The sequence below is a fragment of the Bactrocera dorsalis genome, chromosome 1 (assembly GCF_023373825.1).
Source record: "Bactrocera dorsalis isolate Fly_Bdor chromosome 1, ASM2337382v1, whole genome shotgun sequence".
In the NCBI taxonomy this organism is placed as follows: domain Eukaryota; kingdom Metazoa; phylum Arthropoda; class Insecta; order Diptera; family Tephritidae; genus Bactrocera; species Bactrocera dorsalis.
Window position 1 is genome coordinate 80,313,991 of NC_064303.1, and position 72,089 is coordinate 80,386,079.

Below are 72,089 nucleotides of genomic sequence, written 5' to 3' on the forward strand. Positions count from 1 at the left end.
CTAGACGTGGCTCTTGAAACAAAAAAAAAAAAAAAAAAAAAAAAGAGGATCTCGTGGAAGAGCTTCTGCGAAAAGGTGGAGGGCAAGGGCCCCCTTGTTACGGCCACGGATGGCAGGCCCATCAGCCTCTCCTCCTTTTGGCTTAAAACTTTGGAGAGACTGATGGAGTGGTATATAAGGAGGCGCATTCTGAGAGACTATATGCTCTATGCTTATCGTAAAGGCAGGTCTGTGAATACTGCCCTGCATAATATTGTGTCATGGCTTGAGAAAGCCATTGAGGCTAAGGACTTCGCCGTTGCGACCTTCCTTGATATTCATAGAGCTTTAAACAATGTCCTGCCGGAGGTAGTCGTAACTGCTCTTGACGGTTTTGGGGTTGAATCGAACCTAAAGCACCTCATTCTCAGTCTTCAGTGCGACAGAGTGATCGAAACAGAGTGGGGCAGCGGGCCCGCGTCGAAATATGAGTAGAGGGGATTCTTTCTCCTCTTCTTTCTTCTCTTCTGTTCATTAACAACCTGCTCAAAAAAACTCCAGGATCGTGGCTGTCAGGTGATTGCCTATGCAGGGTATGTAGCACTTATAGTCAAAGAAAGTTCCTAAGCACCGTGTACGAGTTGACGCAGGGATATCTCAGTATCGTAACAAAATGTACGGTCGGAAGTGAACTCTACATCAACCCAAATAAAACAGAAATGGTTTTATTTAGTAGAAGATATAAGATCTCGGTGGCACCGTTGCCGCAAGTGGGAGGTATTCGTCTGCAACCGGCGGATAAAGTGAAATATTTAGGGCTCATCCTGAATACGAAGTTTTCATGGAAGCCAAACATCGAGGAGAGAGCTAAAAAGGCTTCGATTGTCCTATACTTCTATAGAAGAGCTATTGGCAAGAGTTGGGGCCTCTCACCGAAAGTGATACTCTGGCTCTATGACACCATAATCAAGCCCATTATGTTCTATGGAGCCTTTATATGGCGGAGGCCTCTAGAAAAGACCATACTTGCAAAGAAACTCGAGAGCGTTCAACGGGCTGCGCTCATCAGTATGTGCGGTGCATTAAGGTCCACGCCAACCAAGGACACTTAAGGCAATTTTAACATAAAGCCCGTGGACATCGCCGTAAGATGTATAGTCGCGAAGGTGGCTATTAGACTCAGGGAATCTGGATTCCTAAAAGAATGTGTATCTGAACACTCGGATATCTCACAAACTTTGACTGCACACCGGATCAACTGGATCATGGAGTCGCTGGCGGCTCTTTATCTGCCCATATACATACCTACGAGGGAGTTATGGGCTTCTTTACGGATGGGTCAAAGCTTGGGCGAAGGTTGGTAGATGGGTTTACTGTCCGGAGAGTGTCCATTCACTCGGATAGCAGAGCGGCGATTCTAGCCTTGAACTCATTTACAGTGCGTTCAGGGCTGGTCGAAGAGTGTCTAGCGTCGCTATCTCTAGCAGCGTGAGTTTTTATTATAAGACAGGTATGGGTGCCGGGGGGCCACAGCGGAAACGCAGGTAATTGCAAAGCTGATGAGCTAGCAAGGAAAGGCACCCTAGAATCATTATCGGTAGAATGGAAACGGGTCGGTGCTCCTGCATACTCTTGTGTTCTACTAAGAGTACTAGATAACTGGGCGAGAATCGGTACTTGCGCAAAAGCCTTTTGGCCTAAGAAAGATCGCAAGAGATCTAGCGATCTCTTTGCCCTCAGTAAGGCTAGCCTTTCATTAGTAGTGGGGCTCTTAACAGTCCACTGCCCTATTGGCATACATGCTGTAAGATTAGAAATCTTACCGGACGCCGTATGCAGAAGTTTTTTAGAAGAAGATGCGGAAGAAACAAGCCAGCACTTCCTAATTGACTGTCCCGCGTTTGGAAGGTCCAGACTTTGACACTTGGAGCCACATACCTTCAGACATCCTACCGAACTAGCGTGTGTTGAAGTTAAGGGCCTTTGCAAATTTGTATTGGCTACTAAGCGTTTTGCTGATCTGTAAGTCTGAACACGGGAGATCTTATTTCCAATGGCTTCACAAAGGACTACATTTATCAGTTGAAGAGGTCGAAGGCCGTCCAGAACGAGGCATGTCTTCAACAATCTCTCAACCGTATTTGAAGGCTTCGTACCACTCATATGCTTTTGTTTTTGATAAAGCTGAATCACGGTAAGCCTTTTCCAACATTCGCAACTACTCCATAAAGGAAATTTGGTTAGAAATACAAAATTTGACACAAATTTTTTGTTCATAGTTCATATATAACTTTAAGTCACGATAAATTCGGCGCTTTGATATACCAAGGAGAAAAATGCCTCTCAGCACCATATTTTGGAAACGTTAAATAATATGTTTGGCGTAACCCGGCAGTTTCTTTGGATTTTGCATTTATTTGTGTGTGGTTAAAAATTATTTCTTATATATTGATAGGTTTGACCTTCGTCCGATTAGCCACTCAATTTTTAATAGTTTAGGTTAAGCCAAAATATAGTCCAACGGTGTTTAATCGCTCGACCTCGGAGACCATGCCACAGGCCCATTACGTGACATAATGCGCTTTAAAACAGATTCCTCCAATAAATTTATTGTATCGTTATAGGCTATAATCACCTACTAAACAAAAGATAAGCTCTATCGCTGAACCAAATTTTGAGACAGTCAGGGAACTGACAGAACTAAATTTATTTTCTTAAAGTGGCGAGACTACGCCATATATTCGTTGACTTGATAAACGCATATGACATTATATTTGACATCAAAGCTTTTATGTATTAAAGATAGAAACATTCAGGAAGCCATATCTTTTCGATTATATTTTGTTTGACTTTTATTGTGTCTTTTCATTGTATCAAAGAATAATTGCGAATTATTCGTTTGTCGTCAAAGACAACAAATAATTCACAAAGTTATTATCTTCGCTTCGGTTTTTAATTTTTAATGTAAGGTAATATTCCCGCTTAATATTCAGCTGTTAATATTTAAATACAGCGCTGTCGCGGCATATTGTTTGGCATAAAAACGCGGCATTAAGTGCAATCGTAATTCAACTGATGCACTCATTAAATAAAAATCCTGCCGCTAATAAAACGAAACACAGCCGGTGGTCTTTGAAATATTCGTTTCCAAGAACGGTAGCAGCCGTCAACAAAGTCGGATTAGACGATTAGGCGAGCAAGTAGTCGCCGCCAATTGCGCAACGCAATAGCGAGAGGATGTGAATTTTTACAGCAAACAATTTTCCGCAGTAAGCAAATATCAAACGGCCCACAGAAGCTGCCGACGCAATATACACTTATACGAGTATAGACGTGCAGATAAAGATCGGCGAGAGCGCGGCAAATGGAAATGTATAGAGCGCTGCAAATGTTAGCTGTTGTTGGTGGAAATAGAAATTAGTCGCATGCATTAAGAACAATTAACATTGTAGGCAGAGGCGATTTTGTTGCATTGTTAGGGTCGTAAAGACGGACGACTTGCTCACTGGCGGAACTATCAAAAATGCTTGAGTGTGCTCCTATGTTTGTACGGCAAATGTAAACATAAAATGCCCTAAACATTTAACTACCTTCCACTTTTGTGTGCGTGTGCGCATGCGTTTGTGCCTAAGTGCACAAATCAACAAGTCGACGGGGATGTAAATATTGAGCTGATGCAGTGAGGACGTAGTAGTTTTATAGTTTGTTTGCAAATGGCCAAGTGTGAAACAATGTTGAAATCCGGTAGCGAAGTTTAATTAATTAAATTTCTGACTATTGGGTTTCTAAGGGCTCAGAAGGCTAAAAGGCACATCGGCTCAACAATTTTAAGATTTTTTATCTGTGATGTGCTATGAGATTAGTATGAAGGCTGACAGATTTCATCTAGAACATAATAACTAAATAAATTTAAAGGAAAACCGGAAATTGCTCAACTGCTTGTAATATGTATGTACATAAATATAGAAATATGTATATTAAACAAGAAATAAACGTTAACTTCGGTAGCGCTGAAGCTAAGTACGCTTCACAAATACAAAACTTCCTTTACAAGAACTCGATTCCAATCGTCCAGTTTGTTTGGCTGTTATATGCTATAGTGATTTGATTTGAACAATTTCTTCGGATATTATATAACTGCTTCAGGTAACAGCTCATGCCAAATGTTAGGAAGATATCTCGTAAAATTAAGAAGTTTTCCATGCAGGTAATTTATTCCGATCGTTCAGATTGCATAACAGCTATTATAGGATATAATGTTCCAATATCGATTCGGACAAATCAGCAGCTTCATGGACAGAAAAGGACGTGTGCGAAAATTCAGATCGATATCTCAGAAACTAGTCCCTAGTTTGCGTATATACAGACAGACGAACTACTAAATAGACTCAGCTCTTAATGCTGAAGATTTATATGTGTATAACTACTATATATTTCATGAGTCTCTGACGCTTTCTGGGCAAATTTAATATACCCTGATCAGGGTATAAAAATATCTATGTACCTAACGGTTACGTTGTGTAGAGTCAAAAATCAGTGCCTAACTGTAGCAGCAGCGCCGTCGAGAGCGGATGAATACAACCATGAATAGCTCCACGTAAAGGAAAAAAGAAATCTCCTACAAAAACTTTCAAACTTAGCCTAGTACACGATTAACCCACATCTTGGACGCGATCATAAATTATTATGCATCTTAGGCAACACACGAGCAAAAATAACACAACAACAACAATAACGTAGGTCCAACAACATGGCTCAGCGAGGTGAACATCGTATGACTTGCACACATACGAGTACGTAGCCAAGCAACATGCTCAGTTTTTCGCCAGCTAACAAAAATGCACACCAACAACAACTATGCGATATAAGATTGCTCTTACATTATACTATACACTTTTAATACAGCATTGCTAACTAGATATATACCGTTATGGTGCAGTATTCTGTATATCACGGTATTACTTCTTTCTGGAGAAATACTATTACGCCTATTAAAATCAAACAAACTTTCTTCTAGGAATTCAGTCGTGTCGGGTCCACAATAGACATTAAATTTTCAATATGCCCTCTTTTTCAATCCTTTTGTGATAAATTTTTGTCGTTATTTTTGCAAAAAATATAATTTTGGTCTGTAACTCGATGGAGATGACACTAACATTAACCAAAAAATGTTTAATTCATCAATGAAAGGTGCTGAGGGCCTCACCCCGCTCGAATACCAAACCAGCGATTTAAAAATTAATTTGGTTTTATAGTAAAGTTTGGGCGAATGTCAAGAATTACCGAACTAACTTAACAATTCGTGCCAACATTTTTTCCGATAGCTTGAAAATTAAATAATATATTTGCCCCAACAGAGTCAAAACTTCCTAAGTATCGAAATCACTGGTTAAAAGGTCTGTATATTCCCAAAAGTGAAAGTATAGTGAGTCAAATAACTGTTAAATATCGAAGCGACCATTGCAATAGTTTATTCTCAATTTTACTGCAGGGTGAATTATAAAAACATATGTACGTACATATATACATACAAATATACTGAACTAATGTGGGATGAGGTCGGAGCAAAATATTTTTTTTACTTTTATTATTTTTGACCCTAGCAGCAAAAAAATACAATATGCCATTTCGGCATTCCGCACTCTGAAGCTACACTATGGCTAGTATAGTCGAATTTTTTACATACATACATACAAAGGCAATTTTTGAGAAACGCTAGAATCGAACTCCCAAGGAACCAAAAGTTTGAAAATTTAGTAAATTATGTAATATATAAAAGGCGCTTAACTGTCCCTCCTCTTCCCATTTAAGAACAGAACTACTTCTATTTTCTCACATTGATGTAAAGCATGGCTTTTGAAGTACTTACCTCAATTGCATTTTTTCAGAATTTAATTCTGTAAATCAAAATATATGACTTTGTGCATTGGTCGCTTGTCATGAAATTGAAGAATTCGATATGAGGGAGTATGTGGATATGCCACTAGAAATCGGGTAGAATTTTACTGTTGTTGAAATCTCGACAATGATTGTAATGTGTTCGTCCGTTGCTCGGTCTTATACAATAAAATTACAAAATTTGGCTTATGGGTCTTCCGACAACGATGTATACACGTACATATGTGTGCTCAACAACCACATGCCTGAAATTGTTAAATACTCGAGTAGGCCAAGCAGCGCTTAAACAACTCCGAATGTCAGCTGCAAGACTTTCTTACAGATTTTTGAGATTCTACTCACAGAATGTGCTGTCACAACCCCAACAGTGCAGTGTCTATGTTGAGGGAGAGTTTGTACAGCATGAGCTACGTTGAAAATAAGACAGACATTTTCTTCTACCATATTTTCAGTGACTTACATACATATATCATACTTTTTACTTTTAATTGTTTCGCTGCTAAGAGGAGTATAACTTTTTCTGGCGCATGCAGATCATGTGACATACTTACACGAAAACTCATTGCGGTTTGAATTATACATATTTAGTAAATATACGCTTGTGTACTTGAGCGTCTAACAGTCCATGTAAATTTATTCGTTGCACCAGCAATTACAAGACAGCGACTCGGAAAGCAGCCTCAGAGCTCGTAGAAGTGATTTTAAGCGCACACATCGGCCAAAAAAGAGCAGTTAGGCGTCGGGCATGATTACTTTATGACAAGCCGAAATAAGACATATCTATAAGGCACACACACATACTCATACTGAGTTAAAACGCACAGCGTCGTTATTTTTGTGGGTAATATGTCGATGAGCTCCAGCTATTGCTGCAACTCGAGGTTCAACCGACTTTAGTCTCAAAGGCGAGGCAAAGGAAGGTAGTGTACGAGAGTCGGCAGTGAGATTGTGTGCGGACGAATGTACGTGTCGGCTAAGTGTGCCGCCACCTTATTTCAACTTCGCTTACAGCTCCGCCGACACAACAAGTTGACGAACTTTTTTCGACTTATTTCTTATTTCGCCTCACATTTTGAGCACTCAATGTTTTCTCTTTCCTAACGGCGGCGATTGTGTGTTAGCTGCCAGCAGTCAAAGTGTATCGAGATTAAGTTAGCATTTTAACAAGACAACAGCAATAACAACAACAGCAACTATGACGGCGATGGTGTGATGACGACAACGGATGTGCACCGTTGTCAAAATAATGCAACAAATACGCTTGCAAATAGTGTAACGACTCCCCTTTCATTGTACAGTAGTATGCGATTCGTAGCACCTCGAGCTTTCACTAATTGAAAAATAACAAAGAAAATATGCACAGATGTCGGAAAGAAATACGATATAATTCAGAGACTTACGAGTATGTTGTAAAATAGACGCCGAACAAGTCCGAACTAACGGCCTATTGTACGATAAATTATTAGGATGTAAGCTTTGTATTGTTATAAAAACGCTTAACTTGATTATTATAAATATAAAAAATTGGGTGGATAATCAAATGCGTTTTACTCTAATTTACCTACATCAACAATACAACGAATTGGAATCACATACTTAGCATTGACAGACGGCAGATTAATGTAGTTAATCCGGATTAATTCAGGAGTTAGTGACAATAACTCCGTTGCTAACACCCATTTCATCCTCAAAATTTTAGAGAGTTAGCTGCATTTTCGTTGGCAACATTGTTAAAAATTGCAAATTTTAATCTATTGTGAATGAAAACAAGGAGGATGGAGTCATGTGTAGAAGTTCACGCAAGTGAGGAAAGTTCTCTGAGCGCCATTCACTTGGGAGTGGCCAGCAACGATTCTTTTACATATGACTCAAGCAGCTCACGACTTCCGGTCTTGGACCAAGTATCCGCTGGGTAGCCTAAGAACATCCGTTTGAAGGCGAGCTAAAGTGCGAAGGCGAAACATCCCCTGCATAGGGTTGTGCGCTGGGTTTGGGACCCGCCACGTAAAAAACAAACCCAATGAAAAGAAAAAAACAGCCTCGGATGAGAGACCCCCCTTTTGATGACGACCATGGCAAACGAAATAAGGACTACGAACTAAGGGCATGCACCTGGAATGTCCGGTCCCTTAATTGCGAAGGTGCCGCTGCCCAGCTGGTAGATGTCCTCGTAAAGATAAAGGCTGACATCACCGCCGTCCAAGAAATGCGATGGACGGGACAAGGACAGAAACGAGTAGGTCCTTGTGACATTTACCACAGTGACCATATAAAGGAGCGCAAGTTTGGTGTTGGATTCGTGGTGGGAGAGAGACTCCGTCGCCGAGTACTATCATTCCATCCTATGAATGAACGTCTAGCCACAATCCGCATAAAAGCGAGGTTCTTCAAAATATCGCTGATTTGCGCCCACGCCCCGACGGAAGAGAAGAGCGATGTGACCAAAGATGCCTTCTATGAGCGCTTGGAGTGCACCTATGAGAGCTGCCCCCGCCACGATGTCAAAATCGTGCTTGGCGACTTTAACGCCAGGGTGGTCAATGAAGGTATCTTTGGCGCAACAGTCGGTAAATTCTGCCTCCACGAGGAAACATCCCCAAATGGGTTGAGGCTGATCGACTTCACCGGTACCCGAAATATGGTTATCTGTGGCACTAGATTCCAGCATAAGAAGATACATCAAGCTACCTGGCTGTCTCCGGATCGAAAAACCACCAACCAGATCGATCATGTAGTGATAGACGGAAGACACGTCTCCAGTGTTTTAGATGTGCGAGGTCCTAACATCGACTCGGACCACTATATTGTTGCAGCCAAAATTCGCACCCGCCTCTGTGTAGCAAAAAACACACGCCAACAAACACAAGGAAGGTTCGACGTCGAGAAGCTGCAATCACAACAGACAGCCGAAAGATTTTCCACTCGGCTTGCACTCCTGCTCTCTGAGAGCACTCGTCAACAACTCGGTATAAGGGAACTGTGGAACGGCACTTCAAACTCCTTACGTACAGCTACAACCGAAACCATTGGTTTCGGAAAGTGCAAAAGAACAGCTGGTACGACGAGGAGTGCCGTGTCGCAGCGGAGAGAAAACAGGCTGCCTACCTCACAACGTTACGATCGACCACAACACGTGCAGGATGGGATAGATACCGAGAGTTGAAGAGGGAAGCGAGACGCATTTGCAGACAGAAGAAGAAAGAGGCCGAAATGCGTGAGTACGAACAGCTTGATAAGCTGGCCGACAAGGGTAATGCTCGAAAATTCTACGAAAAAATGCGGCGGCTTACAGAAGGTTTCAAGACCGGAGCATACTCCTGTAGAACCCCCAAAGGTGATCTAGCCACCGATGCCCAGAGCATACTTAGATTATGGAGGGAACACTTCTCCAGCCTGCAGAATGGCAGTGAACACATAACACCAGGAGAAGGCGAACCCGATTCCCCAATCGATGACGATGGAGCAGACGTTCCATTACCCGGCCATGAAGAAGTTCGAATAGCAGTTGCCGCCTGAAGAACAACAAAGCGGCAGGGGCCGACGGATTGCCGGCCGAGCTGTTCAAACACGGCGGCGAAGAACTGATAAGGAGCATGCATCAGCTTCGTTGCAAAACATGGTCGGATGAAAGCATGCCCAACGATTGGAATTTAAGTGTGCTATGCCCAATCCATAAAAAAGGAGACCCCACAACCTGCGCCAACTGTTGGGATAAGCCTCCTCAACATCGCGTACAAGGTTCTATCGAGCGTATTGTGTGAAAGATTAAAGCCCACCGTCAACAAACTGATTGGACCTTATCAGTGTGGCTTCAGACCTGGCAAATCAACAACCGACCAGATATTCACCATGCGCCAAATCTTGGAAAAGACTCGTCAAAGGAGAATCGACACTCACCACCTATTCGTCGATTTCAAAGCTGCTTTCGACAGCACGAAAAGGAGCTGCCTTTATGCCGCGATGTCTGAATTTGGTATCCCCGCAAAACTAATACGGCTGTGTAAACTGACGTCGAGCAACACGAAAAGCTCCGTCAGGATCGGGAAGGACCTCTCCGAGCCGTTCGATACCAAACGAGGTTTCAGACAAGGCGACTCCCTATCGTGCGACTTCTTCAATCTGCTGCTGGAGGAAATTATTCGAGCTGCAGAACTTAATCGAGCAGGTACAATCTTTTATAAGAGTGTACAACTGCTGGCGTATGCCGATGATATTGATATCATCGGTCTCAACACCCGCGCCGTTAGTTATGCTTTCTCCAGACTGAACACGGAAGCAACGCAAGATTACTCTTGCCAACAGGTGCTACTTCGGACTGAGTAGGCAATTGAAAAGTAATGTCCTCTCTCGATGAACAAAAACCAAACTCTATAAGTCGCTCATAATTCCCGTCCTGCTATATGGTGCAGAGGCTCGGACGATGACAACAACCGATGAGTCGACGTTGCGAGTTTTCGAGAGAAAAGTTCTGCGAAAGATTTATGGTCCTTTGCGCGTTGGAAACGGCGAATATCGCATTCGATGGAACGATGAGCTGTACGAGATATACGACGACATTGACATAGTTCAGCGAATTAAAAGACAGCGGCTACGCTGGCTAGGTCATGTTGTCCGTTTATTTTCTATCCATTTTCATTGAAAATATTATAAAAATGACAACCAGCTGTTTACGAGAGTTTCAAACTCGCATAGCTGCCGTCTGTCACTTACAAATTTGGATCTGATTAAGTGCACAGTTAATCCGCATTACCACTGCCGTCTGCCAAGGCTAATACTCTTGTGTGGTAAAGGGTTAAGTATATCGGATAGACTATAAAATGAAATCAAGTAAGAAAAGACTAAATTCGCAACTTACACGGATTAAAGCCAAGAAAATTTCTTTTCGAATTTCAATATAATATCTGACAGGTAGACCAATATTTTCGGTAAAAAGTGTGCAATTATAACTGGCATTCATATAATCGATATCTGAACTGCCTGTTCGCATTGTAATGTGAGAGGTTGTGCGCTGAGTTTGGAACCAACACGACAACAACAACCTCTTATGAAGACCCCACTTTTGATGACGACGACAACAAACGTAATAAGTATATGATTTAAGGGCATGCACATGGAATGTCCGGACCCTAAATTGGCAAAGTGCCGCTGCACAGCTGTTTGATGTCCTCGTAAAAGTAAAGGCAACATCACAAGACGGAGATGTAACAAGTAGGGCCTTGTGACATTCACTATAGCGGCCATATAAAGAATCGCAAGTTCGGTGTGTGATTCGTGGTGGGAGAAAGATTCAGTCGTCGAGTCCTGTCTTTCACTTCAGTGAATGAACATCTAGCCACAATCTGTATCAGAGCAACATTTTTCAACATAAAACTCCACATTACCGTCCACGCCACGGCTGAAGAGAAGAACGATAATACCAGATGACTTTTACGAACGGCTGCCCTTTCCACGAGCACAACGTAAGGTAAAATCAGCCTCCATGATGAAACATCTCCTAATGGATTGAGGCTGATCGGCTTCGTAGGGGCCCTAAATATTGATTTCCACTCGACTTGCACTCCTCTCAGCAGCAGCTCGCTATATGGACGAAATTTCAAGTTTGCATTTTTGTGGTCGACCAGAACACGAGCGGGTTGGGATAGATACCGATAGTTGAATAGGGAAGCGAGACGCTTATGGAGTCAAAAAAGATGCGACGTCTAAAGGAAGGTTTTAAGACCGAAACATAACCTTGAACTTGGTATTCCTGCAACGAAAATACGGCTGTGTAAGTGTATTGCAGGAGAAAATAATACGAACTGCAGAGTTAAATAGAGGAGGTACAATCTTCTATATGAATTTACATCTGCTGGCACGCACCGATTACGTTGATAACATTGGCCTCAATGAAGATTTATGGTCCTTTGCGTATTGGCAACGACGAATCCCGCGGTTGATGGAATGATGAGCTCTACGAGATATACAGCAACATTCAGGTAACTCAGCGTATCAAGAGACAGCGGCTGCGCTGGCTAGATCAGATGGAGAATGACCTGACTATACTTGGCATCTCGAATTGGCGCAAAATAGCGAAAAGAAGAAAAGAAACGACTGGCTTTCTGTTGTTACCTCGGCTATAACTGGGTAAGCAATGTCCACAGTAATAAATAAGGAAAATAATAAGATTGTGGAAGTACGTCCACATTAAAACAAAATTCAACCATATATGCACATCGCTAATATAATACTAAATAATGGACTTTTATTGCGAAGCTTTGTTGTGGCACTTTATACGTTTCCGATTTTTGGCGTTTTGTGGAGTGGCAATAGTCCAAATCTACCCATCTGCAATACTAACCAACGTATGCCAAAGAATCTGTGCACCAAGTTCCAACAGATATCTCAATTTTTACTCAAGTTATCGCTTATCTATCTCTACTAGCTTTCGGTGATGAAAGCAACCGTTAGGTGAACAACTACAATACTATCCTCTGCTGCAAGATTTAAAACCAAATTTAAAGCAACCACCCCCAAAATTAGATTAATGCCAATATATGTAGGTCTTCATTTGTCATTGGAGAAGGATGGTTGGTTACTGTGCTCCATCTACAAGATACAAACCACTAAAATATAAAATAGACTCACAAACCATGGCTAGATTTCGGCTGCTCGTCTGAACTCTGCACTCGGCTTAAGGAAAGCTTTCATAAGGTGACCCTATTTAAAATATTTTTGTAATATCAGGCTTAATGTCTTTAGTAGAAAGCGCACAAACATATTGTTCCATGATCGCATTTGAAGGAAACGAAGCTGATACGTTTCCATTACTATGCGCTCCTGGATCCTGGATCTCGGGACATGAAAGACCGATTTCGAACTTAATACGTGGAGTTTTTTTTTATATTCTTATGTAACAGTGTAAAAATGAAAGAAATCGGACAACTACCACGCCTACTTTCCATATAAATTTTTAAATTCCACATGATTCTTTCACTTTCCAGTACACAAATCAAGAAGTAATTAATGTAACGGGATAGAACTTTGCGCGAAAAATGCACTTAGCGTATGCCACCTTATGATTAAAAAAAGCTCAAATCCAACAAAAAGTGCTCAAGACCCTAGGTACCGACAATACTCCCCTTAGCTCCCATATACCTAATATAAAAATTTTCGAACTTCCTGATGACTTTATTCCGCAATATGTGAATTATCTTAATGAAAATGAAAGAAGGTTTTTTACTCATAACAGTGTATCTTTCTGCCTAAAATAGATAGATTTAAACGAAAACTTGACCTAGCCCCTATATAACTAATATCAGAATTTTTGAACAACCGGTTGACTTTACTTGTTTAGTACGTGGCATGTTAATAGTATATGGTATTGGGAAAAAATTGGTAAAATTGGATCGACAATATTCCAACTCCCACATCCTACATAAAATGACTTTCGTCTTTCTAACAAACCTTATGTGTATGTCGGTGTATGAGTTTATATAGTATATGTGTACTATATATAAAATTGAGGTTTTACACCTTAATATATTTCCCTGCGTTTGATTCTTCGGTTCGGTTCGGTTACTCCCGAACATAGCCCTTACTTGTTTTGCTTAGTTATTGATTTCGAAATTTGTAGGAAGGGACCGCACATACATATATAGTGTATGTAAATATATATTTATTTATATATATATCTAGGTATCATATATAGTTTAGAATATGTTTTATTTATATCTGATAAATACTTGAACATAGACCATGTTCACACCAAAAAGGTGAATGAAATAGATAATTAAACAGTAATTCGATCAACACACAAATACATTTGGCAACCTAATGCTCTTTAAGTCAATAAACTGAGGATACTGAATGTACAACGGGTTTTCTTAAATGAAATCGCGTCTGTTTAAGACCACTCTTTGTGTAAACAAAATGTACTTGTAGTGCGTGTAACTTGTTAGCTTAAGAGATATGAGGCTAACAAGCGGCTCCTTCGTATTTCATTAAAATACAACATTTGTGTATGACCAAAAACGTTTTACGCACAAAGCTGCTGAAAGCATACATAATAAAGCACATACATACCTACATACATATACTAAAACATATAATGGAAGCAGTGATCTACGAGTATGTGCAAATAAATGTGTTTACAATATTTTGGAATGAGCTTTTATGGACTTGTATTTATATTGCATACCATAATAATTGGAGTAATACTTGCGCGCATGCGCAACTTTCAATTTCATTCACTATCAAAACCATATACTTATTTGGCCCATTCTGGCTGCGAACAATGCAAGAGGTTGTTGTGAATATGTATTATTAAACAAATACATACATACACACGTAACCATAGATGTGATATTGATTATCAGTGTTTGAGCAACATTGAACAACTCACTGGTGTTCATGCGCATATACATATGTACAGGTGTAGACAATCTAGGTATAATTCATGTATTATATTTCTACATACACAAATATCAATTGAACTATGAATGAACTGTAGGAGACCCTAACTAACTAATGGATTTAGGCACTCTGTTCGCCAAAATGTCAAATCAGTATCCATAAATGAATATGTGGGTTTCTATGCGCATGTGCGCAAGTTCATTTAGATGAGTTATTGATTTCGTGCGAAATTTATGTTCAGTTGCGACAGAGCATGAGTTTTTGATACAATGATTTTGTCACAGTGTTGCACAAAGTTCAATAATGAATCAGTGCTCACTTTTTGGAATAATTTAAAGTTTATGTTTGATAACCTTTTATTGGATGCGATGAATTCATATGTCTTGATAGTCCTATTTTGCGAAATAAATTTAAAATTTTTGGTAAGTAAAAGTAGTAAGCCTACATAAAGAGCATTTAAAGAATTTAACCAGCGCGGGATCAACAATTTTTCTTCTAGTACAAACAACTTTACCGATTTTAACCAGCTTTAACTTTATAATGACATTTTAGCAGGATTAGAAAATTACGAAACACAGTAAAACACAGTTCCACAAACCTTCCATATAAGTCATAATAATAAAATTCCATGGACTCGATCGGCTTATATGATTGTACACTAACAGCTACGCTAAACAGTTTCTGTTCTTTCTAGTACTTAGAAAAAATTACTAATAATGATATACGTAAGTTGACTTTCATATTTCCGGACTGCCAACCCAGTGTTGCAACTTTATCTCAGGGTCAACGTTTTCCCAGACATCAAGAGACAGTTGATGCGTTCAAAAAATATGTTTTGAAGATATCACAATAGGTGTGGCAAAAGTACTAAGAGAATTGGTTCAAACGAATGTAAAAGTTATAGATCTTAATGGAAAATGTTTTGTAAAATAATAAAACGATTGTTGGTTCAAATTTGCTTTTGTTCTCTAATCCCGAAATAAAAGAGAGGCAACCTACGTATAATGTAGGATGAGGGCTAACTACTCTTTAAAAAATATGTACAAATATCATAACTTTCAGGCATTTGGTTCGTTACATAAGCCATTTTGAGTGACGCAAGGTTTGGTATTATGCATTCGAAAAAATTGATAATAATAAATTAGGTGAAATATATATTGAAACAAAGAAGTGACTAGATGAGCCTTATCCGGGAACCACGTAACTACCCTTCTTAAGTTGTTTACTGAATTTCGAACAGCAGAAAATAATATTTTACTTATAAGCGATTGTTTTTATTGTAATTGATTATCAATCCAGAGGATCACGAGAGACCTTAACTTTACCGAACACACTCCATCTAGGAAGAAATCTGTTAACCTATGAACCTGGAATTATTTTGGAATTATTTACTTAACAGCTTTAAATTAGCCACTGCCATCTCTAAGTTTTTTTTTTTTTTTAAGTACATTGAATTAAAATTGTTATGATTCTTTTCAACATAAGCAAAAATCACACGACTCTTACAAAACAACAGTGTTTTTGTTGCCCCGGATATGTTTACAAATTTTGCAAAATGCTGTGACTACGAATTTATTAGAAAAGTATTAAACATGAATGGATATTGTTTTAACACATTTGTATGGAAAACTTGTAAAGTGAAATGAATGAATGAATTAAATACAGTAATTAGTGAAAGATGGAATTGTGTTGTTATGATTTCACTGAAAAGTTAGACTTGGAAAATTTTTATGTTGAGAGTTAAAAATTTCCTAAGTATCCATAGAGCACCAAAGTATGAACTAAGTGTGAAAAATATACTCTAGGCACAAATATGAGTGTCAAGTATCAAGACCATCTCCGGAATAATCTAAATAAATTTTCGAACAATTTAAGAAATTATAGTGAGGAACAAGGATAACGGTTCCACAAAAAACTAAATGTAATGGCGGAAAATTATCGAGGTTGATGGAATATTCACATAACAGCAGTTCATTGATAATATCGTGAACTGTGAGCGTAAATACCATATATCTAAAACCGATTATACTATATCTAATGCAACAAAAGCACTTTAGACCATAGTTATTCTGAAAATGTGTTTCATTCAACAAAATAAAAGTGAAACAAAATTGCAAAGGCAACTTACTTATTGCTTACATCAAAAGACGGGTCGAAAAAACCTTCATTATGAAACGAGAAAAGCGCCTGTGACAAGAAAGCTTACCTGTGTATAAATCTTATTAATTTTATAGAATTGCTAATTTCTTCCTTCTAAATGCCAATTCGAGCACCATTCCTCAAATAAACACGCTTTGAGTTCTTGCATATAGATACATATTTATTAGCTTATCGTTACATAAAAATATTTATAAACGAACTTCAAAGAAAATATAATACTAATCAGTCTACGAATGTGATATTTGGTTGAGTCATTTGCATTTTGTTTTATTTTTCTTTTTCTGCCTACGAACATTTACTATAATCGATTTGGTTTATTTAGTAATTATTATTTCGTTTAGTAGAGTAGTCCACATAGTAATATGTTTTGCTGCTTGCTGCAAATTTATTTCGGTTAGGCTGCTAAATTTATGTGCTGGGCTAATTTGCAACTAAAAAACAAGTATTTAATCCCAGAAAACACTTTTTTAAAATCGCTTTTGTATCACGGCTTATACTCTTGAATGAAAGGATTAAACTTTATCCACATTTCGTTAGCTGCTTAAGAAGTAAACGATCTTATTGTATTCATAAACACCGTGATTTCTTGATTATTTCCCAAAAATTTTCTTTCCACTTCTCTTATGTATTACAGTAATAAAATACAACCTTCAAATAGTATTTTAAAATATGGAAAAAATTAGAAAATTAAATCTCTTTATTATTTCTTCCACATTAAAATATTGCTGAGCAACAGAAAAGACAATTTATTATAGTTTTCTCTTTCCGAAATGAATGTTCCCGTTGAAAAGAGGAAAAAAGTAGAGAAGGAAACTAAGTCTAACTGGTATTTGGCTCAATATTGAATGTCGTTTTCTTTTTTTTCAAAATTTAATATACTTCAAGCCAAAATATTTTATGAATATTTGGTCCAAATTCCACTTCTATTTGTAGTGTGGATAAATTAGATGGAGACATCTGACGGTTGACTATGTAAACCACCATTATAACTAATATGAACGGCAAGCCCAATAATATATTTTCTATAAAAGTTACATACTTAATGTCATGCCAACTCTTAGATTTCAGTCTCACACTAGTTCAAAATAGAAAAAAACTAGTTCTGTAATGAACCAAAACCGAAACTATTATATCATTTGAACTCTAATTTTTCGGCATTCCAATAAAATCCACAAAAAAGCTTTCGCGATCCAATCCGTTTGAGATATCCCAAAAAATATCTCTTCGAGCTCCAAATTTGGAAATATAAATTGAATTGTCAATTTGCATGCCGAATTTTGAAATAAGCAATTATGAAGCTATATAACCCAAAGAGTATAGTATACATAAATTTCTACAAGGGTTGCGATCTTTGCTTTATTATAAGTATATTGATATTGAAAAAAGAAAATCTGAAGTAAAATTGTTTCAGTGAATTTATTATAATAACTTTTATATCAAAACATCACAAACGTTACTGAGATACACAATAGGCTTCTCCATCATTACCACATCCTCGTCAACATTGTAGCGCCCTTTCTACTAAAACCTGTATATAGGTGTGTATATAGTATGTGTTTACGTACATATGTAAGTGGGTATATAGTCTATGGTGCTTGGATACATATTTTTAAAATCTTACGAATTTCATAAATATACAGATATGTACAAATATTGTTTCGCTTTAAAATAATACATATACATTTTTATGCGCTAAATTAACAAAAACCAAAACAAAAATTATTTATAGATTTACTTAAAATCATATATGTACATAAGTGGCTTTTGCTAAAAACTTTGCTCGACATTTTATAGTATCTATTTATTATTACAATATTTTATATTATATTATTTTATTTTATTTTATTTTTTCTTTTCCAGTTTGCTAGTAAGTCGGTATATTATAATTATGAACTTTTGTAAACATTTGCTGGCTACTTTGGTTTACTCTACTCAGTTTTTACTGTATAAGTATATTGGGAACATTTTTTGTTGTTGTGTAAAAATGTTGGTAAATTATTTTGAGAAACAAAAATATCGTATCAATTGGTGGGCTCACAATTAGCTTATGCACATAGATACATACATATAAATTTCAAAAAATTTTGCAACGTTTTTTTTTAAAATTGACAGTCTCTATTATTTACGGATGCAACGCTAAATGTCACGCTGGGGTGTATACTGACATACATATTATACATAAATGCTAGCATAACAGTATGTAAACATCGGCATATATAGTACATATATGTAGGTATTATCAGAACAGTTCTAGTTTTGGACAACATTTTGTTGCTTTTGTTTTTGTTAAATACTAAATGTGGTATTTAAATCACATCATATAATATATATATTTGTATGTATGCCATAAATTATGTAAGTACGTTATGTAATATCTAATACATGTTTGCTACATCCGTTATGTATATACATTATAGGATTTGATGTTAATTTATTTTCCTGTTATCCTTTGCTGGTTTTATTGTTTATGTCAATACTTGATGAATGCTGATCTGATCACTTGATTTGGTTTGTGTATTTGTATTGATTTATGAATGTTCATATATCTATTTGTAATACTTTTATGTAAGCGTATAAAGGGTGGTTCACATAGTTACTTCATTTTTTTTTCTAATTTACTGTTCCTTTAGGTAAAATATAATTTTGGATTTTGCATTTTTTATGCAAGAAAGTTTGGATTAAAGTCAGATGATATAATCTCCTTAGAGAGAAATTAAATAAATATAGAAACAGTAGCAACATTGCCCGATTTTTCTCTGAATAAGATGTCGAAGATCTGTCTTCGATTCTCCAAGCGTTGGAGAGCAGCGAAACGGATAGACCCCATACCAGGTTTTTAAACAAATTGGCAGCACTTGGGAAAATGATCTCTAACTTTTTTCTTTTAAAGAGAAATGCTTTTTTGGGCTTTTCGAAAATATGTAAATAAAGATTGTATACCACTTTTTGCATTATCCGTTTACGCTTTAATATCGAATTAAACTTAAAAAATATTGTTGCAGTTTACATGAAAACGTTTTAAATAAATAGCAGAAGCATAGATGGCATAGAGAGAAATAGCGAATCGAATCAAATTATTCAGAAGATAGATCAAGATACCGTCACTAAGGTCACAGAAAACTGAGTTAAGGAGCCATATAGTTCCAAAGCCACTATTCAGCTTGAAGTTCTATAAAAAGAGTTTTCTTTTCAATAAACATTTTTCTGAAGTACCAGGCCGATATAATTTGCTTGTTTAGACCGAAAGTCATCAAAATTGCTTCTCTCGTGGCTTTTTCGATGTATCGGAAAAAGGTAACATTTTTTCTGAAAATCCTATAGTCAATTAAAGCATAAAACATTGTAATTAAGGGAAACAAACTCCACTATATAAACCACCCTATATGCTTTCTCCAGATAATTTAATGTCACCTAGGAATGGGTTCTTACGAGAAACGTTTTCAAGGCAAAAAGTTAATGGGAAGCATGGAAATTATGCCAAAACTGTTTATAATATAACTATAAACTAATTCAAATACACTTGTATTTTATAATATGGGTAAATCCCCTCAAATTGCCAACTCTAATTCATGTAAAGAATTTATATGCTTTCATACTTAAAAAACATTTCCTTGCGTAGTGTAAATATTGGGTAAATGAGAGTGCTCGTGCGCCTACATACTCGTGAGTGCGTGAATTTGCGAACAAATATTATAGCTTTAAGCGCGATAACCAGTATTCTCCTTCTGCAAATTGCTGCTATTTATCACATTATTGATATCGATGACTACCGAATCGGTCATCGAGCACTTGCTATCCAACTCTGTTTGCCCTTCGAGCAAGGCATTTCCGTTTGGCGTACCAACTGGCACTTCCTGTATGAAAGAAATGGGAAGACAAAAGTTAAAATTAGTAAAGCGTAAATCGAAATTGGAAGTAATAAGTTTATTTTAGAAATATCTGGCAACATAAGTGGTATGGTAGCTGTACATTGTCACTTCGTTGTGCGACGCAACACTTTTGCCCGGCGGTGGCCGCTGTACGACATTTAAACTCGGAACGCGTGTTGTACATCTGCAATCGGATTTTTAGTGATCATAGCAAATAGCATGGCATGTTTGAGTTGCTCAAACTTTATATGAATTATGTATGTATGTAATATAAGGAATTACCTAAGTACATTCCTACCGTTTCACGTCGTTTATGGTATAATTTTGACACAGTTTTTTCTGTATACTTAGGCATCAAAGCCGATTGTATTACCTGATAGAGTATGGCGGCATCCAGTGCCATTAATTCTTTGCGTGATAGCTCTTCAACGACGGCAGCGGCATAACAATCACCAAGCATGTTGTTTGTGGTGCGCATCCGATCTCTGAAATTAGTATATGGGGCAATTATTAGATTCGAAAAATAAACCAAATATAAGAAAAATAGATAGAAATGTGATCAATACAGTTATTTGGAAAGTGTTGCTGATTACTCCTTGATACTATCGTGCCTCTAATCATTGTTCAAAATATAATCAGAATCTATGTAGTTAAAAGAAAGGCTAAGCCGTTCACATAATTTCCACGAGAATAAGAAAGATATTTGTAGTTAGAACTAACTAAGAGTATAAACTCGCTACATTGACACCAAAGACGATGAACTCAGTGTATATCCAAAAGAGACCGTTTAGGACGAACACATAAAAATCCACATAACGATTTTGGAAGACCGTAAAATGAAGCTGGTGCTCTGATGATACTAAAGAAAGGCATTCGATATATCGCTTATGAAAATTTGGTATGCGAAAGCTCTGTACAAAGGATCCGATCTCTCGAATCAATAAAATTGGTAAAATTACTTTAAGGTGCTTCCGTATCCACAAAGTTTTTTGGATTTAGTTCGACATGTTCGATATGTTTTTGTCCTGAAACAAGACAATGCTCACTGAGAACAAATCGGCGGGACTGACGTCTCTTTCGAAGTAAAATACCTATCATAATATAAAAAGGTATCGAGGAACGTGATAACTATTATCAGTGTAGTGTCTTTGATGGCATCTATAATTAAACCAATTTTATAAAAAAAATCAGCTTTTCATTAAAATCGAATGAACTTCTCAGTTTGTCTGTTTGATAATTATTTCAACTTCTTTTTGCACAATATTAGGATATTTACTCTAATCTTATTCCTCTAAAAGATCTTTGAGCAGCTTTTAATGATTTATTTTATCGGACGTTTGTTTTTAGAGAAATGAGTCCAATTGGTATTTTGATGGTGATGTACCAAAGTCAAATCATTGGGGTTGGCTCAACTCCATTTAGTGAGTTCAGAATCAATAATTTTTTTAATTTTTATTTTTGCGAAAGGCGGATCAAATTCAAAACGGTTTCCTGAAATCTTAGAAGATTGGTTGAAAAGACCTGTTTTATTTTAAGTCTAGTTTTCATAGGCAATATTACGGATTAGAAGCGTAAGTACATGAAATTTACAGAAGATACTCACACAAACCAATCGACAGCAAAGAGGAGAGTAACATCTTGTACCGGAGCATCGATGGCAGTAAGGACCACAAGCAGCAGAACCAGAGCAGCACTCGGAACACTAGCCGAACTCATAGAAGCCGCAGTCGAAGTCAATAAAACCGTGACCAGTTCGCCAAAACCCAACGGTATGCCACTCATCTGGGCGATAAAGATCGAGGCGATCGCAATGAAGAGTGCCGTGCCATCCATATTGATGTTACAGCCGATCGGTAGCACAAAACGGCTGATGCGCTGATCCACACGCAACTTGTCGTTCATGCAACGAAATGTGATCGGTAAAGCAGCAGCACTGCACTTCCACGAAGCGTTAGCCAGTTTCGGTACGGTAGTGATCCAACAGCAAAATTTCAGGGTTTCGAGCAGAAGTATTGCCATTTCGGGGTGACGATATGTGAGGCAGAAATTTCAGGTGCAATTCACATAAAACGCGTTAGGCACAGCACAGGCATTTTGTAGAGAAGAGTCAGTCGGCCATTTTGAGTTTGTTGTTTATCATGATTTTATAAAATTGTGGTTATTGATTTGTTATTTGTTATTTTTGTAAACATTTTCAGTTTTATGTTGATTTGTTGGTTATTTGTCAAATGACGCATTTCGATTTGTTACGATTTTTATAGTTTTTTTTTGTTTTCAAAATAAAAATTTAAAATGCAAATCAAAAATTGGAAACCAAAAGAAAGAAAAAATATTTGTAGCAATTAAAATTAGGTCTAACGGTGCTGCATTCTTTGATCACAGGCAAAACCTCGACCACACAACCGCATATACTACATATATGTATATAGTATATAACGGTATATAATACATATATATATATATACTTATATAGATATGATCGTGGAGTAAACTTGAATGCAGCCAACGTTAAGGACATACTGTTATATATTATATATATAAATGTATATGTATATACTATATAATATGAGCGTGCTCATATACATATATATTATTATGAGACAATTTCTGACATTTAAAAGTGCTCTCTCGAGTATACAAGTACAATAATCAAAAATGCAATTATCACAGATACAAAGACTTCAAATACGTTATGAGGCAGTACAATAAGTACATATGTATGTATGTATATATGTATGCTGTTATGCGTTTTATGTTACATACATACAAGATAGTTACATAGTTTTACATATGTATGTAGATATGTTCGCTTACGTTGAGGCTGTCGCAAAAGCGGTCAGCATGGGCTGTATAAGTCCGGCATAGAATTTGAATGGATTCCGTCGCACGAATACAAAATAAATCCCCTGCATTATAATGAATTGATATAGGCATACGCCAATTAGATTGGTGAGTATAAACCACATCAGCTGCTCCATGACTAAATGCAGATCGTTGACGCCCAATATCTTGCCAGCTATCACTGAACTAATGCCGATGGGTGTTAGCCACATGACGCAGGTGACCATCTTCATAATGACCTCAAAAACGGCCGTAAAGAAATCCACTACAATTTGCCCCTTTTCGCCGATCGTGCCCAATATGGTGCCGAAGACTAGGCAGAAGAAGACGATGCCGAGCGTGTTGGTGCCGCTGCGATATTGCACCACACGTATGAGCGCCGGTTCGAGTACGTCACCGCCTTGTTGTTGTTGTGCTTGTATCTCTTCGGTCGGCTCGAATTCGGTGCCGATCGCGGTGTCGTTAAGTGTCTCATTGAATGTATGCAAAATACTTGGTTTGGGAAGGTAAACAGTGTGCGCTTGTTGAAACGATGCTTGAAAGAGATTGTCCGGGAAAACGTTTCTGAAAAGAATCAAATTCAAAGCCTGGTATTTTAAGAACACTTGATCTGAACGATATATTCATATTTGATACCACAAAAATTGGGGCAAAATCAAGAGCGATTGAAATAGGATATTCCAGGGGCAATAGAAATATACTTTTTCGATCATTTTATTCAAGAATGACAATAGCTATACTGCTTAACCGATTGAATATTTATCTATGTATATGCACAAATTTGTGTTTATATTTGTTGTTGTATGAATGGGCTTTAAGCAAACTATTCAAAGAGCTGAGTCCCGTTCTGAAAAATTCTCAAAAAATAATAATTTCGCTCACCTGTTTGGTTTAAATTAAATTAACAAAAAATTTGAAATTTTATTAATTAATTAATATTTGAGAGGTTAGGAATGTTGCCAATTTTAATTTTTGTCTCTAAAAAATATTTCTGAATTGGAAGCTTACTGAAGCAGTTTTTATATTGATACACTTGTTAGTGTTACTTCGAAATCACTTCAACTTACATTTGATGGAATAAATCATTTAAACAGGTGGCAACCCTTCGCAAGAAACAATTTATATTCTTTTCTCGATCGAATAATAAACAAAAAAATTTGTTTCCAAAACTTTCGTCCGCCTGGCCGTCAGCACTTCAATTATTATTTCCGCTTTGTAAACGGAAATGCGAACAAATGGTCTTTTTTGCTCACAAAACATTTGCACAAGCAAACATATGCTCTTATCATATTGAAGTTCCTTAGCCACCCGGTATCGATCTAAACTGCCTTATCATCATGGTTGTTGCATAAACAAATCGATATCGGATGATAAGGGTAACACAGTGTATCTCAAACTGTTGCGAGAAGTTGCGTCATTGGGGTTACCCTGTCTGCAATAATTCAACTTTCACACTGGCTCATAAACTGAAACGGTTGGTATAAGAAACACCACATTTGTGTGACTTCGATAACAGGGTGACGGGAATTCACTATAATTATCGAATAAATGCCACAGAACGTAAATTTCAAAGGCAAAGAACGTATATGATATACAATATACGTTCTCTGATGAATTGCAATCAAATTTGGTATATTTTAAGTTAAGTTAATGATCATGGACTCAATTAGTTTTATTGGTTTATTTTACTTCTAAACTTTAACTTACTAAAATTATATTAATACGATACTCAAATGTGATATTTACTTAACCGAATAGGCTAAATTGAATATATTGAGTTGACTTGGAAAACGTCAATGCTTAAAGTCAAAATCACCATACTGGGTTTTTGGGGGCTTGTTCCGTTAACCTTTGGCATTGCTTAACTATACTCGAGAACTTATTTTCAAGCAGTTCTATAAATATACATATAACTCACAAACTACATACATATTCTGCATAGAATAACGAAATTTCATATATTTTCGGCATTAAACTGTAGAATATCAATTATTATACTTCCAGTTAATTTGACTGAAAACATATTATATATTAACCGATATAGTATAAGGCCAACAAAAAGTTTGAAAAACATATATTTGGTATGTAGGGGCTAAAGGATGTATTGGTCGATATTTTCTGTATAAGGTCAAACAAAGGCACTGTGATCTACATTTTCAGTAAATGGTGAACTTGAAAAGTTATAGTCAGATTTGGCAGTTTTTACACTTAAAATGGCATATCTTAAAGGCACTATTTGTTCAAAGTTGTACCCCGTTATATTTTTTAGTACTTGATATACGAGAATATATGAATATATATGAGCTCCGAATCTTAATTTGTAGCTTAGTTGGGACATTCTATATCCATCTACGAACTTGTCCTTTCTTTTGTACTTTTGTATCAGTTATCGCTTACAAGGACTGACAGACAGACAAACAGAGTGTCACTCGGAATTCAATTCATCTCGTCATCATGATCATTTACATATAACCATATATCAGTATCGATTCATTTTAGGTGATACAAACAACCGTTAGGTGAACTAAATAAACTATTATTCTTTCGCTCACCTTCCCAAATCCAAAAGACTATCCAGTAGATTTACAGCCCTTTTATCAGTAGAACGATCGGCGGTATTATGTAGATTAGGATCACCGGGATGGATTAGCAGCACCAAGGCAATGCCGAGCAGCGCGTTCAAGAACGAAGTCGTCACGAAGTACACCAAAGTGCGCAATGCAATTTTACCGTTCATGCGTGCATTTAAACTAGCCGAACCGGCGATCAAGCTCGAAATGATTAACGGTAAAATCATAAGCTTTAAGACGCGCATGAAGAGTTCGCCCGGATAGGAAATCAGCATAATGGAGTCCTCATGTAAGTTCAAGGGCCGCAACGAAAAACCTTTGGATGAAAAGACAATACTTTTATTTACAGTATTTGTGTATATGGTATACATATACTTATATTAATAATAATACCAAAAATATATAATATATTATTTTTAAATTCAATTATTCTTAAATCTTAATAGTCCCTTACAAGTCGACAAAGCTTTTGAGCCTATCAAACATTTTTTGAGATGGCTAATCGCAGTTTCGGCTTTTAGGTTCCCCAACGGTAAAACTGTAAAGCTGTTTCAACCTGAGTCTTGCAAAGGCTGGACAATGGTAGAGAATGGTACCACTTTGACAACTAGCTAACTTCTAACTTAAAAAAATAAAATCCTAAAAGGCCATAATCCCTTATGGTTAAAAAACTAAATTAACTAACTAACTAATAGGTTATTTAAGCTAATAACAATGTCCAGTTATTCAGATATCCAGATTATTTTCTCCCAAATACGATAAAGAAAATCACACGAAGAGTCTCTTTCGCTCTCTGCTTGAAGGCTGAATTCACTTTATATGGCCACTACTTACTACTTACTTCTGACAATACTAAGTTGTATTCAATACGTCACATGAGAAGATCCAGAGACTTCAAGATCACTTTGAACACTTGGAGATTTCGTAAAAAAGAATAAGTTATTATCTGCACAAAGTTAATTAGGCATTAACTAACATTGTTCGAATTAGTTAAAATCAGTTCACAATGTTATAGTCTAGTTATATGATGATTTTGGTATAGTTAAGCACCGACCTCCTAATTTATAAGCAGGATTCTATCAAATTTTGGATATTCTAAGGTTAGGAATATGAATGCCTGTAACATATTTTAAAGGTTCGATGTTTTATTAAATGTTCGGTAAATAATATATATGGAATGTACACACACAAGTATATACACCATACGATTGGAGATGGTAGGTTAGATACTCTAAGGAAATCTAGAGAATATTTTATAGGATATCACAAATTCCATGGTATGTAGTATTGACAAAAATAAACAAAATCGTGTCGTTGATACCCCAACATACATGTATACTACATACACTTATTTTCATTACTCTAACGAACCTTATGTACATAATTGCTTGGATTCGGATCATCTGATTGACGTCTTACACCTTAAGGTATTTCCCTGTCTTTGATTGTTGCAAGTTGCAGAGTGTGAAATGTTCGACTACACCCGAACTTAGCTCTTCCTCTCTTTTTTAAATTTTGTTTAACAAAATTAAATGAGCCATATTTAAAAGAGGTGGCATTAAAGTGATGGATAGAAGCAAATATACTTGCATGTTGACATACATATACTATATAAACTGTTATGTGGTGGCACTTATATAGTAAGCTCAAGACATGGCCGAGTGACAGGCTGAGCACGCGAATGACACTTCGTTCATGTAAACTGGGCCAACAAGCTCAAGGTCACATTCGTTCGTTCGCTTTTTATACACACACTTATACATACATACACACACTCTGCTTATGTAAGTGTTTTGCCATTTTTTCCGTGTTTTGAAAACACAAGTGAACTTGACAGCCATTCAAGTGTACTGTTTTGTTGCGGGAAAGCCAGTGAACCGTGAGGAACGCCACACAGGACGGCCGATAGAAGATAATTCGTTTAATTGCGAATTACATCGCAACATCGCAGTATGTGGACTGTGTCCTCCTCTTGCTGAGGCAGCGCGTTAATCGGCGATGACAATCAGCGAGACGTAGAAGGGTGTGTATCAATAAGGGAGACAAACAACGATAACGCTACTTGTTTTTTTAATGTTGGCACTCTCATTAGGCTAATTATAATGTGATAACGCCTTTTTATCGCGCTCTCATGTCAGAAGGCAAACATGCCGCAAGTGTCAGGAGTTTACACACCCACGCAGAAAAAAATTATTTCATACATATCTGATGTGACCATTACAGCGATTGAATTTATGCTGTAATTTTTAACTCTTTGAGAAGAAGGCATGCTTTGGGAGGGGTAGTAGTTATGGTGCAGCGCCTATTTTTGCAACTTGTTGCAGAATCATTTTGTAGAAGAGAGGAAGTTATTCCAGAATTCTCCAGAGTCGACAATTTTTGTTGAAGGTACACTTTAGGATACTCTGAATAATAGCGAAAAAATTGATTCGCAGTCCAATCCAAGGTAGTAGCTAAGTGTACGGCTCACTCAGTGAAGCTACTTTAATAGCAAGTCTCACGAAAATTAAGATTCTGTCTCTTTGTTTAGATCAGATTGTCTGAACTTCTGGAGTTTCAGAAGATTGAGTCAGTAGCCCCCATTTTATATCCAAATATCAATATTTTTTAATTTTGAAATAAATATATAAGTTATCATATACATTAAGTAAAGCCTGAAAGACAGATTCGCTTCTCTTTTCCTTACTCCCAGAGTAGTACTCAAGAAGTAACCAAAGAAGGAAAGCGATCGATTATCAAAGCTGAAATTCGAAGATACGGCCTGCAACTTTATGATGAAAGAACCTTTCCCTTATTAAGAAGTACTTTTAATATCATATAAATTACGACAATTATGTCTCTTTACGTCTGGATACTACAAAATAGCGTTTTCTCATATACAAACTCGAAGCTTTCCAGTTGAGAACGGATCTATGTGTGCAAAAGATACACAGCTTTGGGAGGTTGGTTTGCAGAAAATCACCATTCCGCCCTCACTTGACTTCCTATCCCAAAAAGTTCAGTTATGTTTTAAAAATAAATTTCAATTCATTCATTGAAGGAAAAGAGATCCCCGGCCAATACTCCAAATTGATTTCTCAATGAATTTCAATAAATCAGGTGGATTACAAAATTTCAAATATGCTCATTTATAAAGCCTTTTTAAACCCTAATTGTTGCACCTTTTTTGTTTTTGTATCTTACTGGCATTTCATGACTGTCATTGAGATTCCGCTCGCCGCATTGAATGGGCGTGTATTATTATTTTTCTTATAATTATTTATATAATTTGTCAACGATACTAGATCAAAATACATAAAAATTAATCCAGCACAACTTAGGGAAAATAATATTTCTGAGTTAAGTCCATTACTTATGTCATCTTTACTACACAATGTTTGTTTTCTTGCTAATATTCCTTAGATAAAATATCTGATAGAAATATATCTAGCAGCTAGCTTTACAACTGGTAGAAATGTAGTGTCTTCCGCACTAGTTCACTACTGGATCGTCATTTCACAAATATCTCACTTGACTAGTTTCATGTTTCATTACTTTTACATATTTTACTATTAACTACATATATACATGTACGTGCATTTATATGCAATCCAGCGAATTTAAACGAATATTCAAATTCCACATTTACACAAGCGCCCACAAATTCAAATTACATATATAGTATGTATGGAAATGTGTATTCCGCTATCATTCCAATTACGTTAATTATAAAAGTGTCTGCGAAACTACTTTGTTCCGAATTATTACCGTTATATAAAAAATAAATATCTGTGGAACTATAATATTGATTCAAATTCACAAATTATTTAAAATTGCGGTAAATAGCAACTTAAATTTTTTTGAACGTGTCTCATGAAAGCACGCCGTAATTTGGAATTATTTTGTAAAGAAAGCGTTGTTTACAGAACGTGTTTTAAAATTGCAAAGTTTAAACTGCAATAAATATACTTATATGTAAATATTGAGCTGACATGCGAGTCATATATTTGTAAACAGTTTTGGGCTGATTACATTTAATTTTAACATTCAACTAAATTAGGCCCGTGACCATATTTCAACTCAATTTGAACGACATTTTCGGCATACATATAAAAGAATAGTGAAAATTATTATATTTAGTATACGGAAACTAAATTAATTCATAGGCTGTTTTCATAAATTTTCATTAAAATACTATATATTCAAGATTATACATTCACTTAATTTTTCCACCTTAAATATTGTCTGATAAATACGGTATAAAGTCAACACGAAGTTTTACTTTTTTATTAAGAGAAGTACTGCAGCCAATGAACCTATTTTTAACACCAAGTTATATTATATTATATAAAAAAATAATTTGTTTAAATTATGTAATAATATCAGTTATAGGTACTTAAGACCGCATTTTTGATATCTGATGGCTTGATGGTGAATGGTTCGATTTCAGCCATTATTAGATATGAGATGTTAACATCATTTTATTTACGAATTTAAATTAGTTCATTTCCATGACAAAACTAGACTAAATGTAGTAAATTGCTAAATACACATGTATGTGCTACTGTACCATGATAAATTTTTATGAAGATCGATCATCGATGATTTAAGGTCAACACGAGTTACTAAAAGTCTTATTCAATGCATACACCAATACTAAAGGTTCTCATGTATGGTGGTATTTATATATGTATATAAAAATGACAAAGTGGGAAATTGGGTTAAATGGGCACTCCGTGGAAATATTGCAATAAGTCAGCAGTTTTTCATTTATCCGTGATCGTTTTTTCTATAAATATTTATTCAATTAATTTTAAAACGAGTCATCAACGAAGTGTGGTCTGGTGTTGTCCTATTGGAACACTACACCCTTCCTGTTGGCCAATTCTGAACGCTTCTGGTCGATCGGCTGCTTCAAGCGGTCCAGCTGGTCGCAGTAGATGGTAGAATTCAGCATCTGGCCGTATAGGAGCAGCTCCTAGTGAATGATTCCCTTGAAACCTCACCAAACACACAACAAAACCTTTCTGGCCGTCAATCCTGGCTTGGCCACTGTTTGGGCCGATTCACCGGCCTTCGTCCATACCGTTTTCATTTGATATTGTCGTATGTGATCCATTTTTTGCCAGCAGAAGGTTTTTTTGCGTCAAATCTTGAGGCACCCAAACATCAAGCTTTTTTGTGTATCCAGCCTTCTGCAGATGGTTTAAAATGGTTTGGTGACTAAATCCCATCTTCTGGGCAATGTCACGAGATGCCCCATGTATTCGTTGACACAAGTCTTCCGCCGGCTGGCTTATCCATGGTGTCGTTTTCACCCGCTCTGAATCGTCGAAACCATTCCTCCGCAGTTCGAAGTGATAGAGTACCATCCCCCAAAACACCATTAATCTGACGGAACGTTTCTCTAACGGATTTGCCTTCAACGAAGGAAAACTTTAAAATAGCAATATCCAAACTAATTATGCATAGCGTCGTTTTGTCAAGACCTTTCAAAGATGTATAGTATTGCCAGATACGAGCTCTGTAGCGCTTTATACATAACCGCGAGATTCAAAAGACAAAAAGGCGGAAGGGAGATATTTGACAACCTAATATTCAGATGTTCTTACATTTTCCATTTCCGAAGAAACCAAAACGTGAGAAATGAGTAAACAGCTGATTATGATTTACGACTAATTGCCATAAATGTCACTAAACGTAATATCGCATATTTTCAATTTAGTCGCGTGTACCAAATGAACAACTGCTTTGCGATATCGTCATTTTGAGAAGTTTTCAATAAATGCTACAACTTTGCGAAATTGGATGAGTACCATTTTTGTATTTTTGTGACCCAAGTAAGACTAAGTTCCCGATCTAAAGTACTAATTGTAATGTACAATTTAGAAGATAAAGGATTTCATTTCCAAAAATGCCTAATTTCTTTTTTAACATCTAGACGAAGATATCTAACATAACTTACTAAAACTTTCGATGCCGATACCTCCACACATAGATATTTGAAAGTTGGAATACCATAATAAACTCTTTTAATCCCGCTAAGTGCCTTTGAAGTCCAAATATGTAAGTATGCTCTTCGATACCATATGATTTTTATATACATACAGAGTTTGTCCGGAAAGTAATAGGACTGAGTCGATTTAAAGAAATATATTGAACCAGTTGTTACAAGTCTTTAAAAACTTTCAAAATAGGCCCTTTCCGCGCGATTTCCAAGCACTGAAGGCATTCTCCAGAATAGCCTTGTGAGTCGAGGTGCATGCTGCTTGGATCCCCTCTGTTATCTCAAAATGCTTCCCTTAATCGGTTTTTTCAGGCAAGGATACAAAAAAATTCCGGGGGCCATATCTGGGCTTTAGGGAGGCTGCAGAAGCGTTTGGGCGCCGGTCTTAGTTAAGCAGCTGTTCACAAGAAAAGCTGTGTGCCCCGGGGCGTTGTCGTGGTGCAACTTTCAATCGGCTGTGATGCCTTGTCGGACCCGATTGACCCTTCGTTTGAGTCTCTTGAAAACTTCCACGTGAAACTTGGCGTTAACGGTTTGTCCAGGAGGAAAATATCTATGGTGGACGATGCGTTTAATGTCAAAAAAGACAATGAGCAACGTTTTCACTTTGGATTTGCTCATTCATCAGCGACCTCTTCCCAGCCCTCCAGAAAGATCTGGTGCCACCGAAACACACCACTTCTTGCCAAAGTTTCACACAGAATTTAATCGCGTACCTCTGCTCTAACAAACGTTGCAATTTCGGCTTGCAACACTCACAGAAACACTTCGGGCGAAAATATTTGTCCTGACTCTCCAGGTGCTCGAAGATAACTGACCAGCCGCTCCTTCATTAGCTTCCTAGCCTTGTATCAAATCCAGTCGGTGCACGCACGCTCCGAAGTACAGTCGCCTGTATATCTTTAATTGGTTGCTGATTTATTCTTGATGGCTTGCTTTAAAATATGCTGCATAAGATCAATCAACAAAAATTACGCAAATTTTAATTCTAGTAATAACGCATTCAAAACTAATCACGTTCTTTTTTCACAGAGCTCCGAAAAGTTTTGCAATAACTTTAGAGACATTAAGGTGGTCATGGATATTAGTGAATATGCCGTCTGCTGATGTTTAATTATTTTTTATACACTTTTTTAATACTTCCAAATAGAGTTGTTCAGAGCAGAACTCGTTACCATCTTCCTTCACCGAGTTTAACCAGAAAATAATTTTCCTGACGGAGTTCGTGAATACAAGTGAAATCAATAAAATTAAGACATTTTTTTTATTTTCTTTGACTGAGAAACTCTTCTACATACAATCCAATACCCTTACCAAGTATTTGTACAAAAAGCAAAAAAATAAGGAAAACTACACAAGGAACATGAAAACTAGACAATTACCGTTTATTTTTAGCAAATTTAATGGCGTGTAAATCGTTGCCTCGCTACTTCTCCGGTTTAACGATTTTACTACATCATCTGGTGGCAACTGTTCAGAAAAAATATAAACGAATAACATAAACACTTTAACTTCAGTTGCACCGAAGCTATAATACCCTACACAAATACAAAAAATTCCTTACAAGAATTTGATGAGTCAGTTTGTATAGCAGCAACATGCTTTCGTGGTCCGACCTGAATGATAATTATTCGCAGATTGTACCATTGCCTTAAATTTCGTGATGATATTATATTTCATCATATAAAAATGTCCATAAACTGATTGGATTTTGATCGATAAGTTTGTTAGGCATCTACATTCATTAATGGTCCGATATCGGCGGTTACGCTAAATGAGCAGCGTCCTTTGAAGAAAAGGATTTTTGTGAAAGTTTGGACACAGATAGGCGGACGGACAGATAGACGGATTTTGCTAAATCGACTCAGCTTGTCATGCTGCTCATTTATGTATACATACATGTATGTATATATGTATATAACGTTCAGGATATACCAATTTTCCGAATAGTGAACGTTTTCCAAGTAATGCTCAGTTATTCTAGATAAACATTCATAGATATTTATTCTCTTACTGAATAGTTAGTGTAGTTATAATGAATACATGGCGTGCCTTAGAGCAATTTCACATTAAAATTTTCTTGACATTAAACTACGCTGCTTATTTTGTCAAATTATAGGCTCATAAACAATTCAATACTATATCATATTCAAAACTTTTTCTTAGGCAATCTAAATAGTCAACATTTTATTTATTTGTCCTTCGATCGAATATGATAATTTTATGATATATCGAATTAATAATTCAATAGAATATGAGAAATATTTGTAAGGAAGCTAAATTCGATTAAAGCCAAAGATTCGATTTTTTCTGTTCCAAAATGTTCCGTGAAGATACGCAAGAGGAACCATCGAAACCGTTTCAAGAAAAGAATTTTAATTGGTAATTTATATAAAGTTTTTGGTACTAATTCTATTACTTATGTATTAGTAAGAATTCCATGTTTTCCTCTACAACCAAAATGAAATTTCACTCTGATTTCAACAATATAGCAAAATTAATCACAGGTCATGGCAAATGTAAGAGAATATACAAGAATGCAGGGAAATTATTGACTCAGAAAGAGTTCGGAAAGTTGGTTCAGGCACAAGGAAGATAGAGAACTTCGAAATGGTTACTTTTTGGTGCACTTTCGACAGAAAATTATGTATATTACTTCCTGACGTCATGAAGGAAATATGGGTACTTTGTTTACAACTAATAAAAAAGTTTGACAGTTCGTTTCATTTGTGGCATATCGTGTAGCAATTTTGTTTCCATCTTTTTTGTATAGACCCTTTAGAAACCTGACAAATTAATGTTAAATAATGTATTGAACTAAAAGAACGGAAAACGGTAACACCCTAAAATGCTATAATTATAAGCAAAAATATACGAGGTTTGACAATTAAGTAATGAGACTGATTTTATTGCCGCGCTTGTGGTAAACATGTGACCTTGAAATTCCTTTTCTCTTTTTTCGGCATCCCTCCCCTCTCCATTGATATATGTACCATCGCTGTAGCTTATTTAGTTCGCCTGCTGTGTCAAGTTGAGTAGACGTGTGTTTGTAGTGCTCGTCACGAAAATGGAAAGTGGGAAATGGAAATGGGATCGCCGTGTTGCAACAGCCTTCTTATTCGCCCGACATGTCACCTTGTGACTTTTTTTTTGTTTCCTAAAACAAAATCGGTAGTCAAAGGAACCCATATTGAGTCGATTACGAACATCCAGGCGCCCCTGACGAGGGTACTCACGGACAACCCAGTCGAAGTGTTCCAGAAATGTTACGAAGCATGGAAAACGCGCCGGAATCGTTGTATAACTACCCAAGGGGACTACTTTGAAGCGGATGGCAGAGTTGTAGAATAATTTTCAAATATACGGGTTTTATGGAATCAGTCTCATTACTTATTTGTCATACCTCGTACATAAGGAACTTAAGTACAAATTTAAGAAGTCCTATATTGAGAATATATTTTGAGTACTACTACTATTACTACTTAAAATGCTTAACTCAAATAAAATAAAAAATGTAAATAAATTCAAACTATGAATCCAATTAAAGATACTCTCGGATGATTTAGCTGAAGAAATTTTTAGATAAAATCAATAAAATATTAAATTAATAGCCATAAACTAAATGAAATATATTGGAAATTCAGTTCACGCAAATTGATAAAATAAGTGAAATATTACTGTATTGATATACAAAAAAAGATATTGGAGTAATTCCTACCGATTGATTGTGATATCGTAAAACTCTTAGATAATTGTTTAGGAATAAAAAAAAATTATTTTTAAATATCCCTTATCTTAGTGTTTATGACAAAGTAACGGAAATTTCAGTGGTGTCGTGCGTATTTCTATGTATTTCTATGTATATTTTTGTATTTAGAAGTTTTTCGTTATATTTTTTTAACTAAACTCAAAAATCACTAAACTTACTGAACCTTATAAGTATAATTCATTAATAATATTCTATAATACACACTTATGACTATTTTTCTACTCACCGAAAATGACTCCCAACAATACGCCCGACAGCGTCACCAGCAACATGAGATTCTCCCGCAACCATTTCCGGTAGCCGGTGAGTTCACGTGGCGCACCGCTACGTTCCGTGGTCTTCGGTGGCAGTTCGGTGCCATTAACAGTTGTACTACTGGGCGGGCCCATTTTCGCAAAGAGATAATCTGAAAATTGTTCAGATTTTTCCATTGTATAATTGGACGCTTTGCCCCAATTGGCCACTTTCGATAGATGCACTATTCGTTGAGCGTAAATGTGTACAGCGGTAGAAGGAAAGAGAAATGGGCAAAGAGGTTTCCGAAAACAAAAATTTAAAGCTCGCACAGCGACACTGGTACGCAGTGACTGAATTACAATTGGTAATGTAGATACATACACACTTGTATGCGCTATTTAAGCTAGAGCAATCGATAATGTCGGTCCCTCCGGCTGGGGTTTTTTGTGTTCGCCTTTTTTCTAATTACAAATTTCTTTATCTTCCTGTTTGGTTTTGGCTTGTCGTTGGCTATTAAGGTAATTGTTTATTGATCCATCGTGGGGAATAGGTTTCTATTTTTGTTTTATTGCATTTTAATTATTATTATTATTTTCTTTTTATTATTTTTTTTTTTTTGGTAGGGATTTATTATTTTTTACTGATTTTAATTTGTGCGTCAGAGAACAATCCGTTACAATTATTATTATGGGTTTATATATATGTAGGTATATACGACGGTTATTAATTACTTTTTAAATATTTCACATTAAATTTAAGTATATTGATTAAGTACGCCATTGATTCCGGAGCTATATTCAATTGATGTTGCTAACTTGACAGTTAATTGACATAACGCTTGTGTGGCGTATTTCAATGCTGTACGGCTACCGATGCGGAATGGTTTTTTTGGGACGTGAATGCCGCCCAGTTGTATAGGCGGACTCGTCCGGTACGTCTATTAGCAATTGAAATTTTAGTATTGGCTCCGTTGTTGTGGTTTACTTGGAAACTTTGTTGAAAATTATTTATAAAACCTCAACGAACACTCGAAGTGAAAATTTAAAGTGAAACAAACTCAAGTGTTTTTTTTTGGTAGAAAAGATTCTTTCTAGATATTATTATAGTACTCGGGCAGTTAAGTGAAGCTCCAACTAGAAATGCACTCGTCACAATATTAAATTCGAGTTTTCAGCAAAATTTCTTGAGAGTTAGTAAGAAAAAAATCAAAAATATTCACTTGGTATCACTAGACCCGAATTTTCCGACGAAAAAATCGATTTTCAGTTCTCCTGCACAGTTAATCTGTGTCAAGTGTCGGCCAAATCAGTATGTTTGCACTTCTCAGTTGATTTGTGGGTACACAAAAGGGCGTTGCACCGTCTAGTCCTTCGACACTTTGCTAATTTTCGTCTGATTTGTAACCACTTAAAACCATTATTTCTTTATAATTCTTAATTAGGCTTTTTCGTTTTAAAATTTCCAACAGCTTTCTCCTGCGTTCCTTGCTTTTCCGATTGTGTGATTAAAAAAATTTCCACTGTAATTATTTTCACAAAAATTGTGGTTCGCAAAACACCAACTCCGTCCAAGTCAGAATAGCAAAACCGAATGAGAGTAACTATGCTCACGGTCTGGCCTTTTATAGACGGCGCTCTCTTAGCAGGATAAACTCAACGGAGCAATCGATGTGAGCACGTGTGGAGCTTTATGTGGAAACCGTAAGCTTAAAACGTTGATTTTATAGCAACTGCTAACTGTCATACCAACTTACTTTTATATTTTTTGTTGCCTCACTCTGCTTTCGAACAAAACAAAAACAAAAATTAACTAGTGCAGTTGGCATAAGTGCCTACGCTGCATTATATTATTATATCATTTAACCCAATATGTGGATTTTTTCCAGTAAGCATGTTTCGCGCATGCCGACGTTGTTGTTAATTAACATTTCATTGCTTTTCAAAAGCTCACAACATTTACTACATATGTTGTTGTTATTGTTATTACCGGCACACTCCATCTGTTGCTTTTTAGAATACTGACAATCATTTCAATTTGAAAAACATCAATAGTTTGAGTGAATGACAAGCTTTCATTTGGGATGACAGTTATTGACCCGCTAAATTAGATTGGCATCTCAAAGCATTTGTTGCCACACTCATACATACATACAAGTAGAAAACCATCTGGTTGGTTTGCTAAAGGAATTTACTTTACATATGTGTGTATCTACTAAAATTTAATACTAAAGTCCTAAATTGTTCAGTTAACTCGATAAAATCCAAAGATTGTAGTGCCAGAATTTCAAAAACAATTTTTTGTTCTAGATGTCAATAAAATAGCATACAATATATTGTATAATATTCAGTATAGCTCACAGAGGAAGATGAAGTTGATTTTTCGGAGTAAGTACCATATTGGTCAAATTTTGTATCGACACCCTTTCGTTGCTTCCAGATAACTAGATTTCTTAGTCGGTATATAACTACAACTAACTCAAGCTCTTTATTCTATTTTTCATTTATACCAATGAGAATTGAAAATATTAACACAAGACAGACCTTAACCCAGCAGGACCAAGAATAAACACTAATAGCATCCAACATTTTTCAATTTCAAATAATTTAGTTCTGCTCCCTGATTATGGGAGATATAGCAACGTCGCCAGTTGGCAGACATTCGGATTGAAATATAAAAATATCATGCGAAATTAGCATAAGCACAGCTATATGCGTGTCGGTGCCATCACAAATATGTAAATCTTACTCTCTCGTGGAGCTGGTTGAGCTCTTTGCTACTTTTCCATGCCAAGAAGAAGCAGTCGAGTCGAAAACATATGTTAACCCTTTTCCTTTTTTTCTTCCTCCAAAATTTCAAATATATAGACATAAATACTAAAGTGTCGCAAATAAGAGTATTTTCATAGTCAGGTATAGAAAAAATCGGGGGCTGGAAAGGTTATATGATTCGAGACACTTGATCCATCAAAAACTAATTGAATTTCATCACTCTATGGGCAATTTTCTAGACGTGATGAATAGAGCTCTAAAAGTCATACACCAATGGGTATTATCCGCTTATGCAAAGGTAAATGCAGGTAAGACGGTTATGGTACTCTTTGCAAGGAGATACAAGACCTCGTCTTGGAAACCATCGTGGCTCAACGGGATAGAGTTAACCACAATAGATCATACCAAGTGCCTGGAAGTAATTATGAACAACAAACTGACCTTGAAACCCAATGTGAAGGAGAAGATGGAAAAGACCAATAGGTGCTGGTGCTTTGGTATGGCAGTTGGATCGCTGCCAGTAAAATATCATAAAAAAGCCGTTGGAGCGAATACAACCGCTCGCTGCTCTCTGCATAACGGGAGCATTAAGAACCGCTCCAACGATTGCCCTTGAAACGTTAATCAACTTCGCACCTACTTATTGACATTTCAGTGGAAAACTCAAAAGCGAAATCCGCTGCAAAATTGGTGGTGCTTAATAAATTTTCCATAACAACCTTCGGACATATCGCTATGATAATGATGTCGATGGATAAAATAGATCACATATCCTCATGCTTTAACTAAGAGAGAAGATTTCACATCACGCTAAAAGAGAGTGAATGGCGCAGAAGCACGTGAACTACTTAACGTGTACGGACGGATCAAAAATGACTGATGGAATGGATGCGGGGCTAGATTTTGCATCCCTTCTTCCAGGCAAAAGCCTCTTCGGCCAGAAAATCTTCTGAATTAGCTAACAACGCAGGAAATCACAATATAAGTACGTCGATAGCCAAGCGACGTTTAAAACAATAATCTCATCCTTTGAAACGAAATATCGTTAAAACGATACATAACAAAGTTTCCGAAAGGGCTGATAGACGGGTCAAGGTGAGATGGAATCGCCAAGATCATTTTCAAGGAAACGGAAAGAAAGCACGCAAGTTTTCTACTCACACGGTCTCGAAAATACTGTAGGACGATTGTTGGCTTAGTCACAGGACATAACTTATTGACAGCACATGCGAGCCTTGCGAGCATCATTAACGATGACACATGTAGAAAGTGCATGGAAGTAAGTATGAGAGACGCTGAAAAATGATATTTATTAAACTCCGAAAATAGCGTTAACATTCTGTACGCCGTAAGCTTCAGCATATACTTCCATCTGGCATTGAAAAGGACCAATAGGTGCAGCGTCCCCTAGCCCAACTTATCATAATACAATGTATGTGTTCAAGTACACTTGATAATGATCGGGCAAAGTATCCCGAAGAAACATTGATGCAAATCTATAAGACATTTTCTTTTTAACTGATGATGGCCGCTGAGAAATCTGCTTGAGGGTAATTTTAAATTATTGTAAAATGATAGTATTTCCATAATGGCAACAATTATGGTGAGTTGTTGGACAAAAAATCTGAAAAAAAAATTTTGCAGAGCATCTGATTTCCCCCTAAGCCGATAATGTTGAAACTATATTCTGAGCACTTATAATGTATAGTTTTTTTGTTTTTGTGTGTGTACCGTGCATGCACCAGACCAGAACACCGACTAGGTAAAAAATTTATTGACAGCTTTGTAATAATAACCCATTTTCTAAAAAAAAAACAATGATTTTGCGTTCCTGATTTTGATGTTATGTTTGCAGATCGAGAACCACAATTTCATTTAAAGTATCTCATTCACCTTCACTCTGTAATCATTTGTGCCAATTTTATTGATTTATTACAGGATTTATAGCTTATTTGCTTGGCTATTTAGTTAAGAAAATATTATATTGTATAATTCAAGAATAATTCAATTCATATAAATATAACCTCAATAATTCGAGTGGACTGCTTTCAAAATTGCTTTTTAAAAAACTTTAATAGTTGATTTTATAGTTCTTCCAATAAGAATTTGAACATCAAAGAAAAAATGGAAGTAAGTTCAAGCCAAAACAAATATTTTTCATATATTTATCGATTATTAATAACTTAAGTACCCGAACACAATTTATTGACATCATAAATCGAATCGTTGAATCATTATGTGTCACCCTGTACAACAAAATTAAGTAGCCGTCACATCGCATTGCATTTTATTTGCAGATTTGAAATTGCATTTAGGTGCATGTAAAATATTTAAAAATAGTTTTAATTGTTATTAATCTCTTCTGACATCGATTTGGTTGCCCAACGCCGGCGTTGTTGCCCAACTTTTTTTTGTATTTGCTTTGACTTTTGCTTTGCTCTTTGGTTTTTCCGTCTTCGCAAATTAGTGCCCATTTGTGAATCGCATGACTTTTACCTACGTATGGCGTTTGAATAACTAAACAAAACAAAAATTCATTCGATGATGCTTCTCTTTGACTCTTTGCCATTTGGCAAAGTAATTTATTGAAGCGCCTTGCACACTCTGACAATTGAAATATTTCAGATGAATTCTCTAGTATATAATTCGGTGGTAAATGGATGAGAAATTAACCACACGTGCCACAACAATAAATATAAATATTCAAATTTTCCAAAAATATTCGACGGACAAAATTTTTACCACAAGAAATTCCGGTAGTTTCAGTTTATTTAAAAAAGATTGGAATGCAAAATATTAGTTTTCTTATGAAACTTGCTTATTACCTCTTTTAGAATTAATTTTTAATATAATAGAGATTTATACTCATTTTGGTTTGCCATTTCATAAAGAATAGACTTACTTCGAAACAAAATTTGCAAATCGTCCAAATTGATTACCAAAATAATGGTTCAGTTCGCTATTGCTTCTGTGGAGTATAATATACAAGAAGACCCGAATGAGTCCTCCGTCATAGCGCACAACAAGTGTAGCCGTGCTCATCTTTTTTTTTGAAAGATTATGTGGAAGGATGTCGGTTTGCAGGCTTACAAAAGAATTGAAGCCGACGACTATCAAAGGCATCGCAGTTTTAGTAGTTGGGCCGATCGAAGTGATCACAGATTTTCTCAAGCAATTTATTTCAGAGATGAAAGTCACGCTGGGTGGCATTAACAAATATAATTTTCACATTTGGAGTGATGATAATCCACAAGCAATTGTTGAGACGCCGTTGCATCCTCAAAATAACACTCTTTGTTGTGCTCTATGGGCAGAGGAAATCGTTGATTAATATTTTACAAAAATTAAGCTATATGTTACAGTCCACGAAGAATGCCTTAAACCCATGATTAGTGACTTTTCGTGTCTGAATCGGAGGATATTGATGTGGACGACCTTTTGTTCCAACAATGCGGCCCGACATGTTATACAGCCAACGAAACCACTAATTGGTGAGCGCATTGTCTCGTGTTGTTGGGCTGGAGCGTGACCTCTAAGTATACTTATATGAAGCCTTAGTCTTTGCATTTTATATGAAAACATTCTGGGCATTATTGCTGACAAAGGATCCCAAATTCCTGCAAAAAGTGATCGAAAATAGAGTGTCTCGGCTGTAATTTATTCGATTCAACTGCGCCGGTCACTTGTTTCTAAACCATAATGGCAAACGCTTAGCTTTATAACGAAGTTAAGTTCTTGGAAATAACATTAAATTATATTTGTTTAATTTCTTCTAGAAAACCATCTGTCTAAAAAACAGCATTTTTTAAAAGTTCGATGGTTCTTATTTATGAAGACAATAGTGCCCGGACCTTTGCCAAAAAACTATATTTGTTTTTATGGTAAAACTAGCCTAAGTTATGTAAAGCAAAACTAAAGAAACAAAACCAGAGGTTATGCCACTTTGATGAGATATCTACAATATAGATGTGATGTTTTTGATAAAAAAAAAGCAAAGCGCAAATAGGTAGGAGAAAAATTCACAATTTAAAGCGACTTCTAAACAAGTGAGGTTCGTGAAAAAATGCAGTAACCGAAGTCTATTAAAATCAAACAAAGAAGAATTCGTTTTGCCTTCGGAACATTAGTACATATAATAGCCGTGTTTTATTTGACAAGTATTATTCGCTTAAAAATGAACTGGGTCGGTAATGCTGACAAGAACAATCAGCTGACATACAATTTAGTTTGAAATTTCAAATATGTAAACGGAATACTAATATACTATACAAATATATTTATTTTAGTTATTTGAGGTCTAGAATACAAAAAACTGAAAACAAGTGTCTATATTTGTCTTACTTTTAACTCAGTACTCATCCAAAAAATATATAGTTTTTGTTTGTTTACATCTTCATCTGTCAAAATCAGGTTTCTCGCTTTGCCAACTACTTTTTTGGCAAAAACCTTGCTATTGTGAACGAAAAAAAGCGATGAACTGGCAATGCCGCTAGTTCAATATACAAGCTATGGTAGCTTATGACAAGCCAACATAATTATGTTGGCTTAGTCTTCCATACGAAATAAGCTAATAGCTTAATTAGCTGGTCAAATTAAACACGCCTTATATATTCCAAAACATCGTATTTTAGTTGTACATTCTTTTGGCACCCTGCTCACAAAATAATTCAGGTTTGATACCAATTTTTTTTAATCATTAACATAAACCAAAAAAATGTAATTGTTCTAAAATTACTTTTTCAGTTTTTAAAATCCAAAATCATCTGTCGAAACCATTTCACCTTCAAACAATAAAATTGACATACTATTTCTTCTTTTTCCAACTGACATTCTCTTCTCTTTGACTACACGTGAGAGACGTTTCATTAATGACGTAGAAACCAGAATCAAAGCAACAGCAGTTAACTCAGTATTTTTTATGTCTGCAAAGAGTCCTCCAAAGCTAACGTCCTTACCACTTTTCCTTTCTTCGCGCACGCACTCGTAGTTCAAGTGGGGTCAGCCACACTTTGGTACACGCAATTCCGTGTACCTAGTAATTTTCACACAAATACATAAACTGCTTATAGACAAGTGGGCACTTAGTATTAGCACGAGTCACAGAAGTACTTTATTATTTATGGAACACACAAAAGAGCAGTTGATATTGATTTGTTCAAGTTAACTATTTAAACAACAAATTGATGACGCGCAATTTTAATTGTAATATTCATATTTTCCACCTTCTTTCGAAACCGAAAACGAGTGGGAATGTCAGCTGACTAAGCTATTTAACTTACGTGGAAAGTTTACTTTTGAAGTTAAAAGTGGAAAATTCTGATTTTATCGATTCGCAATGACCCCAATGGAAATGTGGGGAAACAAAAAACAATTTAACAGTGCTGTCTACACACGTATGCGTATATACTTGTATCTCTATATTATAATATATATCTCGCCAGTGAGTATATTAAAGCGACAATAAGAAATTATTTTAGATGTTTTACTGCTTAAAAGTTTCCACAACTTTAGGAAACACGCTTTTCTGAATGACTATATTATAGAAGTCTTTGTAGTATTATTAAGTTAAAAGTCCTTAGCACTTGGGTCACGTACTATAACCGCCGGTTAAAACTAACTTCTGCTACATTAAAATTAGGAAATTTCCTCAATTAACTAGAAACATTAAAGTGTGAGGTAAAATATATTATATATATGTATATATTAGAAATACAATAATCGAAAAAATGTGGAGTATTGGTTTTTTAATAGCTATGCAACTCAGAACGATTTTATCGATGCCAACAAATTTTGAGTTATATTGAATGTTTTGGCTTATTACATTGTATAATATTAAAGAGTTTGTCGATATAGTTCACATAGTATCCCTGATAAGAAGTGGCAGTTTAACAAACATTGATGAAATTGGTATACCGAAATCACAGGTAATACAATTGTTATCAATTTTGAAATTAAATTAGCTTCGTTTCCAAATTATTGTTTTTAAAGCGATGCTGCTTTTGTTAACAATGAAAAAGAATTTAAAAACTTCAATGATGTAAAACTATGGCTTGATCGGCGTTGCGGGAAATCGACTTACAATGGAGAATCTACCACTAATCAAAAAATAATAACAATTTTCGACAGCGCTTTTGAAAATATGACGGCAGCCTGCTGAATTTATGTCTGAAGAGTGTCATCTAAAGCGCCCATAATCGCAACAAATGCCAGCAAGTTTCTAGTTAGCATATTTCCTTAGTATTAAAATTATTTTCAATAAATCAATCGAACAAGGTAACAAAATCTATAAACAAAATCACTGTGGATTTTTGGATTTGAAGTCGAGATGGAAGTTTGGCCAAATTATTGGCGTCCTCAAACGAAAGCATTTCAAAATTCACGATAATTATTTTAATTTTATGTAGTAGTAAATATTGTTAATTTGAATTTATAATAATTACACAAGAAATAAATATTACTGCTTCTTCTTCATTAAAATGTACATAGCTTTGCAATAAAGTTTTCTGAAATGTCCTTCTATCCATTTTGTTAAAAAAAAATATTCGTAAATAACAAAAATCGTTAAATTTTCAGTTGTTCAATATTAAAAAAAAGTCACCAAACGTCCAAAGTAATTAGAAGAATACTTTCTCTTCCCTTCTTGTACACATTTATGTCACTTTAATCAACATACAATAATATATTATGCTGCCACATACCTTTAACGACTAACCACAATTTACCCAGTTTCGCAATTTTTGCAGCTCTACGAATAAAAGTGAAGATAATTCCGATATTGCACCTTACGCGGTGTTTTTGCTCTTGCCTTTCCTCTTTATGGGTCGCTTCTTTCAAATGCAAGTCAACTGATAAAACCGTTCTATTTATAATATTCGCGTTCTCTTGACGCTCTCGTCGTTTAAATACGCTTCTAATACTCTTGAACGGAACGTGGCTCTAACAGAACTAACGTATCGCCACCGAACTCAGACTGACTAGTTTCCGCAGCAATTTGTGCTGCAGTTGCATCAACAACTTCAAGATTCTTTGCACCGCTGTAGCCGTTGTAGAGGTTTTACTGCAACAACACAATACAAACAAAATATATTATTTACGGGTTTATTTTAAGTAGTGAGCATTGTATGTTGTCAAAATATAATTAACTGGAACAGCCTAACTGTTATTTGAGTTATTCGTATAAACAAAAAATTACTTTGAAACTACTGGGCCCTATTGTTGCTTATATGATGGGATAGGTACTTGGATGATAGCGGATAGCATTGGACTTTAATTTCACTTTCAAATTTTATAAGGATACTTTATAACATTTTTTGAAATTTTCATAAGATATATTTTTAACATTGCAAATTGCACCAGAAAATGTAATTTTTGCAGCCAAAAATAGATTTTTCGACTAGACGGAGTTGACGGAGAGTTAAGCACATTGACTTATTATTTCCTTCGGCACTTGCCTTAAGAGTAGAGCTACAACCATTAGGAGTTAAAACTATAAACATTTTCATTTTGGATGTTTTACCCGACATTAGAGAAATTTTGGCTTTCGAAGTAAAAAAACTATGTTTTGACAATTCTTCGTATCCAAACACGCTAACATTTCGCTACACTTTATAGCTTCCATTTTATATACACTTGATTTAGGTATATATATTTGTATATTAGTCGTTGTTCACTGTATTTCTTTCCGTCTATATTGTTCAAATGTCAGATGAAGAGCCTTCAATTAGAACAGGAATTTCGAAAAGGATTTTATTATGAAATTAGTTGTAATCGAGCAGTTCGCAATCGATTTGGATTTAGCCAATTATAGTACATTTCAAAAATCGCAATGAAAAAATGTTTTCCTGTCCAAAACTTTTCAACTTCATCATGAAAGATTTAAAACGCGTTTTTCTCGAAACTTCATATTTAAAATTGGTCGACAATGATACTCAAAGACTATTCCAATTATGCACTCGTAATTTTAACTGTAACTTCGTGGCAACATTTTTTTGTAAACCACTTATAATTTGTAATAATATTTAAGTATTTTTACTAACAATTTCTGATAATTATTTGCATAAGAATTGTAACTTTTTTTAAGTCCGCCAATTTGCGCAATTTTTGAAAATTTGTTGTAAAGCATAAAACGTACGTACTTCACTAGCATTTCTTATGGAGTTTTCTTTAAGACCTAGAAACACCGTCGAGATCTTGAAAAAGGTGATTTCGATTGTTGTCCCTTTTTTTATCAAAATTTCAATATAAATTTTTATACACTCAAACACGTGTTCAATAAAGCCTGCGAAATGAATTTCGATTCTGTTTTTTTTACTCCCCGAATAAAGTGTAAAAATTAAGTCATCTTAGAGTCTATAGACAGTCCTTTAAATTGCAAATCAATTTTAAATTCTGTTATGTGGTTTTGACTTAAAATAACTACTTTTTTCAAAGCCTTTTAAATTGCTAACTACAGAATTATAAACCTTTTGCCGCGCTAAAACTAACCTTTGAATTCAGCCGAAGAAAAGCTTTACTTATCCACTATGATGCACAAGATTCACTTTGGGTAATTTTGAGTTCCAGTTAACAGGACATACGCTAAGGTTGCCTGCGTCTATATGATGCGCGTCACACGACTTTTCGCTTTAAAGTAAGCGCTTTGCTCCACTGTTTCAAGAATAAAAAAACTCTCGACCACCGATCGAATCACACGCAATATAAGGAAGTTAATTTTCCACTTATTACAACGGGACGTGCTTGCGTGTGTATGTGTCTAGGTTGCTCAGAAATTTATTTCCACGCACAAGTTATCAAAACAAACAAACGGTGAGAAATTACGCGCCAATCAAATGCGAAAATTGGCGTTGCTTTGGGGCTGCGTGTAGTAAAATTAACGCTGCGTGTTTTGTAACAACGGATCGGAGCAAGAAAGTGCCTAGCAAATTGGCTGAGCTGTAAGCAAATAGATGCGTTTAACGAACTACGACGACGACGACGATAACGACTGTCACCAAATCGCGCTGAAGTGTAACTGCAAGCGAATCCAACGGAAATTTGTTTGGCTGACTGACCGAACTGCTCGCTTTTGTGGTCGAAGCGGTGGGCATGACGCTAAGCCGTTGAGGTTAAGTTGTGGTCGTAATTTTTGCAGATGGAGAACACAAAATATGTACTTGAATATATGAAGAAATGTATGAATGTGCGAATGCACTGCGATCCTCTCTGTAGTAGAGTGAAATGTCTGGGGGTTGATGCTAGCAAAGGGTGCAATTGGCCGCTGCCGACAATATTTAAAATGAGTATTAAATTAAATTTAGCACAAATTCTCAAACAAGGCGAATACAGTCACACGTGTACACGTACTGCTATTACACACAAAAATATATGTATGTGTGAATGTATACGAGGGTCGTCCGATAATGACTTGGCCTCACCACCCGATTGGACCATTATCAAAACAGAAATATATTATCGCAAGTATATTGCCATAAATGACTACTGTCTAAATTGCAGTCGACTCGTCCGGCATATAGTTTTGACATTGTGCGTCATTTTGATATTGTACTGACAATCCAAAGTTAATTTAACAAGTTTCATTGTAGTATTTCCTCGTTTTTTGATGGGCCTTACCTAGCTATCCTCAAAATGGTTACCACTAAAGACAACATGGCATAAGTCCTCAATCTCGTATTAATAGAACGCCAATTGACTGTGCCAGTAGAAGCCTCCAGAAGCCGCAAAGTTCACATTAAGTTCGGATAAGAGATGGCAAAAAAACTTGTGTTCTTCCACTAAAGCGATACATCGACTCACGCCACCTTCGTCACCTAGTGGAATTGGATGAACAGGCTACTTCTTTCCACCGTGTTCTCCATATCTTCCTTCGTATGACTGTTTTTTTGCTTCCACACTTCAAACCGCCACTCGCCGTGTAGAAATTTGAGTACAATGGACTAAATAATTACCGAACCACCCTCGTAAATAAGGACTAGCAGAAAAGTCTCTGCAGGGAATATAACAAATATTTGTTATATAAAATGATGATTTTCAAAACCTTTCAGTGATATTCAAGTCTTCAAATTTTTCAAAAATATATTAAATAATGTATATATATAATAACCCTACTGCTAATACGTATATTAAGTACAAAACAACGGCTAAATTTTTAGACAAGCTTATATAGTTAATCCCTTCTGAAAAGCTGAAGAATTTAAGCATGGACTTTTATTGCTAAAATTAAAAACGAATACTTTGACAGTATCTTCGCAAATGACTCAGATTTGTTGTAACCATTTTTTTGATAAATTTTTAAAGTCTCATTGCTTAAGGGGTTACATGAGTTTGCGGGTTTCGAAAACTCGATTTTTTTATTGTCTACAACACCTCCAAAACATAGGAGCTGATCCTAGTAATAATTTCGAAGATTCAACCTTGGAAACTTGTGCGCTCGAGGCTAGCTAGGCTAAGTGTGTCGCCTTTAAACGAGTTTTTCTCGAAACCGTGTTTTTGAAGTCGGTTGGCAAGATTTTTCAAGAACTACTCAACTGATCCTCATGAAATTTTGCACAGGTCTTTAGGATACGATACTTAAAGACTTGGATGAAGGATTTTTTCCGGTTACAATTATATGAACAAAACTGTCACGAAATTTTCACTGAAATTTTAATTTTTTTGCAAAAATTTCAGTCAAAAATCCAATTTTCAGTTTTTTTTCCTCCGTCCAAGTTCTAAGTTAAGGTATTAACTAAAACACGTGTTTTATCCTGTCAACACGGGCGCATCTCTTTTCCGAGGGCTCACTGAAAATTAGGTCGCAAAGGCCGAATTTAAAATAAGTAAATATATCCAAAAGTCAGAATTTCTTTGTTAATAGTGTATTTTTGTAACAAAAAAAATTCCATATTTAATTTTTATGTGAGAAAAAATTTGTTGAAAAAATACTGTTTTTTACCCGAGGAAACCCATGTAACCACTTAAATCTGCAGTGCCAACCTCTGATATGATAGTCACTACAACCTTAGCTGCTATTGTTTTGGTCCTCACTTCATTTTACTAGTTCATTTTCGACTGGGTGCTTTTATTCCACCATTGTTGTTGGCAAATTACCAAAGCAAAGGGCTCACGACATCATCACAGCCAATATGTTAATACTTGTATAATTTTAAGCTCATTAATGACGCGCGAGTAGAGAAAAAATAATAAGCTAACAATTGCGCCAAAACACAAACACATATCTCCGCATACATACATAACTATATATTTAGCATAAGCGTACGTGCAACATTTTTTTTTTAATTTACCGCAACTTCTTTGAGCCAAAAAAGATATAGACTGCTTTTGAAATTTCTTTTGGCAAATGTGGCAACATCGATCTGTCTTATTTTTCAACTTTTTTCACTTACATTTTGTCTGTCAATGACTGAATTTACCGCTATTATTTAGTCGTTTGATTCTTAATTAAGTTCAGCGTTTGACAAATAAACAAATACATTAGGTATATGAATATTACGCCGCAACATTCTGATGTCAAACCTATGGCCAATATGTCTTCGTATGTATGGTATATGTGTATAGGAGCACATGTAACAGTGACACTCTTTTTCTTCGGTGAATTTTCTTCGCTGTTACGTTAATTTTAAGCTTTTGTTTTTATCGTCTTTAGCATTTATCATCTTTTTCTTTACTTAATTATGAATGTGTGTATATGTATTTATGTACATACATACATATTTAAGATTACATATACATTTGGGCAAATGGTATTTTATTTAAAAATGTTTCGCAAAATTCAATCTTTTCCACACCTAAAAGTGCTTATAAATTTAACCATTCTAGAAAGACCAAAGCTATACCACAAGCAATCTCGTGTTATTAATACAATTTTTTAACCCAACGCAACCTAGCGAGTTTACCATTTAAATTTATTTTTTTTATTTTTCTTTCTTTGTACCTACATATTTGCTATAAACTTGAGTGAACTTTTTCTCAATTCTGAGAAATGATCTGAGAGCCAATATTATCATTGTTATATACCACTTGTTTCCATCACTTACATATATTTATATTGATTTCTAATAAAAGCAGGAAGGAGAAAAATATGTGGTATTTTTTAGAAGATCCAATCCCTAAGATATTAGAAATCTCATATATTTTAGCCCGTAAAGCCAACAATAAATGAAAATATCTGTATTCGATTTGCAATTTCTCTGTCCGATAGCATTGCCTAATGCTCTCTTGCGAAAACATGTACATGAAAAAGCAATAACAAAAGTAGTGAATTGAGTTCGATACAAAAGCATATTTGGATACCGCTATCTTCAGTGCTACTAAATTGTAGACCCGTTTTACGATTCTCAATCTTGAGCTCTTGCTTAAAATACAACAAAAACATATAAATGTGCATATTTCAAGTGGATTACAATCAATGCTCTACGCTATAAATTGATTTATAAGATCGGCCTCAAACTGTCCACCGTAACCGTAACAAACCATATTCATGACATGACCGATCGCACATTTGTTCAGATATATCGACATAAAAGTCATGTCATGAAATTTAAATTTAGGTTCTGTTTCATGTTCTTTCTCACTTCCCTTCCACCGTTACTCATGCATACCCCGCAAGTTTTATGTAATACCTTCTTTCCACATACAAATTGCATGTTTTCTCATTTGTTTTGCTTGTACAAATCATATCCCATTAGTATTTGTTTTGGGTCTATTGTGTTCTAGTACTTGCGTTGAGTGTGACATAAACGCTAATAGGAAAATTGCCTGCTCATATTTGTGTTACTTATTTACATTTAGCGAAAGGCACACGCGCGCTCAGTAATTTATGTATTTACATATTTACAAGTGCATCTGTGAAATCGTAATTACGCATACGCCATGGTGTCTGCCACCGCAAATACCATATAATCGACATGTGTAATTCGCTTCAAAGCAAGGCACTGCAGGAATAATTGGCGAATAAATTAACTTATAATTGTATTTGTGTTTTTTCATAATTGGATTAAAGAAATTATGAAAATTAAGTAGTCTAAAATTGCCTATAACATATAGAATAATACAGTAAAATAAATTATGTTTTGTATGTAGTTAAATCCATATAGTTAAATAAAAAAATTATATATATAAGAAAACAATAAAAAATTATATTTTACATTATTCAATTAATTTAAATCGTTTAACGGTCTTGGCTTTAACGGTCATAGCAGAATGACAATGACAATATGAAGAAGTTGTTGAATATTCCGACATTAGTTGTTGCATTCCTGATGGGTATCTGTTATTTAAGCGTTACGATAGGTTGACGCTTAATATTTTCCCTTATGCTCACTTATGTTACGTTTATATGTGTAATACAATATATTTTTTGAATGCTCATATTAGTTATATGTGTCATTTCAATTAACAAATACATAGACAAGACGTACCATATGCTAATGCTATCAAATTTGTAAACAGGTTGTATATACGAACATTACACTGCTCAGCCACGTAATCCTCCTTCAAAAAATTATCCCATAAATACGAAGTTTTTGATGTCAATTTTTTCTATTACGACAATATATTTTTTTTTTATTTGCATGTTTAATTCTTTGCTTAAAGCACTACATATGTTGAACTAATGCATGGAAGTTTAAAGAGGATTCCTTTTGTAGACTAATGTTATCCGGTAACTGCATGCATTGTCTGTGATTTATTTTTGCGTCGCCCTAGACACATCTAAGTCATGCTCTTTGTAGTGTTTTCAATTGATAACGTTACTTAACAGTGTTACATAAAGGCCTTGTTATATAATTTAAATATTACATTTGATTCGCCTTTTTCTAGGGTCAGCTGACATATGAAGTAACGGGTGATTTTTTTGAGGTTAGGATTTTCATGCATTAGTATTTGACAGATCACGTGGGATTTCAGACATGGTGTCAAAGAGAAAGATGCTCAGTATGCTTTGACATTTCATCATGAATAGACTTACTAACGAGCAACGCTTGCAAATCATTGAATTTTATTACCAAAATCAGTGTTCGGTTCGAAATGTGTTTCGCGCTTTACGTCCGATTTATGGTCTACATAATCGACCAAGTGAGCAAACAATTAATGCGATTGTGACCAAGTTTCGCACTCAGTTTACTTTATTGGACATTAAACCAACCACACGAATGCGTACAGTGCGTACAGAAGAGAATATTGCGTCTGTTTCTGAGAGTGTGGCTGAAGACCGTGAAATGTCGATTCGTCGCCGTTCGCAGCAATTGGGTTTGTGTTATTCGACCACATGGAAGATTTTACGCAAAGATCTTGGTGTAAAACCGTATAAAATACAGCTCGTGCAAGAACTGAAGCCGAACGATCTGCCACAACGTCGAATTTTCAATGAATGGGCCCTAGAAAAGTTGGCAGAAAATCCGCTTTTTTATCGACAAATTTTGTTCAGCGATGAGGCTCATTTCTGGTTGAATGGCTACGTAAATAAGCAAAATTGCCGCATTTGGGGTGAAGAGCAACCAGAAGCCGTTCAAGAACTGCCCATGCATCCCGAAAAATGCACTGTTTGGTGTGGTTTGTACGCTGGTGGAATCATTGGACCGTATTTTTTCAAAGATGCTGTTGGACGCAACGTTACGGTGAATGGCGATCGCTATCGTTCGATGCTAACAAACTTTTTGTTGCCAAAAATGGAAGAACTGAACTTGGTTGACATGTGGTTTCAACAAGATGGCGCTACATGCCACACAGCTCGCGATTCTATGGCCATTTTGAGGGAAAACTTCGGACAACAATTCACCTCAAGAAATGGACCCGTAAGTTGGCCACCAAGATCATGCGATTTAACGCCTTTAGACTATTTTTTGTGGGGCTACGTCAAGTCTAAAGTCTACAGAAATAAGCCAGCAACTATTCCAGCTTTGGAAGACAACATTTCCGAAGAAATTCGGGCTATTCCGGCCGAAATGCTCGAAAAAGTTGCCCAAAATTGGACTTTCCGAATGGACCACCTAAGACGCAGCCGCGGTCAACATTTAAATGAAATTATCTTCAAAAAGTAAATGTCATGAACCAATCTAACGTTTCAAATAAAGAACCGATGAGATTTTGCAAATTTTATGCGTTTTTTTTTTAAAAAAAGTTATCAAGCTCTTAAAAAATCACCCTTTATTACCCATTTAAAAATTGCGGAACGTAGCGTTTGGGTGACGGGAGCGTCCCTATAAAGAGTGCTTCGGAGACCACGGTTCTCTCTATACCACTTTGAATTTAGCAGCGATCGGACGCGTTTATTATCGGAGGAAAATAACAATACTTAATAGAAACGTGTTTTTCAGCGCGACAATGTATTAGTAATTATAAGTCAGTTACGATAAATAATTGTATGATAGTAGTTTTAAAATATAAATTGTATTCTATTCCAAGGTTAATTTTTAAATTACATATTATATTAAATAAACCATAGTTTATGGATTCGAATTTTCTATTAAGATCTTGTTCAAAATGAAAAGGTCGATCAATTTAATCTAACATAAAAAATAGCGGAATAACTACAGTATTGATAAAATGGTCTATTATAATTTAAGATATATTTTTCAAGCTTTGCACAGAGCAGTGAACTGTAATTGGATTATAATTGACGCAGAAATCAGTCGATGAATATTATACCACGTGCATCCCAAAAGAAAGATGCCATAACTTTGCCAGCCGACCTTTTCACCATTCCACGCTTGAGGATTGGTGCATAATGTGCATACAGTCCACTAGCTGGACTCCAGTGTGAAATGATGAAGCCAGGGCCCTATTCCACAAAACAACTTATCAACTTTTCACTTTGCACTTATCAATTGATATTGTACTGCAAAGTGAAAAGCGTTTCTGTTCCACAATATTCTTTGCGAATCTCACTTTGCATTGAGCATATTTTGGCAAAGACTTTACGCTCTTTCCGCTCAGTGCAAAGTCTTTGCGCTTTATTGGCAAAGTCTTTGCACTCTCTTGCAAAGTGAGTGTGCAAAGTGTTCCACAAAGCGTTTTATCAACTTTGCATTTCTGTCTCATCACTTTTCACTTTGCATTTAGGCTGTTCACGGTAAGGTGGTTATCGGGTTATGTGGTTATTAAATTAAAAATAACCTCTATGCTTCGTGAGCACCCTATGTTGTATGGTTATTTGCTTATTTTTACACAAACAGCTGTTCATTGTTTTTCACTTTAGTGAAGGTATGTGCTTATTAAATAATCCGAATTTTAAGGGTTCAAAAATTCTTTGTATAAAATTTACAGATATCTTGCATAATTTGCTGATTGTAAACAAAAAACAACTGTTAATAGCAGATTTTCCAATAAGAAAATCTAAATGGAAATGCCATTCGCTTAGTTTTATTTATTTTTTGTGCTGCCATTTAGTAAAATTTCAACGACTTTCTAACACTGGAAATAAGCAAACAACCACATAATCTATAAACAAGGGTTTTGTCATACCGCATTTTGTTGTTGTTTACTTAATCACATAACCCGATAACCACCTTATCGTGAACAGCCTAATTATTGCTTTATATGTGTTGTTAAAATGAGCCGCAAAATACAAATTGAAAAAAAACTTGCTGTTTTAAATGTAATAAAAGAAAAAAAAGCATTTTATTTGCTAGTTTTAAAAACAACAGAGTAAGTATTTTTTAAATATATAATTGTAAATTTCAAGCATATTTAAGTATATATTTCTTTGTGAAGGTTAGCAAATTAGATAAACAGGCAGCATGGGAGGATGTGTTAAAAAAAGCCCAATCCCTACAACTGGCGTCAGCACAAAAAACATGGACCTATGCAAGGGACAGTTTGTTTGGGCTCTGGAAGAGCCGGACAATGGTAAGTACAACAATTTATTGCCTACACATATCAAATAACTATGTTTGTATCATTTGTTGTTGTTGGAATTATTATATTGTGCATTGCTAATAACTAACAAGCATGTTGTTGACAACAACAAAACAAAACGTCATCATAGACATTGTTGTTGTGAGTTAACAGTGCACTCAATCAACAACTCTTGGTGATAACAACCGGTTTAACCAAAATATTACTAATTGCTATGTGTACTAGAGTGGGTCAATTTTTTTTTTCGACGAAGCGGTTATCAAAATCGCAAGCTACGATGAGTTCTAAGAAAATTTGCCCAAGAAACCATGGCTTTAAAATTAAAATCGAGCTTCCGGTTTTTAACGAGAAACTTTTTGTATTTTTGTAAATTTAATTTTCTTAATTTGCAGAGTAAAAGGGATAACGCCCGAAATACTGGATCCGGAGGTGGGAAGGACAAAGTAATGGATGAAGCTGACTTGGCCATCCTCGATATTCTGGAATCAGACTCAGCTGTGGTAGATGGTTTGAATTTGCCAGAAAGTTATGGCAACTCAGAAAATCTACCGTCAGCTGAGAATGATTCCAGAATATCTATTTCAGAAGAAACTATTGCCAATCCACCTCTAAACCCAAGAAAGAGGAAGCGCTCTACCAAGTTTCCAAGTGAAACTTTGGATAGAGAGAAAAAATGCCGGCTGGAGCTCCTTGAGGTTGAGGTTTACTACCGGAAACTTCAATGCCTAAAACTGGAGAGGGAGCTCCTACTTCCACCCTCTGCTATCACACTGGGAATTGCAACGGCAGAAACAGAAAATATATCGCGTGTGTTATTTGAGGAGGTTTGATTACCAAAGGCCAATTTTTCATTTGTGTATATTTAATTTCTAAACATTTTATTTTGAAATAATTTGTGATAAAAACAAAAAACTCTGAAATTAATAAAATTATGTATAAATACAAAAATACTTCCTTTATTATTTATTCTCTGAGACCTTAATCTTAAACCCAATAAGATACAACGCTTTTGCAGTGGAAAAAAAGTCATGACCAAAACACTACTTTTATTTTAAAACAATACTATAATAGTTGGCATTAGGTAAAGTATTGTAGCAGGGAAGTAACCCTTTCCATTCCACTCTCTTGATCTATATTATTAAGGGCATCATTTTCTTCTTCAGCATTTTCATCCAATTCCTCGCTTTCATTGTCAGTGTCTTCAGTGGGCTGCATATTTTCACTACTTCTTCCGATGCTACAGGCAATATTGTGTAAGATGGCACAAACTATGACTGTCTTTCCTGCAAACTCAGGCCTCAGTCGCAAATAATTTAGACACGGGAATCTTTCTTTAAGAATGCCAAAACTATTTTCAATTATGCGGCGTGTTTTTTTGTGGCAACGATTGAAAACTTCTTCAGCAGGATTATTGGGATTTCGGCGTAATGGTGGGATCAACCAGTTTTTCAATCCATAACCACTATCACCCAAAACAACAGCATCCGCAAATGGTCTCCATCCATTGTCAAATTTTTGACTTACAGCCGAATTCCGTAGGACCCTTGAGTCATGAACGCTGCCCGGCCAACTTGCATTTACACTGTAAAATGTGTAGTCTGGCCCACATATCATCATCATATTCAATGAGTGGTTTCCATGCCGGTCAACATATCCTTCCTCGTGTAATGGAGGCGCATCAATTTTAATGATTGTGCCATCAACGCAACCACACACAGAAGGGAATCCACCCATCAGAAAAAACTTTTCAGCAATACCACTGACATCATCGGGCCATCGCACTGTTTTTTGAAATGAAACGTCTATTATAATGTCGACAACTCTATGGATGGTTCTGCAAACTGTGGATTTTGCAACACCATGCAAGGCTGCAACTCCATGGTACTGGCAACCATTTCCGAGCCAATGCAGGCACAGTAGCAGTTGATTTTCAGCCGACAAAGCATGACTGCGCTGTGTATTGTGCTCTAATTTTTGTCCAACATTATTTAAAAGAAAATCCACCTGGATTCGATTTAAACGGAAGCACTCTTTAAAATTGAAATTTTGTAGTCCCGAAAAATTAATTCGGTCTCTATAATTTCTAGCTTTAACCGCGTCTTCACTATTGTCGAACAAAAACTCATGTCTTAACATTTTGAAAGCTTGACTAGTTATGATAATATGAATTTGCAAAGCGATCATTTACCTAGCAAATTTTTGACAAACTTATCAAATTTTGCTTTGCAAAAATAGAGTTTACAGTCTTTGTGGAACGGAACAGCATAATTATATGCAAAGTCTTTGCGAATTACACTTTTCAATATAAGCTTTGCACTTTGCAAAAGAGAACGTACGTGGAACAGAAATTGCAAAGAGAACATAAAAATTGCAAAGACTTTGCAAATTACACTTATCAATTTCAACTTATCACTTATCAAATTTCATAGTTCTGTGGAACAGAAAGCTTTGAAAATTGACGAAAAATTTGCAAAGTACAAAGTGAAAAGTTGATAAGTTGTTTTGTGGAATAGGGCCCAGGTTTCTATTGTCACATACCGACGCAAAAATTCGGTTTTAGCACTCAAACTCTCCTCACAATCACAAATTCGTTTTTTTTTTTATTTTGAACTTACGCGGCACCCACTTAACACACGAAATGCTTTTTGATCCATTTTTTGTAAACTTTTGTGTAAAGTAACACAAGCTACTTCACCCAAAATGCTATATCTAATTAACCAATAGTTCCTCAGTTGCCAAATTTGTATACGTATCTTTTAAAGGTACATAGGTGCTGGCTAGAAATCATATAAAGGGTGATTTTTTAAGAGCTTGATAACTTTTTAAAAAAAAAAAACGCATAAAATTTGCAAAATCTCATCGGTTCTTTATTTGAAACGTTAGATTGGTTCATGACATTTACTTTTTGAAGATAATTTCATTTAAATGTTGACCGCGGCTGCGTCTTAGGTGGTCCATTCGGAAAGTTCAATTTTGGGCAACTTTTTCGAGCATTTCGGCCGGAATAGCCCGAATTTCTTCGGAAATGTTGTCTTCCAAAGCTGGAATAGTTGCTGGCTTATTTCTGTAGACTTTAGACTTGACGTAGCCCCACAAAAAATAGTCTAAAGGCGTTAAATCGCATGATCTTGGTGGCCAACTTACGGGTCCATTTCTTGAGATGAATTGTTGTCCGAAGTTTTCCCTCAAAATGGCCATAGAATCGCGAGCTGTGTGGCATGTAGCGCCATCTTGTTGAAACCACATGTCAACCAAGTTCAGTTCTTCCATTTTTGGCAACAAAAAGTTTGTTAGCATCGAACGATAGCGATCGCCATTCACCGTAACGTTGCGTCCAACAGCATCTTTGAAAAAATACGGTCCAATGATTCCACCAGCGTACAAACCACACCAAACAGTGCATTTTTCGGGATGCATGGGCAGTTCTTGAACGGCTTCTGGTTGCTCTTCACCCCAAATGCGGCAATTTTGCTTATTTACGTAGCCATTCAACCAGAAATGAGCCTCATCGCTGAACAAAATTTGTCGATAAACACATTTCGAACCGAACACTGATTTTGGTAATAAAATTCAATGATTTGCAAGCGTTGCTCGTTAGTAAGTCTATTCATGATGAAATGTCAAAGCATACTGAGCATCTTTCTCTTTGACACCATGTCTGAAATCCCACGTGATCTGTCAAATACTAATGCATGAAAATCCTAACCTCAAAAAAATCACCCGTTAGATGGTATTAGTAGTACCATCTATGTATCAGCCACAGTGAAGCGTAGCGTAGTCCTCTATAAATCAAACAACAATAAAGTTATCGAAATAAAACCTTGCACAAGGTTCTTCTAATAATGGTCTGCTGACTTAAGCAGCTGACTTAAAAAGGCTGAATCACAGATCGCGTTCATATATTGGGTTGTCAAAAAAGTATTTTTATTGAATCAATTCGTGTGGAACCCATACATCGAACTTCTTAGTGACTCCAAGCTTCTTCAAATGGTTTATAACGGTTTGATGACTACTATGCCGGTCTCTTTCGACCTTCCGGAGCGTGGCGCATCTTCGACCACCTCTATACCAGAACGAAAACGTTGAAACTATCATTGTGCGGTGGAAATGGGAACTGTATCGGGTCTATAAACTGCACAAATTTTATTGGCGGCTTGAGATGCATTTTTGTATTTATCGTAGTAGTACTGTAAAATATGCCGTATTTTCTCTTTATTTTGCTCCATGTTTGCGACGCTATAACTCACGAACGAAAAAGAACTTAAGACTTAAAAGAAAAGACAATCAATCAAACACGTATTAACGCGTGAAATGAGCTTTCCAAAAAGGTATAGCATGACCCGATGCGACGAATAAAACTAGAACTACGCGCTTTCAGCGCCAACTAGCGAAAATACCGCAAGACTTTTTTGACAACCCAATATATCATAGTCACTTAGTCAACTTAGAAAAAAAAATATATTTTTTAAATATCATTTGCCGGGGAATTTAATTACAATTTCCGGGTGCTTTTTTGTCACAATGTATAAGCTGTATGCAAAATAATTTTTCCATTACCGATGGTAATCTAATAATATAACACTTCGCATATTTTTGTTACTTTTATTTTTATTTCATATTATTAATAAATTATTTTACGAATTAGTTTTGACAACAGGACAAAGGCGTAATCGAACAAATTTTCTTGTAGTAGTTCGTTCCAGTCGATTGTCATTTAATTTCACAGTTCATTAAATGTGTAGATATTTTAGAGCTTATAATGAACAGGTATATTAAGTTTGCCAAGGTCTTGTAAGGTAACTGTTACATATGTACATATACTTATATTGTTGTTCAAGGCAAAGGTAGAATCTGCGTGAAATTCTTATCGAACCACTGAAGAATGTAACTAAACATAAGCCAAAGTAACTGAACTATAAAAAGGAAGTTGTTGTATGTATTTTTGTATTTTTGGCATTATAACTTCTATGCATCCGAATTTAAAGTTTTTGTTTTAATTACATTCTCATAAGCTCTTTTTGGGTGTTTTCAAATTAAGTTGGATTTCAAAGCCGGTACGGACATAATTCTTCATAGCAGCCCCTCAGCAGCAGAATAATTACAAATTCGTCAAAAATATTCCTCAAGTGAGCACATTCATATGCATACATACATATCCATATAAATTGCTTTCTGTATGTGCGCTTTATTCTTATACTCGTATTCATCTTATGCGTTTGGCACTCAGCGAGCGCTATTTCCAATTTCTCATTAGCTATCAATCTTTCTGAATCCGAAACGGAAAGTTTGCCAAAATTTCAATTTGCGAATTACAAATGCCGGCAAACTTAAGCAAAATATAATTTCTATAATTCATTTCTACTTGTGTACCGCAAACTTAATTATTCAGCTGTAAGAAAAACAAATGCCAGTGGAATGGCGAATTGTGCTGAGAAATTTGAAGTGCGAGGGGCCGAAAGCTTGCGTGACCAAAAAGATTTCGTTTGTTTATACATATGTATAGTGTATTGAGAGAAGAAAAAAAGGGGAACTAAGTGTTGTAAGTGTTGCAAAATTTTCTACCAGCTGGTCACGTCAACGGCATGGCACTCTTGTACACTGATTGCTCGGAAATGCCAAGGTGACAATTTTTCAAAACTGTGACACGCAACTTGGCGAATGCAACCATTGTTAGCTTAGTTGTTACGTGTGTTTCGTAAGTAGGTTGATGCAATAAAATTTACTGACCTTTTAAGGTTTCTATAATTCTGGATTGTTAAAAGTTTAAGTCTATTCATGTAACTCTTTCGATTTTATCCCGATTGTTTTGGTAAAAGTAAACACGCATTCGCTTTAAATAATTATTTATATTTAAAATAACGAATATAAAATATTTCCACAGCTAACGCAGATGATAATCTCTGCATTCGACTCTAATGTCAGCCCAGCAAGTGACTACGGTCCGTTTTTCTGAATTCCATAGCGTGCCAATAATTCTGCACAGTAGAGTCCTGTTACCGTTTTGGAATTATGTTGTCGTTTGATGTTTTGAATCCCAGGGTTAAACTACAAGACCGTTTCATAGAAAATTTTTACAGTAGCCGTCTAGAAAAATGTAATAATCATTAAGAACCGTTCTCTTACATAAAATACAACTTAATATAAAAATATCTTCGACTTCTGCAGTTATTCCGGCCTTTAAAAATAAGATTATCTGTCAAAAGAACATGTTCGTACAATGACCTACGGTCGAAAACGATTAAAAATTTACAAAATGATGGTATTATTTTAATAAAAACAATACAAATTTAGTTTTATTAATAATTTGGGTAATTTTTATGCTGTCAAAACTCTATGTTTGATCAAAACAAGAAAGTGATGGGTCATTCTATGGAGAACTATATACAGAACATGCAAAAGGAATAGGGAATTTGACAGCAATCGGACCCATTATCTTCGAGTAATCACTGCATCAAATTCGGAACATGATATTTAGAGAAAAAAGAAGGAACGGTCCATACATATCCTTCTGGGCCCACCACAAAATGCATGCATTGGAATCCAAATCATGTTTATCAGTGAATTTGTAAAATTACTTTATAAAATATACTATATTACGCCTAATAAAATACGCTGCAAAACAAGGACCGCTTTCATTCGCCCTTGTACTCCTTTGGGAACCTTTTACCAGTACTAAACTTTGACTGACTTTACTCACATAATTGTGAAATAAGGGAAACAGCTACTTGTAATATATAGGGTATGGCGTGGTAATGGTTTTATTTGATATGTAGTTTTCTATCATAGTTAACTGCTCAAATTGTTAGAACTTTGGTTAATCGGTCTAAAGTGATTGCAAAACTAAGAGATATTGTTTTTTTTGACGAAAGTGTGCGAGATAGTCTCCTATTACAAATATTTGTATGTACCCTACAACAACAGAGAATAGGTTATAACTCAAGATTCCAGCCAAAGTCAAAACTTCATTTGCATAAACAACTTTTAATTTTGTAAGAACAAAATTGCTTACAATTTACGGTAATTTCCTTTAATTTCATTGTTTAAAGCAATTACAGCACGTGCTTGTTTGTATGTAACATGAGAGTGCTTGTCAACTGTGCGACTTTATCCACCACACCAAAAACACTTCGCTGTACACAAGTAAACAAAATTAAACCGTTACCCATTCCAGTAGCGAAGGCCTACAAATACATTTCATTCACATACAGATTCACAACCTACTCATTCGACTTCCTTCCCAAATTTATTAAAGTCTAATTTTCATATAAATATGCATACGTGTGTAGGCGAATAGTTGTAAATAGGTTGTGAATGATATTATCTGGGGCACACCACCCCCAAAGCGCACAGCTCGCGCTCAATTTAGTCTCAAGTTCAAATTGCGATATCAATGAACGTTACAGTGGCGGATAATAAGGCGACACTCAACTCAATACAATGTGATACTTGGATATACATACATATATTTGTGTACATGGGTACAGGGCATTATTTTCCATTCATACTTTTAAACTACATACGTAAAAGGCAGGCAAATAAAATTTAGTTGGCGAACACAAGTTCACGGTCAACATTTCAAATCAGACAAGAGTCAGCTCAGTATACATACATATGTATGTATTGAACTCTTTATGCTGGGAATTCACTTAAAGAAAATGAAATTGCCTATTTTTCTTAGGAATTAACATTAATCAGATTTTAGTATGAAAATATTTTCACAACAAAATTATTCAACAATTTCGATTTTATTACAAGTGAGTAATCATATATACATATATTTATATATGTACATATATACCCAGTCTAATTCGTCTACGTCATCGCTATTCATTGGCATTTTCTGTAAGTGTCGATTTCCCCACTATCCCATTCGCTTGCCTGCAGCTTTTTGTGTGTTACCTAAGTCCGAGCAATTAGTTTCGACAAATTCTCTTTTATATAATTTCTCTTCATGTCTTCATACACGGAACGCTAGCAGTCACGCGCAAAAATTATACGGCTAAATAGCACCTGACCCACTCACCGTGAAAAGGGCAGCTGTAGCGTCGACATTGTGAACCGGAAGAACACAAAAAGAGCGCAGTGTCAGAAGGTGGATCATTAGACAGCTGCATTAGCACGCGTACGACGACATCTGGGCATAGCGTAGCTACTGGCGCCTTATACTCGTAAGTATATTATAGGCCTTTTTCAGTGCGTCGAAGCTCCGGCGGCCCGCTGTAGCCGCAAGCAGCTGTCTTTGTTTACGGTCTGTCTCTTTCTAACGATGCGACAGAAGATGTCACATGTTTTAACTGTGTACAGGTACTCTCACGGCATTCTACATACACTCTCCGTCCGTAGTGAAGAGCAACCATGCGCAGTGGTAAATTTTCTTTGTTTACGGTGCATCTCGCTCTATCGCAGGTGTCCTGTTGCATTTCCACATTAAGTACCTTATTTATGCTATTGGCCAACAAATTGATTGATAATAAAAAAGCTTTTAAAAAGCTAAAAGATTTACACAGAGAGTGTGCTTTTTATAGCGGTGTTTATGGCAATATACTATTTTTATGACATGTTACGTATATTAGTTATGGGATATTTAATGTGGTATTCCAAAGTGTCTTTTATAGTTTGAAATATGTAGCATGTGAGTACCTAAGTTTAGTATAGAAAAACTTAAAATAACCATTTGACATCATCGGCTGTTGCTCCGTTTTTTTTTTGTACAAAAAAAGTTTAATCTAGTTGGTTTTAAAACAGTCCTCTTGCCTACAATTATCACTTCCAAATTCTATTGAAATATTCAGTTAAAGTGCAGGAAATATCATGCGCTTCAATTGGCTCTGTATCATCATACTTTTAAGGAATATATTAAACCAGGGTGTGAAACAAGTTTATATGTGTGTCAAATCGTTGGAATTTAAACGAATATTAAATAAAGAGTACTTCTTGCAAGCACCCAAATCGCCCAAACTCACACTAAACCAAACTTCTCAGACTCTTTATCTGACTCTTAATATTATGGTTTTCCTTCTTTAAATATTTCAACTAAATGTGATTTACAATTTTCCTAAATAAAAAATGAACAAAATTAAACAACAACCACGCCTACTTCCTAAACATCCAAATTTAAAATACTGTCAGTTTATTTTATTTAAAAGCAAAAAAGCCTTGACTTCGGTTGCACCTTCACAAATACAAAATATTTCTTTAAAAGAACTTGGTTTTGTTCGGTCACTATACATGGCAGCTATACGCTATAGTGTTCCGTGAAAAATTTATTCAGAGATCTCACCATTGCTGCCGTTCCATGCAAGCACTTGATTCCCACTTGATTTACTATATTGTCAAACTCGCATACCAAGGTGGCTTTTTGTTCCTGAAAGGTTTAAATTGAAGACCATTTTAAAAAAATTTTAGCTGAAAGCATTCCACAAAGATTTTCAATTGGATTTAGGTCGGGACGGATGGCTGGCCAATTTAAAAGAGAGATATTCTTTTAAATTATTAAAAATATTTAATTATAAAATATTTTTATTAAAAAACTAGTCAACTAGCAGTCGTTGTCCTGCGTGAAATTATGTGTTTTGATATGAAAATAAAGCTGAATTTAACATTTCATTTCCAAATTTATGCCACAGACTATGCGACTTATGCGAGAATTAATCATTCGAGCCCCTTGTATTCGATAGGTGCGTCAAAAATCACTCGGGTTCCATTACACAGTTTCGGGGCATGAAGATTGCTAAACATAACAACGACAGATCCAACTTTGAGACGCAAATGATGCGGTGGCATACCAAGCCTCTCCAAAGAATTTAGAAATTCCACTGGTCGTCTTCATAGTCAAGACGATCGATCGAATTATATGAGCGCAAGTCTCCCGGAATTTGACTTTGAATCTTCAATCTTATTTTTGGTTGCTAAAATTGCGCGTGAACTCAAGGAATCTTAGTTACGATAATTTAGCAATTATCCGAACATTCGTGATGAGTTCATCTTTCGTGATTTGATAAACGGCAGAGGGAATTAATATCAAACCACCGGAAGTATCAACCGAAATTGCCCACTTTTCAATTCTTAGCAAATACGATGTAAAATATCTTCGGCAATGTCATTTTTGTTCGTATTCCATAATTGCCGCGGATTTTAAGACTAATATTGTATATAAGATATTTAGTGGGTCATATAAATAAGCTTCCAAAAAGTTGAATCAGCATTCTTTCCCATTAAATCTGTGCATGTTTCGGTGTTAATAGTTTGTCGGAAGAAAACATATCTTTGATTTCCCTGCACAATCGCCCACCGAGCCTGCCTCGAATCTCTCGTCGAATCTTTTTCGTCGAAAAAAAGACAAAATTAATACGGACACTATTTTGTTCAGGAGAGGTCAAATGCTTACTTAGCCGATTTGCACATACACATATACTTATTTCCTAAGAAATGCAGGACTCTTCGCTTCAGTATCTGATAATGTTACATAGAATAAAGCTAAAAAGAGAATTTGAAAGTATATTTATGTTCTAATTATTAGGTATGCCCAAAATAAGTTAACTGTTAGTATGGTGCGACGAAATTATGCACAAATGTACGAGTATATCGGCCAACATGTAAGATATCTCAACCAAATTAAGTTTGAATATTTCCTGAGATACTTTAGTTTAGTGAAATAATAATACTTAGCTTATAAAAAACATTATGTAGTTAAGATACTAACTAAGTCTATTACATATAAAAGTATATAAAAGTACATAAAATGAAAAATTTCTTTGTAATTCATTCATATTTTCGTCGAACAACAAATATTGAATATATATTCACCATTTTTAATATAAAACCTGAAAATCCGTCCTCACTTTTGATCCTTTTACCTTTTCCTTATTTGTTTAATTTCAGCACTCTTATCATTCCCTGAGTACAAATCGATAAGTTATATCATATCAATAAAAAATTGTCGATTGGATATAAATTCACCGGAAAAAATTATACTTACACCATCAATCGAAGACTTATACTGATGCACCCAAAACTGATATGAATAGATAATATCGAATTAGTGCATTGAATTAGTTCGAAATGATCCAAAGAACCAAAATAAAGAATCTTCGGCCAATTTTTACCTTATAATTTATACATACGCCAACTGAATTTCGAAATTTGGAAACGTTTTAGCAATAAACTTTATCAACTACTCAGCCATATCCACATTTTATATTTATTAAATTCACCAGTGAAATCAAATATTCTTCTTAAAAATTAAAATGGGCTAAAATATGTAAATTTCAACAATATGTAAGCAGTTAAGGAAGATTACTAAACTTATAAAATATATTATCCCCCCAAGCATGACTACCTAACCACCTTAATCCAGCAACATATTCCAAATAAGCACTAAAGTAAATCAACTATTTGAATGCAATTTCTTTCAATAAAAACTTTCCCAAAAAACAACCGATAACATTGAACCAGAAACAAAGCGTAATCATATTTGTTGAAGGATATAAATATTCCAGTCAGTTTGGTGGCAAATAAGCCGCATGATTTAAACACCAATTCGAACAAATAAAAACCGAATTGGTCAGACGAAAAGCAAACAAACCAACTGAGCCGGGGAAAGTCTGAAAAAGCGCAACTTTTCAAGCATTCACCTACACACACATGCCGTTCCCGTTATACTCATAGCTGCGAACAAAGCAAGTTCAGCATTTCCAAGCATCCCCAGCGGTCAACGCTTTTCAATTGTTCGTGTTATTTATTCTTTTTTCTCACAAAGTTGAGCGATCAGTAACAAAACATTTATTTGCTCGACCGAATATTAATGAATGTGTGTGTCAGTGAGGACCCCATGTGTATTAAAGCCTAATCCTTTCTATCGTATGCATGACTGAGTGTATGTGCATTAGAGTGAGCCAAAAAATCCGATTTATGATTTAATATGTACAAAGAAAAAATGCAATGATGGCAAGGTTATTGCTTCATTTTAAAATGTGCCGGAGAGTATTCAAATTTTCCTATAGAAATAATTAAAAAAATCTGTGTCCATAACAAAATTATAAGTTTTTTATAGGGTATGTTAAAATAAACTAGCAAACTTTAAATGGATGGAGAGTTGAAGCTCCGGCCAATCACATATTGACAATGATCGAAAACGTTTTCTAAAAATATTGGATACTCGATACTTCCAAGTACTTCTTATTAGGTAAGGTTTTGCGATTGCCGAAAAATTCGAAACGCCCATCAAAAATGTTACAGACATACCTGTTTATGATATTCTAATAGTCTTTATGTGATTCTAACATACCACATTTGTACCTTACTGACTCATTCATTATGCTTGTCAACATTTGAGCGGTGTAAGATTAATTTGTTGAGCTATAGCTTTGAATTTTGTTCATACAAAGCTACCTGCTGCTGAGATGATATAAAAACGTCGTAAATACAATATATCTCGTACACACTGTAGGGTGTCACTCATTTAGGTAACTTTTTTCAACTAAAAATAAACACAAATATCTCCAAATGGTTCACTCTAAGAAAAACTGTATAACAGCACTGAGGTCCACGCATGATTAAATACCTTGAGAGCACTTTTTGTGAAAAGTTGTATTTATTGGTTCTAGTTTTGTACAATCAAATGATGCCACCTTAAGATTAAAAATTCTTCAATTCGAACAAAAACTGTTCAAGCCCCTAGATACCGAAATTTTGGACCTCAGTATCTATAGTTGGTTATTTATCGCAAATATAGGTCAATGTGTCAGATATGATCTTTTCCTGATGACAATATGTCCGAATGTCACGAATGGGTTAAATCGGATCAATATACGTACTTCCCTTACCTCCCATAAACTTAACACAAATTTTCGAATTTCCGGGTGACCGTATACAAGTATATCGGCCACATGCTTGTCTTTTGCATAACAGTGTATATTTGTGCTTATCTTGGGTAACATCGGGAGAAAACTTGACCTGTACTCCATATAACTAACATACAGAGATTATTTGAATAGAATGTAGCATGTTAATGGGCAAAAATAAGTAAAATCGATCGATACTAACCAACCAGCCTTATACTACACATCATGATTTTCGTTTTTCAAAAAAACCTTATGCCGCATATTTCGCATTCAGTTAATATATAATATACATATACATAATTGATTGGATGTTGATCCTCTGGTTGGCGTTTTGCACCTTGGTATTTCTCTGGATTTAATTCTTGCGAGTTGGGAGGGTATAAAATTTTCGGTGGAACCGAATTTAGCTTTTCCTTACTTGTTGATTTTTTTGCATTTTTAGTATTTTTTAACGGTACCGTTATATGGGAAGTAAGCAGGATTATGGTCCGATACGTTTTCACAGTATCGATAGAGGTTCTTCTGGGGTTTGTCCTAGGCGAATTCGGTTGATGTAGCTTTAGTGATAGAAAGCAGCGAAGCATGCAAAAACGATAAAAAAAATTAAATTTTCCGTTGAAATGTTCGTGAATGAAGTTGTTAATTCTTGCATCACTTTGTTAACTAAACAATCAGTGCCCTTGCACATTTTGATAGTGAGCCATTTAATACATTAACAAACCCAATATTTGATGGTCTACATATTCCAAAAATAAACTCAATAATAATATTTTACACCATTTGAAAGATCAGTGTGATAACTTAAAAAATAATATAAGAGATTTAATAAAAAATAAAATACTTTGCTTAAAAATGGATACAGCTACTCGCCACGATCGGGCTATTTTGGTTGTAAATGTGCAAATATTCACATCCAATAAACTCGAAATATTCACACTAGCCATGCTTGAATTGAAGCAGAAACATACTGCGCAATATTTAACCACTAAAATTTGAAAATGTTTTGAAAAGTTTCAATATAGATAAGGCGCAAGTTTATGCAGTAACCACTGATAACGGCAGGAATATGGTGAAAGCGCTGGAGCTGTTATCATTGCATAGTGATGACGAAGAAAGTGACAGTGAAATAGAAGACAATTACGAAAGTATTATGTGCAAAGTAAGATTCGAAAATATTATTTCTATTAAATGTGCTCCCCACACATTGCAGTTAGCTGTTAAAGACTTTTTAGATAACTTAAATACAAATGTAGCGAATAAGTCACGGAATTGTGTAAAATATTTGAGAACACCTGCATATCGGTAAGTTATGTCCTTAAACTTCGCATGTACAAAATGTGTTCTTGTTAAATTTTTCATTCTATTCCAGACATACTCGTAGTATAAAAAGTAGCCAAACCCTCAAACCAATATTGGACGTGCCAACACGTTGGAGCTCCACTTATAATATGTTGAAGCGACTTCTACACTTAAAAGAATTTTGCTGTGAAAATTTGCCATTATCCGAGCAACTCCAAAGACATGAGTGGGCGGAACTAGAAAAAATTATGCAGGCTCTACAACCAGTAAATACTCTGACGCTGAAACTACAAAAATCTAATTTATTGTTCGGAATTTTTATAAAAATTGGCTAGAGCTTATTTTTACTCTAAAAGACTTCAATACTGAGATGACCAGACAACTTCTGGATCACATCGAAAAAAGGCAAGCAAAGTTGCTTGAATGTGACACTATATATGCAGCCCTATTTTTAGACCCCAGATTTAAGCGTGTGTTGTCAAATAAGAAAATAAATTCGGCCAAAAATCATTTAAAAAAAATGGTGCTCCAGCTAGTAAACGTGGAGAGCTAAGACAATGAATTTAAAATAATTTGTAATAATTTATAATATATTTTTAATGTTTTGTTTGTTATTTTTTTAATGTTTTTTTTTATTCGTATTGTATTTAAACAAAACACTGAAACTCGGCGATTTTCCTGCTGGACACCACCTGTTGCAGAAGACTTATTTCTAATAGATGAAAGCTCCGTTGCAAGCTCCCGATCTTTATTAGCTGACGGTTTAAAGTCAATGGAGATGAATTATTCGTCCTCGGATGAATATGACATTCCCACGTCAATAAATGCCAGCCTCCGAAAAGCGTATTTTGAAACAGAAAATTATAAAGAAAAACGTTTGGATACTTCTGCTAATTTATTGGAATATTGGGAGAGCAAAAAATTTGCGTATCCATGGCTTCAAAAATTAGCTTTAATTGTTCATTCTGTACCTGCCACTCAAGTCAGTGTAGAAAGGTCATTTTCGGCACTCAGATTGATATTAGGAGATTTGAGATATAATTTATCTGAGGAACATTTAGAATCGATTATGATGGTAAAATTGAACACCTGAAAAAACCTCTTAACACTGACTTGAATGGCAGCCAAAACGTATAAGCCTCTCGCAGTAGTAACCATTACTTTTTAAGTTTTACTTAAGCTAAGAATTTTAGAATTTTATAGCTGATACATTTTCCATGATATTTTCATAATTTTCTATATTTTAATTGTCAGTTTCTTCTTTATCACTACGCCTAATTTTGCTTCTTCTGAATACTGTTTTAATTAAAGCATTGCTACCGTGAATATATCTACGTAAGGGTTTATTGGACGTTTGATAATGGATAAGTCGCATATATTCATAAGTATATAAAAATTGGAATGATGCAGCATATTGTAATACATACGGCATAAATAAATAAACAAAAATTTTGAATTGATTTTTACTATTGATAAAAAAAAAATAAATCTTATTTTTTGATTTTTTTGATAAAAGTCATAAGAGTTACGGTCCCTGCTTAAATATTAATAACCCTTTATCTATACCCATTATTTTTAGGTGATACCAACAACATATTGCAAGAGTTCAAAATATGTGAATTGAAAGTTAAAGTCAATTTAAAAAATACCTCTACCATACCTCTAGATAATATTTCATATTCATTTTCATATTAAGTATTCTCTTTTTTTTTGCACTTTGTAGGTCGTATATAATTTAAACATATAGAAGTTTCTAATAATATACACCCACGTCGAAAATGAAGAGAACATACATAGATACTTTACGTCTGCAAAACTTATGTACGAGTCAAATATGTAATGACTACGTATATTAGTAATTATTTTAGTTTTAGACTGCTAAGGATACAGGGGTTTCTCACAATTATTCAACTTCTGCTCCGGTTTAACATAAGATTTGCTTGCTCATGTGTTCAAATTGCCTCCTACTTCATATACCATAAACATCAGAATCATTATATCATTTACGGCGAAAAACTGTTGGAAAAACCGTTCAGCTGATGAGGTTACCACCATCTCCACATCGCACTCTTTACGGTGATTAAGCGTTGAACTCATCTGCCTTTGTCTAAGCGTTTCAGCACTTTGGCACTATTAACGCTTTCACTTTCGTTGCTTCGTTTGCGCTTTTATATTTCGTTCGAAAAAATGCTATAAACAGGTCGCTAACGTTTACCGTTAAAATAGTTTAGTTGTTTTTCTTTTCGTATAACTTTAGCGTGAATTGCTTGAACTAAACTCGAATAATTTTTATACTGTTGCAACACGTTTCTACAGAGTATAACAGCTTTGTTCACCTAACGGCAACAAAAGTACGTTAGAAAAATAAGAAATGGAGAAAGATCTCGGTATAAAAGACTTCACTTCTGCTATAGGAGGTGAAGAAAGAACCCATTCAGCGGTCTGACAGTCCAAAACCAGGAGCTGAGGGTATTCCAGTTAAACATCCGCATATATAAGATCGCCTTTTCCGAGCTTCTTCTCAACATAGATAAGGGCAGTTACGACGTGTCTAGACCTTTACTACTTGCATTCTGTATATGCAGGATATCAACAGCAGAGATCCAAAGCCTGGCGGCTACATCCAGCA

At 35.5% G+C, this 72,089-nt stretch overlaps 1 protein-coding gene and 1 pseudogene across 4 annotated transcripts; one reads left to right on the forward strand and one right to left on the reverse strand.

Annotated features, from left to right (window-relative positions):
* Positions 1-17,825: 17,825 nt before the first annotated feature.
* On the reverse strand, positions 17,826-47,494 carry LOC105223590 (excitatory amino acid transporter). Of its 4 annotated transcripts, XM_049446450.1 has the most exons (8): positions 46,953-47,494; positions 45,167-45,525; positions 35,690-35,869; positions 25,691-26,024; positions 23,112-23,702; positions 21,901-22,230; positions 20,671-20,782; positions 17,826-20,282 (listed from the first exon to the last, which is right to left on the reverse strand). In XM_049446450.1, exons 3-8 carry the CDS (start codon positions 35,850-35,852, stop codon positions 20,127-20,129), a joined length of 1,686 nt encoding a protein of 561 aa, XP_049302407.1. In that variant the 5' UTR covers positions 35,853-35,869; positions 45,167-45,525; positions 46,953-47,494; the 3' UTR covers positions 17,826-20,126. The 4 variants fall into 4 exon arrangements, with proteins under 4 accessions (XP_049302407.1, XP_049302409.1, XP_049302406.1 ...); XM_049446452.1 differs by lacking the exon at positions 35,690-35,869; XM_049446449.1 differs by lacking the exons at positions 45,167-45,525; positions 46,953-47,494 and having other exon boundaries at positions 35,690-37,368.
* An 18,372-nt stretch (positions 47,495-65,866) lies between these two features.
* On the forward strand, positions 65,867-69,795 carry LOC125778063 (uncharacterized; annotated as a pseudogene).
* The last annotated feature ends 2,294 nt before the right edge of the window (positions 69,796-72,089 follow it).

Excerpts from the sequence above, each read along its gene's own strand:
- LOC105223590 (XM_049446449.1), bottom strand. The coding sequence starts at position 35,894 with ATGGAAAAATCTGAACAATTTTCAGATTATCTCTTTGCGAAAATGGGC. Across the intron at positions 20,783-21,900 it reads TTTGCTGTCGATTGGTTTGT|AGATCGGATGCGCACCACAA; the intron begins GTGAGTATCTTC and ends TACTAATTTCAG. Across the intron at positions 20,283-20,670 it reads ATGCCGCCATACTCTATCAG|GAAGTGCCAGTTGGTACGCC; the intron begins GTAATACAATCG and ends TCTTTCATACAG.